This window comes from Nerophis ophidion, linkage group LG12 (genome assembly GCF_033978795.1).
Source record: "Nerophis ophidion isolate RoL-2023_Sa linkage group LG12, RoL_Noph_v1.0, whole genome shotgun sequence".
NCBI classification, from domain to species: domain Eukaryota; kingdom Metazoa; phylum Chordata; class Actinopteri; order Syngnathiformes; family Syngnathidae; genus Nerophis; species Nerophis ophidion.
In genome coordinates, this window is record NC_084622.1 from 34,058,408 (window position 1) to 34,130,496 (window position 72,089).

General features: G+C 41.3%; 2 protein-coding genes and 1 pseudogene across 2 annotated transcripts in view; 2 read left to right on the forward strand and 1 right to left on the reverse strand.

Moving 5' to 3' along the window:
• Window positions 1–4,720: 4,720 nt before the first annotated feature.
• LOC133562837 (uncharacterized protein K02A2.6-like) lies at window positions 4,721–6,455 on the forward strand (annotated as a pseudogene).
• Window positions 6,456–16,218: 9,763 nt separating this feature from the next.
• On the reverse strand, window positions 16,219–35,453 carry LOC133563344 (cytochrome P450 2F2-like). Its single transcript, XM_061917433.1, has 11 exons — window positions 35,243–35,453; window positions 32,339–32,501; window positions 31,618–31,770; window positions 31,215–31,375; window positions 27,333–27,401; window positions 24,354–24,458; window positions 24,020–24,158; window positions 20,545–20,630; window positions 19,858–19,959; window positions 16,624–16,765; window positions 16,219–16,549 (listed from the first exon to the last, which is right to left on the reverse strand). Exons 1-11 carry the CDS (start codon window positions 35,399–35,401, stop codon window positions 16,368–16,370), a joined length of 1,461 nt encoding a protein of 486 aa, XP_061773417.1. The 5' UTR covers window positions 35,402–35,453; the 3' UTR covers window positions 16,219–16,367.
• A 16,930-nt stretch (window positions 35,454–52,383) lies between these two features.
• psme3ip1 (proteasome activator subunit 3 interacting protein 1) overlaps window positions 52,384–72,089 on the forward strand; it is a 30,764-nt gene continuing 11,058 nt past the window's right edge. The window contains exons 1-5 of the mRNA XM_061917435.1: window positions 52,384–52,546; window positions 58,023–58,156; window positions 58,255–58,353; window positions 68,660–68,781; window positions 70,190–70,332. Of these exons, the coding sequence (XP_061773419.1) occupies window positions 58,033–58,156; window positions 58,255–58,353; window positions 68,660–68,781; window positions 70,190–70,332 (488 nt within the window). The 5' untranslated portion in view covers window positions 52,384–52,546; window positions 58,023–58,032. The remainder of the gene's footprint in view (window positions 52,547–58,022; window positions 58,157–58,254; window positions 58,354–68,659; window positions 68,782–70,189; window positions 70,333–72,089) is intronic.

Consider the following 72,089-nt stretch of genomic DNA (forward strand, 5'->3'; position numbering starts at 1 on the left):
AGTTTAGCATTAGCTTCCCGTGCTTAGGCACGCGCTTTATTTTTCCATTTTTGTGTCAGTGTTCTTTTGTTTTATTATATTAAAAACAAGTCTTACCTGCAATCCTGCTGACTGGTCGTTGTGCATCCATGAAGTGGCAACTCCGCGCAACAAGTGCGCCGAACGCGTGACAATATATATATATATATATATATATATATATATATATATATATATATATATATATATATATATATAAGTGTAAATGAAATTAGAATAAAAACTAGAGCATGATTACAATTTTTTTTTTAATACAAAACTGTACTACCCTAACTAGGGCTTGACCTACTTCAGAACAAATAACCCAAAAAGTGAATCCTAATTAAAGAATAAAAAAAATGAGATAATAAAAGTGATTTCCAATGTTGCTATGTTTTATTTGATGCTGATTAAAAATGTTTTAGTCCACGTGCCGATCCGGTAATGTTGTATCTGCATTTGCATAAAAAAGAGATTCCCAAGTGAACTAAAAGTTACTAAAGTTTCTAAAACAGCCTTCTTTCATCTTTTGTTATGTTGTACTGGGGAAGGAGACGGCACAGCAACGGGATGTCAAGTTCAACAGATTTATTGAATACTTGATGATTACGTGGAGTGTGTATGCTACTATGTGTCTGCATGAATGACTATGTGTGGAATTACCATATGTGAATACCGTGGCTTCACAGTGGCAGAGGGGTTAGTGCGTCTGCCTCACAATACGAAGGTCCTGCAGTCCTGGGTTCAAATCCAAGCTCGGGATCTTTCTGTGTGGAGTTTGCATGTTCTCCCCGTGAATGCGTGGGTTCCCTCCGGGTACTCCGGCTTCCTCCCCCTTCCAAAGACATGCACCTGGGGATAGGTTGATTGGCAACACTAAATTGGCCCTAGTGTGTGAATGTGAATGTGAGTGTGAATGTTGTCTGTCTATCTGTGTTGGCCCTGCGATGAGGTGGCGACTTGTCCAGGGTGTACGCCGCCTTCCGTCCGATTGTAGCTGAGATATGCTCGAGCGCCCCCCGCGAGCCCAAAAGGGAATAAGCGGTAGAAAATGGATGGATGGATGGAATACCGTGAGGTTTGTTGAGGTGCGAGTTGGATGTTTCAGCGTCCAAATCCGAGGGGGGAGAAGCCAGGCAAAGTCCAAGGTCCAAGCAGGGGTCAAAGGCAGGAGAGAGAGTCCGAAAGTCCAAAACAGGGTCAAGGGGGGGGGGGGGGGGGTTGCCCACATTTGAGGTCCTCTCCAAGGTTTCTCATAGTCATCATTGTCACTGGCGTCCCACTGGGTGTGAATTTTCCTTGCCCTTATGTGGGTTCTTCCGCGGATGTCGTAGTCGTAGTGGTTTGTACAGTCCTTTGAGACGTTTGTGATTTAGGGCTATATAAATAAACATTGATTGATTGATTGAAGGAACGGGGAAGGCAAACCAGGTCCAGGAGGGAAACAGCAGTGGTGACACGAGCGCTAGGGGAAGAACTGGAGATACAGGGATCAGGGGAACAAAAAGGCACAAGGAAACAGGCAACGAGCAAGATCATGAGGTTGTCAGAGACGTGCAGCTTACAGGTAGTAGATTTACATTCCGACGTCGATGAGTCAGCGTCAACCGTCTTTATACTGCTGTCCCTCATCAATTCCAAGGTGTGTCAGATGTTGATTGCCGCCGGCTGCGGCGGAGAGTGGGCGCGGTCTGCCTGACGAGTGCAGGGGCGTGTCTGGTGTTCCTAGTGGAGCTTCTGTGTGCTACCGCAGCAGAGGGAAGCACAGAGTGTGTGTGTGTCACAACATCTTTGAAACATCGCTAAAATTAGATCATTATTCATGCGTTCGTTATGTCTCGTCTCGATTACTGAAACATTATTTTCGGGTCTCCTCATGTCTAGCATTAAAAGATTACAATTCGTACAAAATGCGGCTGCTAGACTTTTGACAAAACAAGAAAGTTTGATCATATTACGCCTATACTGGCTCACCTGCACTGGCTTCCTGTGCACTGAAGATGTGACTTAAAGGTTTTACTACTTATGTATAAAATACTACACGGTCTAGCTCCATCCTATCTTGCTGATTGTATTGTACCATATGTCCAGGCAAGAATTGTGCGTTCTTAGAACTCAGGCTTATTAGAGATTCTCAGAACCCAAAAACAGTCTGCGGGCCATAGAGCGTTTTCTATTCGGGCTCCAGTACTCTGGAATTCCCTCCCGGTAACAGTTAGAGATGCTACCTCAGTAGAAGCATGTAAGTCCTATCTTAAAACTCATTTGTATAGTCTTGCCTTTAAATAGACCCCCATTTTAGACCAGTTGATCTGCCATTTCTTTTCTTTTCTCATTGTCATTGTTGTAATGTTAATGTGCCATTTTTGATCAGGCTGCACCGTGACCACCACTAGGGGGTCCAGGCGGGTTCCTAGGCAACGGGGCCAGTAGTGTTTTGACAGCTGTAGAGCTAATGGCTGTGTATAATGTATATGTGTGCTGATCTTCATTAAAAGTTCAAGTTGAGCATTATAAGGAGTAAGTCACTTTACTACATTGGCGACGAGGAAAAAAAAAATCAAGACATCAATGGCGTTGTTTGGAAATTTAACGGAGTTTGACCAAGCTACGGATGATTTGCAACAGTATGCTGAACGACTGGACTTTTACTTCGTGGCTAACAAAATCACAGACGAAGGACAAAAGAAGGCAATTTTCCTGAGTTCGTGTGGGGCTAAAGTATATGCAGTGTTGCGAGATTTGTGCCAGCCCGGTAAGCCGGCGGATATAGACATGACATTGACGGAGATGCTTCAGAAATTAACGGATCACTTCGCGCCAAAACCCAGTTTGATTGTGGAACGATTCAAATTTCATTCCAAATTGAGAAAACAAGGTCAGTCCATTTCTTCATTTGTTGCGGAGCTAAGGAGGCTCACGGAACATTGCAAATTTGGAACTGCATTAGATGACATGCTTAGAGACAGACTCGTGTGTGGTATCAACGATGATCACATCCAACGTCGTTTGTTGTCTGAGGATGATTAAAAATTGACTCTGGCACGGGCCATTGACTTGGCCACATCGATGGAAACAGCATCCAAGGACCTGGCGGACTTGCAACTAACTGGGGCAGATGGAACGGTCCACAAAGTCCAGGCAGGAGCAGATCGGCGAGTCCCACTGAGTGGCTGTTTCAGGTGCGGTGGTAGTCATGGGCCAACAGACTGCCGGTTCGTTGATGCAGTTTGCCACAATTGCCACAAGAGGGGGCACTTGGCCAGAAAATGTCGTAGTGCCAGGCAGATAAGGAAACCTGAAGGACCAACATCAGGTGCAACTTACAGGTTGGGAAATGAGACCGAAAATGTAGAATATGCACACACACTCTATAACCTAACTATGGAAGAGAAAGTGGAACCATACAAACATCACATACAAATAAATGGACATGACGTTGAATTTGAAATTGACACTGGGGCAGGTATGACGATAATTACTGAGGACACATACCAAAAGATGGGGGGAGGAAGACTCCAGCACACACACGTGAAACTATACACCTACACCAAAGACAAGGTGGGAGTGTTAGGGAAACTGCATGTGCAAGTCAGCTACAGAGGGCAGGCTAAACAATTACCATTACTGGTGGTAAAGGGAGAGGGCCCAAATCTCATGGGCAGAAATTGGCTGAAAGCAATTAAAATAGATTGGAGCACTTTATTTAGCCTAAGGTTAAGTATACAGCAGGACTTAGATGAGCTACTCACGAGACATGAGGATGTTTTTAAGAAGGAACTGGGTACGTTAGTCGGGGCCTCAGCAAAAATCTATGTTGAGGGAGATGCCAAGCCAAGATATTTCAAAGCTCGACCACTGCCATATGCACTAAAAGACAAAGTTGAGGCTGGAGAAGGAAGGCATTCTTGAACCCGTGAACTTTTCGGAGTGGGCCGCCCCCATTGTGCCCATCATAAAACCGGACAAAACAACTAGAATCTGTGGGGACTATAAAGTCACTGTAAACCCAGAGTCAAAATCAGATAACTACCCAATCCCGAAAACAGAGGACTTGTTAGCAGTATTAGGAGATGGAAAAAAATTTACAAAACTGGACATGTCTCAAGCCTACCAGCAACTCAGGTTAGATGAGGACTCAAAGAAGTTCACCACAATAAACACACATCGAGGACTATACCAGTACACAAGATTGCCGTATGGGGTGTCTTCGGCACCAGGTTTTTTCCAGCGCACCATGGATGGTCTATTGCAGGGACTGCCTCAAATAGTGGTGAGAGTGGACGACATTTTAGTAACAGGGAAGGATGATGCTAGTCACTTAAAAAATCTCGCAGCGGTGCTTGAGAGAATTGCAGCTGCAGGCCTTCGCTTGCGACAACAAAAATGTGTGTTTATGGCACCCGAGGTAGTGTATCTCGGTTACAAAATCAACTGCAACGGCATACATCCAGTGGCGGACAAGGTTGAAGCCATTGTAAATGCTCCTCAGCCAACTGACCAGACACAGTTGAAATCCTTCCTTGGAATGCTAAATTACTATCACAGATTCTTGCCAAACATATCCACCATTTTGGAGCCTTTACACGAACTGTTGAGAAAGGGAAATGTGTGGAAATGGACGACGAATCAGAGTCGAACATTCGAGGCAGCAGAAAAGTGTCTCCAATCTGGTAAATTATTGATACACTTTGATGATGGAAAGCCACTTTATCTGGCCTGTGATGCTTCGCCATATGGTGTGGGAGCCGTTCTATCTCACCGTTTCCCAGATGGTTCAGAGAAGCCCATTGGATACATGTCACGTTCACTAACAGTGGCTGAGAGGGGTTACTCTCAATTGGAAAAGGAGGCACTAGCCATCATGTTTGGCCTAAAAAAATTCATCAATACCTTTTCGGCAAGCACTGCACCATTGTCACAGATCACAAACCGCTACTGGGTCTTTTGGGTGAGAGCAAAAGCATTCCACAGTTGGCGGCAGCCAGAATGCAGAGGTGGGCCTTGCTTTTGGCAGCTTATGAATACACCTTAGAATACAAGGAAGGCTCGAAACATGGCAACGCTGATGCTTTGAGCCGACTCCCATTACCAGTCAGGCCCAGCAGTACACCACGCGAGGAAGAGGTAATAATGCTGATGGAACACATGAATGGCACACCATTGCAAGCCAAGCAGATCCGGGACTGGACCAGACGAGATCCAATTTTGTCCAGAGTGCAACAATGGCTGTTACATGGTTCCTGGCCCAAGGTATGTACTGATCCACGAGTGAAGCCGTATATGAAAAGACAGCATGAGTTGAGTGTGGAAGATGGCTGCCTTCTGTGAGGGACAAGGGTGGTAATACCACCTCCAGGTCGGCAGGTAATGACGGAAGAGCTACATGCAGCTCATCCAGGGGTCTCAAGGATGAAATCCCTAGCCCGGAGTTACGTGTGGTGGCCCAACATGGATGAGGAGTTGGAGGCAGCAGTGCGCAGATGCCATACATGTCAAGCTAACCAGGCCACACCTCCGGCCGCTACATCCTTGGGAGTGGCCAAATCAGCCATGGATGAGACTACATTTGGATTTTTGCGGGCCCATTCTAGGAAAAATGTTTCTGATTGTCATCGATGCTTACTCCAAGTGGATGGAGATCATCCCAATGCAGTCCATAACCTCTTCAAGAGAAATTGAGAAGCATATTTGCCACTCATGGCATCCCAGCAAGTCTGGTTACAGACAATGGGCCAAGTCTGGTCAGTGCAGAGTTTGAACATTTCCTAAAAAAAAATGGCGTAAAACATGTAACAACAGCCCCATACCACCCGTCCTCAAATGGCTGTGCGGAGCGCGCTGTACGGATCTTCAAGGAAGCCATCAAGAAGATGGGGGAGGGAAGTGTGGAAACAAAGGTGTCGAGTTTCCTGTTTGAATACAGATCAACTGGCACCACACCTGCGGAGCTGCTAATGAACAGGAGATTGCGAATGCAGCTGGACATGGTCAGGCCAGCACTGTCAGACAAAGTGAGCTCAAACCAGGAAAAACAAAAACAGAACCACGACAAAAGGGCAAGGGACCAAGTGTTCACAGACTGTGAAGCCGTATACATACGAGGATATGCGGGCCAGAAATGGATTCAGGCAAGACTCGTGGAGAGGACTGGTCCAGTGTCTTGGACAGCAAAAACTCAAGATGGCAAGCTGGTGAGAAGACATCAAGATCAGATCCGTCCACGTTATGATCAGAAGGAAACTCTTCGTGACACATCCGAGGACAGTTTTCCAGAGGATTTCCATTCAGCACCACCAGGAGCAGTTGATCAGGAACCAGATGAGCCTGAACCAGGTGATCAAGCACAGGATGCAGAAGTGGGAGTCAGGGGCACCGCTCGCCAAAGGAAACCTCCATCATATCTCAAGGACTGTGTTTTCACACGGACTCAGTGATTTCTGGGGGTTGTGTATTACACTAAGAGGGGACTATGAATATTTGACTGGACTATGGGTGGAGGGAATGTTGTAATGTTAATGTGCCATTTTTGATCAGGCTGCACCGTGACCACCACTAGGGGGTCCAGGCGGGTTCCTAGGCAACGGGACGAGTAGTGTTTTGACAGCTGTAGAGCTAATGGCTGTGTATAATGTATATGTGTGCTGATCTTCATTAAAAGTTCGAGTTGAGCATTATAAGGAATAAGTCACTTTACTACAGTTATCCCATTGGGTTGAGTTTTTTTCTTGCCCAAATGTGGGATCTGAGCTGAGAATGTTGCTGTGGCTTGTGCAGCCATTTGAGACACTTGTGTTTAAGGGCTATACAAACAAACTTTGATTGATTGATTGAAATGCTCGCTACTGTAAACCGATTCCCATGGTTTACTTAAAAGAGCCATTCAAAAAGACTTGATTTTTTTGTGAATGTTTCATCTTTAGCCTTTTCAAAAATGTATGTTTTCTTTAGAACACCCGACATACTCATTTTGCAAATTTAAATACAGTCAAACCTTTCTTATATCAAGCACCCAATCGGAGCAGCAAAAGTGGCCGCAATAGACAGGTTGCCATGACGAAATTACACGGATATTCATAGAAATAATGATGAATTAGATTTATGCAACGCTTTTTTCTAGTGACTCAAAGTGCGTAACTCTGAGAAACCACTATTCGTTCACTGCACATTGACACCTTTATTGTGGTAAGCTCCATCTGCAGCCACAGCTGCCCTGGTGTAGACTGACGGAAAGAGAAAATATTATGACTAAAGGTGGAACTTCAGGAACCATCAAGTATCTGGACCACCACGCTGCCATTTTAAGCCACGACATCCATATTATGAAAGAAAGCACAAAACAATTAATATCATTGCAAGTTATCCTTAAAACAGTGAACCAATACTGTACTAACAAAAATAATTGTTACGTTTTGATCAGCACGGTAGAAGAGGGGTTAGTGGATGTGCCTCACAATACGAAGGTCCTGAGTAGTCCTGAGTTCAATCCCAGGCTCTGGATCTTTCTGTGTGGAGTTTGCATGTTCTCCCCGTGACTGCGTGGGTTCCCTCCGGGTACTCCGGCTTCCTCCCACTTCCAAAGACATGCACCTGGGGATAGGTTGATTGGCAACACTAAATTGGCCCTAGTGTGTGAATGTGAGTGTGAATGTTGTCTGTCTATCTGTGTTGGCCCTGTGATGAGGTGGCGACTTGTCCAGGGTGTACACCGCCTTCTGCCCAAATGCAGCTGAGATAGGCTCCAGCACCCCCCGCGACCCCGAACGGGACAAGCGCTAGAAAATGGATGGATGGAAGGTTTTGATCATGTTCTCCCTTTGACGATCTGTCACATTCACGGTTTGTCATGTTTCCTTAGTTTGTGTTTATTTCCTGTTAGCGCTCTTATTTTAGTTCCACTTCCTGCATATCTCGCTGTGGGCTCGTTTCCCTAACTTGTCCCTGTGTGGCAGCTTGGCACACCTGATTGCAGTGGACAATCAGGCTACAATTTACGCCAGCCTCGCCCTCCAGTCATGGCTCGATGATTATTTGCCTGTTTCCTGTTTCTATATTCAGGCTTCACGGTGGCAGAGGGGTTAGTGCGTCTGCCTCACAATACAAAGGTCCTGCAGTCCTGGGTTCAAATCCAGTCTCGGTTTCTTTCTGTGTGGGGTTTGCATGTTCTCCCCGTGAATGCGTGGGTTCCCTCCGGGTACTCCGGCTTCGTCCCACTTCCAAAGACATGCACCTGGGGATAGGTTGATTGGCAACACTAAATTGGCCCTAGTGTGTGAATGTGAGTGTGAATGTTGTCTGTCTATCTGTGTTGGCCCTGCGATGAGGTGGCGACTTGTCCAGGGTGTACCCCGCCTTCCGCCCGATTGTAGCTGAGATAGGCGCCAGCGCCCCCCGCGACCCCGAAAGGGAATAAGCGGTAGTAAATGGATGGATGGATGGATGTTTCGATATTCCCTGCTGTTGCACTTTTTCTTTTTGACATTAAAGTCATGCTTTCCTGCGTCATGCCTGCCATTACTGCATCTTGGGGTTCAGGACCAACAGAACCTGACACTCCCTGCATTATAAAATAACGAATAAGATAAAATCAGCCATCTGCTGCAGTCAAAGAACCGTTCTTAAATCCAACATTAAAGTGCATAGACGTACCAAAATGTCATTTTCTGTTCATGGGAGAATGTTATTTACTATAATCTGAACCCAGGTGACTCTGTTATCAACTGCTGATAAGTACAAAGTATACCTCACCTCTCACCCTAATAAATGGGAGGCTCCAAATCCTCTCTGTCCAGCAAAGGAAACTACAACTGACAGATTTTTATTAGATGTTTTAATGTCACTGACACATTTTATTTTTACGCAAAATCTGAAAACGGAGACAATGACATTAGACACAATTTATTTTGACTTCAGACTTGTGAAGTTTCCCAGCAACTTTGAAGCAGATTGTGAGTAAAAAACATAACCATAACAATGTATATACTCTGGTCTGGAATAAATGTACGCTCAAAGTAACTAACACTTATATAATTATTTAGATTTTAGATTAACCCTCCCTTCGCAAATGAGCCATATTCATGTGCATGCGCATGGGATTTCATGTCCTCATTTGACTTGCTTTCCCAAGGCAACACTTCCTGTCCTGGTCTGTGTCTGGACCTTGTCCTTAGAATCTGTCGTTTTTTTTTTTTTTTTAATTAAACCTTTTCTGCAATAACCTGACTCCCCCAAGTCTTATATTAGGATACATAAAATGACGAATACACTTTTGCAACGTAACTAGGGCTGTCAAACGAATAATTCTTTAAATCGCAAATTATCCCATTTTGTTCATAGTTCACTCAAAATTATTCACCATTAATCGCAGATCAATCTCATTTTTCATCATTAATAAGTGTAACGTAAAAAGATAATTTTCAGGTTTTTAAAACCATGACTGAACAATATGTTTGCTTCAATGACATGTTTATTAAACATTATTATTTGATACACAGCTCAACACAAAATGGACATGAACAGGCTTTTAATGACAATGTGGATTGTTACGATCATGGTTTAATCGTCAAATAAATTCTTGATATTCTGTACATTACATCAGTGGTTCTCAAATGGGGGTACTTGAAGGTATGCCAAGGGGTACGTGAGATTTTTTTTAAATATTCTAAAAATACAACAATTCAGAAATCCTTTATAAATATATTTATTGAATAATACTTGACAAAATATGAATGTAAGTTCATAAACTGTGAAAACAAATGCAACAATGCAATATTCAGTGTTGACAGCTAGATTTTTCATAGACATGTTCCATAAATAATGATGTTAAAGATTTCTTTATGGATGGATCTATATTACAATCCCCAAAGAGGGCACTTTAAGTTGATGATTACTTCTATGTGTAGAAATCTTTATTTATAATTGAAACACTTTATTTTTCGACAAGTTTTTAGTTATTTTTATATCTTTTTTTCCCAATTAGTTCAAGAAAGACCAGTACAAATGAGCAATATTTTGCACTGTTATACAATTTAATAAATCAGAAACTGATGACATAGTGCTGTATTTGACTTCTTTATCTCTTTTTTTTTTTTCAACCAAAAATGCTTTGCTCTGATTAGGGGGTACTTGAATTAAAAAAATGCTCACAGGGGGTACATCACTGAAAAAAGGTTGAGAACCACTGTCCTACACTCACAGTAAAAAATAGTACTATGTTGTTGAGGGTCAGAAAGAATACAAGTTAATTGTATTCATGTCGTTACATGACAATGTCTAAACCGTTTCTATTTGATAAACAAAGGCTAACATTCAGCCTGCTAAACATTCTGTAATTGAGGACCATTGATTGATTGATTAAAACTTTTATCAGTAGATTGCACACTACAGTACATATTCCGTGCAATTGACCACTTAATGGTAACACCCGGATAAGTTTTTCAACTTGTTTAATTTGGGGTCCATGTAAAACATTCATCCATCCATTTCCTACCGCTTGTCCCTTTTGGGGTCGTGGTGGGTCACTGGAGTCTATGTCAGCTGCATTCGGGCGGAAGGCGGTGTACACCAAGGACAATTGCCACCTCATCACAGGGCCAAGACAGATAGACAAACAACATTCACAGTCACATTCACACACTAGGGCCAATTTAGTGTTGCCAATCAACCTATCCCCAGGTGCATGTCTTTGGAAGTGGGAGGAAGCCGGAGTACCCGGAGGGAACCCACGCAGTCACGGGGAGAACATGCAAACTCCACACAGAAAGATCCTGAGCCTGGATTTGGACCCAGGACTGCAGGACCTTCGTATTTTGAGGCAGATGCACTAACCCCTCCACCACCGTGCTGGCCCCACGCAAATCAATTTAAATGGTAAATAAATACCATCAACCAAAACATGTTATTAAATAATATACACAATATTTGAACCTGCCACAAAAATTCCTTTGCCTATGCTAGCATTTATTTAGTTGGAAATATCACAGATTACATTACAAAACATCAATGACAAAGCAGACTCGTAATATAACACATTTTTATTTTGTTAGTGTAGTATGTAACGCTTTTATTTTAAAGCATGAAGTGTGTGAACATGCAAACTCCACACAGAAAGATCCCGAGCCTGGGATTGAACTCAGGACTGCTCAGGACCTTCGTATTGTGAGGCAGATGCACTAACCCCTGTTCCACCGTGCTGGCCCCACATAAATCAATTTAAATGGTTAATCAATACCATCAACCAGAACATGTTATTAAACAATATACACAATATTTGAACCTGCCACAAAAATTCCTTCGCCTCTGCTAGCATTTGTTTAGTTGGAAATATCACAGATTACATTACAAAACATTCTATGACAAAGCAGGCTCGTAATATAACACATTTTTATTTTGTTAGTGTAGTATGTAACACTTTTATTTTAAAGCATGTAGTGTGTGAACATGCAAACTCCACACAGAAAGATCCCGAGCCCGGGATTGAACTCAGGACTGCTCAGGACCTTCATATTGTGAGGCAGATGCACTAACCCCTGGTCCACCGTGCTGGCCCCACGTAAATCAATTTAAATGGTTAATCAATACCATCAACCAGAACATGTTATTAAATAATATACACAATATTTGAGCCTGCCACAAAAATTCCTTTGCCTATGCTAGCATTTATTTAGTTGGAAATATCACAGATTACATTACAAAACATCTATGATAAAGCAGGCTCGTAATATAACACATTTTTATTTTGTTAGTGTAGTATGTAATGCTTTTATTTTAAAGCATGAAGTGTGTGATTCGTTTGAGAACATGTTTTGATGACAGAAACAAAAACAAGTGCCTCTCGACTTTGACTTATACCTCCTTTCTGCTCTGCTTCTATCCCATCTTACTAAATCAGTTACAGTAACAATTGATAACAGTTTAATGTTGTCAAGTAATGCAGTAAATGTAGTAAAGAAGTGAAGCCCCACTCCTTCGAATGCAAGCACCCAAGCAGCCAATTGTTTCAATGATGACAGCTCATGCCAATTGTGGATTTAAAAAATAGTTTTGTCTTGTCAGAGACGTTTTGTCAAGGCTTTGGACCTGGGCTTTCAATAATATATACTTTCTTTGCACATTTTTGCTCGCTATTTTAGTAACCAAACACAACTAAATTTCCCCACGCTACGGAACGGACCAAGGGTCAGAAAACAAGCGTGCATGTTAAAGTATATTGTTGTTGTTGTTATTAACCACAGACAGCCCTAATTATAAAAGAATGGTAACAGGAAGCACACAATTGGTGAAAAAGTGTATTATACATATAACATAATGGATGGATGCTGAATGCATGTAGAGATGGGTAGATGGATGGATTCAAGGATCGAATGAATCGACGGATACTTGCTTGATGGATGGATGTATGCTTTCTGGATGGATGAATTTAAGGATTGAGGTAAGGCTTGATAGATGGATGTATTGGTGCTTGTTAGATGGATGGCCAGATGATTGCAGGATAGATTAATTCAAGGATAAATGAATGTTGGATGGATTGATAATAATATGAAGCACAGAATTGGTGAAAAAATGTACTATACATCTAACATAATGGATGGATGCTGAATGCATGTAGGGATAGATAGATGGATGGATTCAAGGATCGATGAATCGATGGATGCTTGCTTGACTGATGGATGGATGCTTTCTGGATGGATGAACTTAAGGGTTGACGTACGGATGGATAAATTGATGGATGGATGCATGGCTGGATGGATGGACAGATGCTTGCAGGGTTGACACATTCAAGTATAGATGGATGCTGGATGAGCGAAGGATGGATGCTAAATACATGGATGCATAGATGCATGGATGGATGGATTTAATAATTCAAGGATTGATGAATCGACGGATGCTTGCCAGATGGATAATGCCTTTTTTCTAGATGGATGGATTTAAGGATTGAAGGACAGAAGCTGGATGGATGGATGGATTGCTTGCTGGATGGATTGATGAATGGATGCCCACCTGTAGGTTGCACAGATGGAGACATGCTTGCAAGATGGATTCTTGCTGAATGGATGGATGCCAGATAGATAATTGCTGGTTGAATGAGCGGACGCTTGTTGGATGGATTCCTAATGGATAGATGGATGGATGCTTGTTGGATGTTTGCTTGCATAGATGGATGAACGCTTGTAAGACAGGGGCTTGCATGGAAGGATGCTTAGATGGATGGATGGATGCTGAATGCATGTAGAGATGGATAGATGGATGGATTCAAGGATCAATGAATCGATGGATGCTTGCTCGACTGATGGATGTATGTTTTCTGGATGGATAGGCTTGCTGGATGGATGCATGGCTGGATGGATGGACAGATGCTTGACACATTCAAGTATGGATGGATGCTGGATGATCGAAGGATGGATGCTAAATACATGGATGCATAGATGCATGGATGGATGAATTTAAGAATTCAAGGATTGATGAATCGACGAATGCTTGCCAGATGGATAATGCCTTTTTTCTAGATGGATGGATTTAAGGATTGAAGGACAGAAGCTGGATGGATGGATGGATGGATTGCTTGCTGGATGGATTGATGGATGGATGGATGGATGCCCACCTGTAGGTTGCACAGATGGAGACATGCTTGCAAGAGGGATTCTTGCTGAATGGATGGATGCCAGATAGATAATTGCTGGTTGAATGAGCGGATGCTTGTTGGATGGATTCCTAATGGATAGATGGATGCTTGTTGGATGTTTGCTTGCATAGATGGATGGACGCTTGTAAGACAGGGGCTTGCATGGAAGGATGCTTAGATGGATAGATGGATGGATGGATGCTGAATGCATGTAGAGATGGATGGATGGATGAATTCAAGGATCGATGAATCGATGGATGCTTGCTCGACTTATGGGTGTATGTTTTCTAGATGGATGAACTTAAGGATCTACGTAAGGATGGATAGGCTTGCTGGATGGATGCATGGCTGGATGGATGGACAGATGCTTGACACATTCAAGTATGGATGGATGCTGGATGATCAAAGGATGGATGCTAAATACATGGATGCATAGATGCATGGATGGATGGATTTAAGAATTCAAGGATTGATGAATCGACGAATGCTTGCCAGATGGATAATCCCTTTTTTCTAGATGGATAGATTTTAGGCTTGAAGGACAGAAGCTGGATGGATGGATGGATTGCTTGCTGGATGGATTGATGGATGGATGGATGGATGCCCACCTGTAGGTTGCACAGATGGAGACATGCTTGAAAGATGGATTCTTGCTGAATGGATGGATGCCAGATAGACAATTGCTGGTTGAATGAGCGGATGCTTGTTGGGTGGATTCCTAATGGATAGATGGATGCTTGTTGGATGTTTGCTTGCATAGATGGATGAACGCTTGTAAGACAGGGGCTTGCATGGAAGGATGCTTAGATGGATAGATGGATGGATGGAAGCTGAATGCATGTAGAGATGGATGGATGGATGAATTCAAGGATCGATGAATCGATGGATGCTTGCTCGACTTATGGGTGTATGTTTTCTGGATGGATGAACTTAAGGATCTACGTAAGGATGGATAGGCTTGCTGGATGGATGCATGGGTGGATGGATGGACAGATGCTTGACACATTCAAGTATGGATGGATGCTGGATGATCGAAGGATGGATGCTAAATACATGGAGGCATAGATGCATGGATGGATGGATTTAAGAATTCAAGGATTGATGAATCGACAAATGCTTGCCAGATGGATAATGCCTTTTTTCTAGATGGATGGATTTAAGGATTGAAGGACAGAAGCTGGATGGATGGATGGATGGATTGCTTGCTGGATGGATTGATGGATGGATGGATGGATGGATGCCCACCTGTAGGTTGCACAGATGGAGACATGCTTGCAAGATGGATTCTTGCTGAATGGATGGATGCCAGATAGATAATTGCTGGTTGAATGAGCGGACGCTTGTTGGATGGATTCCTAATGGATAGATGGATGGATGGATGCTTGTTGGATGTTTGCTTGCATAGATGGATGGACGCTTGTAAGACAGGGGTTTGCATGGAAGGATGCTTAGATGGATAGATGGATGGATGGATGCTGAATGCATGTAGAGATGGATGGATGGATGAATTCAAAGATCGATGAATCGATGGATGCTTGCTCGACTTATGGATGTATGTTTTCTGGATGGATGAATTTAAGGATCGACGTACGGATGAATAGGCTTGCTAGATGGATGCATGGCTGGATGGATGGACAGATGCTTGACACATTCAAGTATAGATGGGTGCTGGATGATCGAAGGATGGATGCTAAATACATGGATGCACAGATGCATGGATGGATGGATTTAAGAATTCAAGGATTGATGGATCGACGAATGCTTGCCAGATGGATAATGCCTTTTTTTCAAGATAGATGGATTTAAGGATTGAAGGACAGAAACTGGATGGATGGATGGATGGCTTAATGTACGGATCCGTGAATGAATTGATTCACGGATCGTTGGATGGATGATTGCTTGCTGGATGGATTGATGGATGGATGGATGCCCGCCTGTAGGTTGCACAGATGGAGACATGCTTGCAAGATGGATTCTTGCTGAATGGATGGATGCCAGATAGATAATTGCTGGATGAATGAATGGACTCTTGTTGGATGGATTCTTAATGGATAGATGGATGGATGGATGCTTGTTGGATGTTTGTTTGCATGGATGGACGGACGCTTGCAAGACAAGGATGCTTAGATGCATAAATGGATGGATGGATAAATGCTTAGATGGATAGATGGATGGATGGATAAATGCTTGCTGGATCAATGGATGGATAGATGGACGGATGGATGGGTTGATGGATGGATGGATGGATGCTTGCTGGATGAACGAACGGATGCTTGTTGGATGGATTATTAATAAGTAGATGGATGGATGGATGCTTGCTAGGGACGGCTTGGCGCAGTGTTGGAGTGGCCGTGCGCAACTCGAGGGTCCCTGGTTCAATCCCCACCTAGTACCAACCTCGTCACGTCCGTTGTGTCCTGAGCAAGACACTTCACCCTTGCTCCTGATAGGTGCTAGTTAGAGCCTTGCATGGCAGCTCCTTCCATCAGTGTGTGAATGTGTGTGTGAATGGGTAAATGTGGAAGTAGTGTCAAAGCGTTTTGAGTACCTTGAAGGTAGAAAAGCGCTATACAAGTACAACCCATTTATCATTTATTTATTTATGTTTGCTTGCATGGATGGATGGGCGCTTGTAAGACGGAGGCTTGCATGGATGGATGGTTAGAAGGGTGGATGGATGGATGGTTTGATGGATAGGTGGGAGGAAGGATTACAGGCAGCTGCACTACTAAGCCCTGAGTGTGATCTTCATGTGATAAGGCTTAGGAGTAAGAGTGACTCCATAGACAGGAGTGAAGTCTGGTTCTCCGGCATCTTCAGGCCACATGAACTTGAACTTCCTCAGGAGAGTCACCATGATGAGGAATAGCTCCATGCGAGCCAGACCTTCACCGAGACACATGCGAGGACCTGACGCACAAGTAGGAGAAAAGTCGTTCACAGCAAGTTCACCTAAATGTATTTTCAAACATTCGTACAAGTACCTGCAGAAAAAGGCATGAAAGCTTCGGGTTTTACAAACTCCCCCTGGCCATTGAGGAAGTTCTCAGGGTTGAATTGATGAGGACTTTTCCACTGGCCTTCCTCGTGCAGCACTGATGACAGGTTTGGGATGATCATTGTTCCCTAAGAAACCAAACCATGCCAAGAATACTACATGAAACATTTGAGGCTTAAAGGGGAACCGCACTTTTTTTGGAATTTTACCCATCATTCACAATCATTATGAAAGACATGACGATGGGTGTTTTTACTTTTTATTATTATTTTTTCATTCTAAACATTAAGTAAATGCAATCAAAAGTCCTCTTACAGTGGAGACTATGGGAGCCGTGCAAAAAAAGCTTTAAAAAATATACATTATGTAAGTATATGCAGGACTGTCTCACAAAATTTGAATATTGTGATAAAGTCCTTTATTTTCTGTAATGCAGCTAAAAACATGAAAATGTCACACATTCTGGGTTCATTACACATCAACTGAAATATTGCAAGCCTCTTATTATTTTTAATATTGCTGAATATGGCATACAGCTTAAAGGCCTACTGAAACCCACTACTACCCACCACGCAGTCTGATAGTTTATATATCAATGATGAAATCTTAACATTGCAACACATGCCAATACGGCCGGTTTAGTTGATTAAATTACAATTTTAAATTTCCCGTTGAGTTTCTCGTTGAAAACGTCGCGGAATGATGATGCGTGTGCGTGACGTCACGGACTGTCAGGAAATATTAGCGCAGCACCATTTGCGGCTAAAAGTCGTCTCTTTTCATCGCGCAATTAAACAGTATTCTGGACATCTGTGTTGCTGAATCTTTTGCAATTTGTTCAGTTAATAATGGAGAAGTCAAGGTAGAAAGATGGAGTTGGGAAGCATTAGCCTTTAGCCACACACACACACACACACACACACACACACACACACACACACACACGGTGATTCCTTGTTTAAAATTCCCGGAGGTGAAGCTTCACTATGGATCAGAGCGGTCAAGCGAACATGGATCCCGACCACTTGTCAACCGGCAGGTTTCGGTGAGAAAATTGTGTTAAAAAGTCGCCTCTTACCGGGGATCTGTGGAATTTGCGCCGTCCTTGTATCTGCGGTCGACTTCCCTCAGACACTGGCCTCAGGACACCCGTGGACACACCCTTCCGACTATCAGGTACTTTTTAATCTCACTAAAACACTGGCTACCCAATAGAAAGAAAAGGGATTTCCCAGAATTATCCAAGTAAATGTGTCTAAAAACATCTGAATTCGTCCCAATGCAATTGCCTTTTTTTTTAAACTTTATTTATTTTTATTTTATTTTTTTATAGTCCTTTGCTATCAATATCATCATCCACAAATCTTTCATCCTCGCTCAAATTAATGGGGAAATTTTCGTCGAGCCTCCAGCTCTTGCTGCTGGAGGCTCCCATTAAAAACAATGTGAGGACATGAGGAGCCCTCACCCTTGTGACGTCATCGTCTGCTACTTCCGGTAAAGGCAAGGCTTTTTTATCAGCACCAACAGTTGCAAACTTTATCGTCGATGTTCTCTACTAAATCATTTCAGCAAAAATATGGCAACATCGCGAAATTATCAAGTATGACACATAGAATGGACCTGTAATCCCCGTTTAAATAAGAAAATCTAATTTCAGTAGGCCTTTAAGAAAACTCAAAAATCCTACCTCAATAAATTTGAATATTTCCTCAGACCAAGTAAAAAAAAAAAATATTACAGCAAAACAAAATCAAACATTTTAGAATGTCAATTAATGCACTCAGTACTTGGTTGGGAATCCTTTTGCATGGATTACTGCCTCACGACCCAAAAAATGCCAATTAGCTAAAGGCCGCTATTGAAGCATCCTGGGCCTCCATAAAACCTCAGCAATGCCACAGGCTTATTCCCTCCATGCCACGCCGCATTGATGCAGTAATCCGTGCAAAAGGATTCCCAACCAATTACTGAGTGCATTAGTGGATATTTTCAAATGTTTGATTTTGTTTTGCTTTTATAAATCTTTTTTTTTTTACTTGGTCTGAGGATATTTTCTAATTTTTTTAATAGGATTTTTGAGTTTTCTTAAGCTGTATGCCATAATCAGCAATGTTAAAATAATAAAAGGCTTGCAATGTTTCAGTTGATGTGTAATGAATACAGAAATATGACATGTGGATGTTTTTAGTTGCATTACAGAAAATAAAGGACTTTATCACAATATTCAAATTTTCTGAGACAGTCCTGTATGTAATGTCATAAAATTACATAACATTTAATCATAACATTTATTTTTTATGCATTTCTATCAATTTAAGCATACATGACACATTAATATAAAAAACAACATCACGTTTGTTTTGTTTTTTTCTCCATCACAAATTATTACTCACTGCAGACTAAATGAGCGCCAAAAAACGTGATAAAACATCACATATTGTGCAAAAACTGCTGTCATTAGGACGCTGATTGCAAGGATGTTCATATTATGCTGTTTAGATGAAGAATGACTCATAATCCTCACAAAGAAACGGGGTGGGGAGGGCAAGGGGGGGGGGGGGGGACCAGGCGTCTTTTCGTGTCGTTCTCCCCATTTTCAGGCCCTAAATGGTTGTTAAAGTGTACCATCTTGTCGGAATACCTACTCAGACTTCTTCCGTCCAGGTGAGATGCCTGATTTATGATCTATATTTAAACTTCTAGGGAACAAGGAAGCAAGAAAGCAGCAGACTACTCGATGATGTAAACATAGGGATAGTTTGAATAGTTGGCTGCGTTAGCGCTTAAAATAACAATATGCCTAGTACTTGGTTAGTATTCAAGTCACGAAATGTAAATGGAGCATTGTTGGCGCTTTTTCAATGGTGTTTTATTGGATTGTAAGGGCGGAATAGTGGAGCTCCCATTGGCTGCACTGAAAGCAGACTTTGACTTATGTATATTTAGAAGTTATAATGCATAAGAAAAAAGAAAAAAATCCATCTGTTGTCATGTCTTTTATAATGATTGTGAATGATAAGCAACATTCCAAAAAAAGTGCAGTTCCACTTTAGGTGAGTTTATATTCACCAAACGCAAAAGATTAGAGTCAAGAACAATCATTTCAGTGGCTGTCACCAGCTTCTTGCCTTCCAAGTGGAATCCAGGCAAATTATTTTGGAGAAAAAGCTTTACTAGTGCCCTTTTGGCCAAACAGTGGTGACAGTTTCAGGCTTACCTTAGGAATGGAATATCCCATTAGCTCTGTGTTTTTTGTTGTACAGTGAAAGACACTAAGTGGCACAGTGTTGGCTATTCTCTGCACTTCATGGATTACAGCCTGAAAATAGAACAATTCATTTAATTAAATGTCAAAATGTACATCTTACAGAAAAATTACTTTTACTTAGAAACCTGGAAGTATCCTAACAACTACTATTTTAAGTCTTTATACACTTAACCTGTTCCGAAAATTGGAAATGATCTCAAGCCTTGTTATAACCATCCATCCATCCATTTTCTACTGCTTATTCCCTTTGGGGTCGCAGGGGGCGCTGATGCCTATATCAGCTACAATCAGGCGGAAGGCGGTCTACACCCTGGACAAGTCGCCACCTCATCGCAGGGCCAACACAGATAAACAGACAACATTCACACTCACATTCACACACTAGGGCCAATTTAGTGTTGCCAATCAACCTATCCCCAGGTGCATGTCTTTGGAAGTGGGAGGAAGCTGGAGTACCCGGAGGGAACCCACGCAGTCACGGGGAGAACATGCAAACTCCACACAGACAGATCCCGAGCCTGGGATTGAACCCAGGACTACTCAGGACCTTCGTATTTTGAGGCAGACGCACTAACCCCTCTTCCACCATGCTGCCCTTGTTATAACCAGTATTGTGTTATTGTTATTATAATTTACCTGCATGTATGGCATGTTATGTCTGTCATCAAAAGACACTTGATCCTTCCCTTCTAACACCTGATCTATTTCCTGTTGGCAATGTTCTGACAAAAAGAGCAGGAAAAAGAAGAGCGTTAGGGTGATAAGGAACTTGATATGTGAACAATACAAGCATCTTCCATTATTATAATTAGTCAGTCCCGACAGAATTTCGCAATGTTGCGACTGCACCATTTCACGCAAATTTAACCAATACCCGCAAATTAGGTGTGGCCTCCTCACTTTGTCCAATGCCTGCAACTTCAGCGGACAGTAAACCTCAACTAGACAAAACAAATTTGTCTCTGAGCGGGGTTCAAACGCGCACATCAACTCTCTCACCAAAACTTACGTTTGGTTCTACAGTAGACAAAACAGCAACCTATAACAAAATATCAACTCTTTATTGCTCGAACAGAACAATTGTCGTTCACCTGCGTGAGGTCAGATTTACTTTCTGTTCCTGTTCACAGCGCTAAGCCTTCTGGGTAAATAGCAGATAAACATTTACTTCAGTCAAGCTTGACTTATGCACGCTATCAAACATTTTATTTTCATTTGCAATGCTGACCTAGCACAGAGGCAACATTTACATGAAAGAGATAATAAAGTGCGATGATCATCTCTAATTGTCACTCATTTACCATCACAAGTTATCTGAACAGTTCACAAAAGCTCGAGGGTGTAAATGCGTCGGAACATAAATAAATGTTCAAGCTCAAATCATACACAGAGTGGACGACAGCAGAAAATTAGGAAAACTTTGATGGTGTTTTAAAACCAATATAAAAACAATATTAAAAAATAAATATGATGAAAAATTATTTCAAAGGGTAAAACCCATTAAAACAATAAACAGAAATCTAAATTTTAAAAACACAGGACAACAGAGGACCACACAACACAAGTAGACGTTTTACTAATCACAAAAAAGCCCCCTAAAGTATTTCTGATTCTGAGTCTGAAACACTGGAGGCACTGACTATTTTGCTCGCCTTGAGAGGTTGCACTGATATTTTCTGCAAAATTATGTTCATACATAAAAAGTTGTTGATTAAAATTTCCGACATTTTATCAGGCTGATTCGTTATTCTCCGCCTTACGCCTTGTTTTAGCCCGTTTCCCATTTTTGCGCGTTCATGTCCAGCATGTGGTGTCTTAATTATCTTATATATGGGACATTTTATGCAAAACCAACTTTCCTTACCTAGTGCTACCTGTTTTTGTGTATTTGGGATCTACATAGGTCCCGAAAAATATGAAATCAAACCATGAAGGCAAGACGGAGGCATCCTCAGCTGTTGCCATTTCTCATAAAAAGTAGCGTATATTATATCTGTCAGTAGACTTGATATGGAAGCGCTAAAAAAGGCCTACAAGGAGAAGACGCAGTCGAAGTGGAGGCACGTGAATAAGACCATCCACAAAACGACGCATTCTGAAGAGACAGTCAGAAAGTGGCTTGAAGATTTTCAATAAACATAATATATGTACAATTTTCACAAAAGAACCATTATTACATGTTATGTAGATCAGAGAGAAGTATTTTAAATGTAGAAAAAAATAATCATAAAATGACTCGTTTAAGGTTAAGGAAAGAGCTAAGTACCAAAGGGTGTATAGCCTTTGAAACCAAGTGTGGTCCCGACAAGGAATGGGTTTTAATAGATGTTGGTAAGAGGCGTGCGTGTTCATAACTGTTAATTTTTTGATGATAAAATCAATTTTTTTAATGTAACATTTAGAAAAGAGCTCGTTATTATAACTGTGCTGTCAATGTCTTTGTGGCAGGGGGCGTGGTCCGCGCGTTCCCTGCGGGCAGGGTGTGTGCAGAGATCGGTCATGAAGCAGCTGACAGGTGAGTGGATAATCTCAGCTGGAACGAGTTATCTAATCACCTGTTCCTTTATTAGCAGCGCGGGAGACCTTGGTGGGGGAGAGGAACGCGGAAGAGACGCAAACACGAGGCAGAAGCGGGAGGAACGCAGGTTGCGTGGACAAACACGAAAAGGACTGATGATTGCAAGTATGGGCTGAAAAGTCCAAGAGACATTTGAGTGTAACGAAAAGATATTTGAACATAACGAAAACATATTTGAGTGTAACGAAAATACATTAAAAAGTGTAAACGCTGCCTGGAGTGGGCCACCTTCTTGTGATCCATCAGAATCCAAGAACAAGCCTTGCTACTGTCTTATATTGTGTAGTGTTGTTATACTTTTGACTATAGAGTCGCCCTTTTCAAATATTACATAGTAGACTTTGCATGCAGTTGCAATTCCAAGACGTTAGATGGCAGTAGTGCATAGACTACTGTGTGTTGTAGACTATTCCTATGTCCCCCCCCTCCCTTGTGGAGGGGGTCCGGTCCGATGACCATGGATGAAGTACTGGCTGTCCAGAGTCGAGACCCAGGATGGACCGCTCGTCGGGACCCAGGATGGACCGCTCGCCTGTATCGGTTGGGGACGTCTCTACGCTACTGATCCGCTTGAGATGGTTTCCTGTGGACGGGACTCTCGCTGCGGTCTTGGATCCGCTTGAACTGAACTCTCGCGGCTGTGTTGGAGCCACTATGGATTGAACTTTTACAGTATCATGTTAGACCCGCTCGACATCCATTGCTTTCGGTCCCCTAGAGAGGGGGGGTTGCCCACATCTGAGGTCCTCTCCAAGGTTTCTCATAGTCAGCATTGTCACTGGCGTCCCACTGGATGTGAATTCTCCCTGCCCACTGGGTGTGAGTTTTCCTTGCCCTTTTGTGGGTTTTTCCGAGGATGTTGTAGTCGTAATGATTTGTGCAGTCCTTTGAGACATTTGTGATTTGGGGCTATATAAATAAACATTGATTGATTGATTGATTGATTGTTGGTCTTTGCCATTAAGTTGAACGTACCAGTTTCCTCTTATGTTGCGCCCAACCAAGTATTTATACTGTAAGTATTGTATTTCTACACACCAGCGGTTTGATTGTCACGTGCATCTTAGTTGTAGTTTTTATCATCAAATTAGGAAATTATGAAATCGCCATGTAAAATTGCCTGTGGTGAGCATACATAAACTTCTGACCGTAACAGAATAAGTCCGAATTTACTGAGAACACAAAACTGAGATGGACATTGCCTTCGTTCTCTGCATTAGAACCCACCCTCAATTCATTGTTGATATACCTGTGCACCAACTGAAACTGAAAGGGCATGTAAAATGGGGGAAAATGCCCAAAGTCTAAGTGACTTTGGGGGAAAATGCAGACTACTCAAAGAACAATTCACACTTGCACTGTAAATTAGTGGGGATTGAAGCCTCGCTGCCAGCACACACATAATGCGATTCAACCTAAAAACCATCAGTGACTCCAACATGTACAGTAATTTCAGTGTGTTAGACGGTGGGATACCGTACAGAAATACTACATAGCCAAATTAAAATAAGGCTTAATTATGAGTGGGGTCACCTTGTATGTGTGGGTGGGTCGTAAGATAGAGGAATCCAGTCAGAAGGGTGTTAGATGTGGTATCTGTCCCGGCAAAGTGAAGGTCCAGAGCGTACATGAGGAGCTGATCCTCTGAAAATGAGGACTTTTCATCAGCTCCCTAAAAAGAGAAGTTTAAAAAAAAAAAAAAGGGATTCAATAAAATCCATAAAATACTCAACAAAATTCCATTGGGAGTTGTAACTTAGTAGTGAAGTACTGGAATGATAGAGTATTTGATTCAAATTCATACAGTACATAAAAAAAAAACATATTTAAAAAAGTAGTGTAATTTATCTTTTTAGTATTTGGTGACCTTTTCCAGTTCATCCAGATAGCAGTCCATGAAGTCTCGTGGTTGTCCTGTAACTTTGGTACTCTTGTGCTCAGCCAACACGCGCCTTGCAATTTTTTGGCAAGTCTAAAAACATAAGAGAAAGTTGATACAAACTTTTTTCTTAATCTCAGCTAAGACCAATATTTGACAGTAAAGCCAGCAGGGAAAAACACATTAAAATGTTTTCTTGATTTTAGCTGGTCAATCAATCAATCAATCAATGTTTACTCAGTTCGGTGGCGACAGATGAAGCCCTGGCTGTCCAAAGTTGGAACCCGGGCTGGACTGCTCGTCTGTGCATCGGTTGGGGACCTCTTTTCACTGCTGACCTGTCTCCGCTTGGGAGGGTCTCCTGCTGGCCCCATTATGGACTGGACTCTCACTATTATGTTAGATCCACTATGGACTGGACTTTCACAATATTATGCTAGATCCACTCCACGTTCATTGCACCGGTCGCCCAAGGGGGGGGGGGGGGGGGTCCCCACATCTGCGATCCTCTTCAAGGTTTCTCATTGTCCCATTGGGTTGAGTTTTTCCTTGCCCTGATGTGGGATTTGAACCGAGGATGTCGTTGTGGCTTGTGCAGCCCTTTGAGACACTCGTGATTTAGGGCTATATAAATAAACATTGATTGATTGATCATTTAAGTCTCACCTTAAAACTCATCTGTATACTCTAGCCTTTAAATAGACCTCCTTTTTAGACCAGTTGATCTGCCGCTTCTTTTCTTTCTCCTATGTCCCCCCCTCCCTTGTGGAGGGGGTCCGGTCCGATGACCATGGATGAAGTACTGGCTGTCCAGAGTCGAGACCCAGGATGGACCGCTCGTCTGTATCGGTTGGGGACATCTCTACGCTGCTGATCCGCTTGAGATGGTTTCCTGTGGACGGGACTCTCGCTGCTGTCTTGGATCCGCTTGAACTGAACTCCCGTGGCTGTGTTGGAGCCACTATGGATTGAACTTTCACAGTATCATGTTAGACCCGCTCGACATCCATTGCTTTCGGTCCCCTAGAGGGGGGGGGTTGCCCACATCTGAGGTCCTCTCCAAGGTTTCTCATAGTCAGCATTGTCACTGGCGTCCCACTGGATGTGAATTCTCTCTGCCCACTGGGTGTGAGTTTTCCTTGCCCTTTTGTGGGTTCTTCCGAGGATGTTGTAGTCGTAATGATTTGTGCAGTCCTTTGAGACATTTGTGATTTGGGGCTATATAAATAAACATTGATTGATTGATTGATATAGCCCTAAATCATGACTGTCTAAAAGGGCTGCACAAGCCACAATGACATCCTCTGCTCAGATCTCACATCGGGGCAAGAAAAAACTCAACCCAATGGGATAACAATGAGAAACATTGGAGGGGATCGCAGATGTGGGGATGTCCCCGCCTGGGCGACCGGTGCAATGGACATCGAGTAGATATAGCATAATATTGTGAGAGTCCAGTCTATAGTGGATCTAACATAATAGTGAGAGTCCAGTCCATAGTGGGGCCAGCAGGAGACCATCTTGAGTGGAGACAGGTCAGCAGCGCAGAGATGTCCCCAACTGATGCACAGATGGGTGGTCCACCCTGGGTCCCGACTTTGGACAGCTAGCTCTCATCAGTGCCTCCCCACCCCAACGAAGGAGAAGGGAGCAGAGCTGGTAGGCAGCAGTTTTTATTATTTATGCATTCATATTACTACACATGTCCAAGTGCTTGTTTTGTAGCAATATTCCCAATCACACATGCCATTGTGATAAAGACATACCCTTCAAACATTTTATTATAGCAATTCAAGCCAGGTTTTGAAAATAAAAGGGTGGCAACAGCACGGTCTGCCAAGATAGATTAATATTTTTTGTGTTTAATTATGCCATCCGGGAGGAACTCAAAGTAAAGCCGCTGCTCCTTCACATCGAGAGGAGCCAGATGAGGTGGTTCGGGCATCTGGTCAGGATGCCACCCGAATGCCTCCCTAGGGAGGTGTTTAGGGCACGTCCAGCTGGTAGGAGGCCACGAGGAAGACCCAGGACACGTTGGGAAGACTATGTCTCCCGGCTGGCCTGGGAACGCCTCGGGATCCCCCGGGAAGAGCTAGACGAAGTGGCTGGAGATAGGGAAGTCTGGGCTTCCCTGCTTAGGCTGCTGCCCCCGCGACCCGACCTCGGATAAGCGGAAGATGATGGATGGATGGATGGATGGTGTTTAATTATGTATGGATTTTTTATGTTTTTAGATTTCAATTGTTGTTTTATACATTTTCAATTAATGTAATACTGGATGAGGTCTTTAGAGTGATTTTTTTTTATTTTGTAATGTAGTTTCTGAAATTAAATCAATTATAAAAGCTTCACTTTTGATTGTTTGATATTTTGAGATATGAGTAACAAGTCAGTCTTAGGCGTCGGGACACACTTACAAAGAAGAAAACCAAATTGAATTTTGTAAACATTCAATAGCCTCATTACACTATTGCCTATGCATTTGATTATTTTTTTTTTTTACGTACAGACTTCAAGGACAACCTCTTTTGAAATCATAAATCAGGGTGGCAAGCAGCATTTTTGATAACACCCCCCAAAATGCCTGAAATAAATGGGTTGCATGAGCAGATAATATTGAAGTTTAGAAGATATGAAATTGCACACAGTACATTTTTTCTGTCAATATCTAAAGAACAAAAACATTTCAGAAGACAAATTAAGTGCATTTTGCAGGCCACATAAAATTATTTGGTGAGTCACATTTGGCATTTTTTTACCTTTTGTCTAATACTCTTTGCTGTAAAGTTTTGTTCATAAAACATATGCAGATTGATTATTATTTTTTTAAACGCTTTTTAGGCTCAAATGTGGACAATTCTGTTTCAATATAGGCACTTGTCACTCTACTATATCCCTCCATTATCTCAACCACGTTATCCTTATCAAGTATCAGCTGAAGTGTAACCACGAAGCCATATAACTTACCTTGACATTCTCAAAGGCCTTCATGAAGGGCAGTGGCAGACTACGAATCATTGGAAAGGAGTCATAGAGCTGTATTAACACAGAAAACAAAATTATGTGTACTGTGACTAAACACGCCTTCAAACTTCAATCTACAATCCATTGAAACAATTGCATCAGCTAAATATTAACAGTGATATTAATCAGAATTGGCGCTTTGTAGATGCAACAAACAAACAGATCATTTCAATTACAGGCGACAGATGTAACTTTTACACTGATTAAATTGCCACACTGCAGACTATCCATCCATCCATTTCTACCGCTTATTCTTTTCAGGGTCGCGGGGGGGTGCTGGAGCCTATCTCAGCTACAATCGGGTGGAAGGCGGGGTACACCCTGGACTAGACTATGGTAAACGGGTTATACTTGTATAGCGCTTTTCTACTTTGTACGATCAGTGCCAGAGCTTGGTCCGCATTGCCGGCAGTAAGTCGCACACATTTCCAGTGAGGGTTGGACTCCGCCAAGGCTGTCCTTTGTCACCGATTCTGTTCATAACTTTTGTGGACAGAATTTCTAGGCGCAGTCAAGGCGTTGAGGGGTTCCGGTTTGGTAACCGCAGGATTAGGTCTCTGCTTTTTGCAGATGATGTGGTCCTGATGGCTTCATCTGACCGGGATCTTCAGCTCTCGCTGGATCGGTTCGCAGCCGAGTGTGAAGCGACCGGAATGAGAATCAGCACCTCCAAGTCCGAGTCCATGGTTCTCGCCCGGAAAAGGGTGGAGTGCCATCTCCGGGTTGGGGAGGAGACCCTGCCCCAAGTGGAGGAGTTCAAGTACCTAGGAGTCTTGTTCACGAGTGGGGGAAGAGTGGATCGTGAGATCGACAGGCGGATCGGTGCGGCATCTTCAGTAATGCGGACGTTGTGCCGATCCGTTGTGGTGAAGAAGGAGCTGAGCCGGAAGGCAAAACTCTCAATTTACCGGTCGATCTACGTTCCCATCCTCACCATGTCGGTGAGGATGGGAACGTAGATCGACCGGTAAATTGAGAGTTTTGCCTTTCGGTCATGAGCTTTGGGTCATGACCGAAAGGATAAGATCACGGGTACAAGCGGCCGAAATGAGTTTCCTCCGCCGTGTGGCGGAGCTCTCCCTTAGAGATAGGGTGACAAGCTCTGCCATCCGGGAGGAACTCAAAGTAAAGCCGCTGCTCCTTCACATCGAAAGGAGCCAGATGAGGTGGTTCGGGCATCTGGTCAGGATGCCACCCGAACGCCTCCCTAGGGAGGTGTTTAGGGCACGTCCAACCGGTAGGAGGCCATGGGGAAGACCCAGGACACGTTGGGAAGACTATGTCTCCCGGCTGGCCTGGGAACGCCTCGGGATCCCCCGGGAAGAGCTAGACGAAGTGGCTGGGGAGAGGGAAGTCTGGGTTTCCCTGCTTAGGCTGTTGCCCCCGCGACCCGACCTCGGATAAGCGGAAGATGATGGATGGATGGATGGATACTTTGAAGGTACTCAAAGCGCTTAGACACTATTTCCCCATTCACCCATTCACACACTGATGGCGGGATCTGCCATGCAAGGCGCTAACCATGACCCATCAGGAGCAAGGGTGAAGTGTTTTGCTCAAGGACACAACGGACGTGGCTTGGTTGGTAGAAGCTGGGGATCAAACCAGGAACCCTCAGGTTGCTGGCACACCGTCCCATTAACCTAGTCCGAGGGTTAATGTTAGCATATTGAACTTGCCATACTTGAGGATCAACTACAGTAATGAAACTCCACTTGGTCCTTTTCCTTTTCAACCTCAATTGCAAAATACTGATATGTTTGGCAAAGGTTTATTTGCTGTTTCTCCAGACATTCAACAAGCATAGTGGAAACACACCCAACTGTTTTTCTGCGCCGTTCTCGTCAGTAACTGAACATAAAATATGGGGGGTGTGATTTATAGAAATCAGGGGAAATAAAATATGAATCTTCATTGTATTGGAGCAGGGATACTCATCTGGTGGCCAAATTTGTTCCAAGAATGACACCACAGTCCTTTTGCTGATCTCCTTATACAAGTACTCATTGTTGTTTTCCTTCACCCTGAGAAGTACCTCTAATTCATCGGTTCAATTCAAAACACGGGAGACTAATGTTTTTGCAGAAAATTCCTGGAAACACTTGATTGCTCCTGTTGTGTAAAGACACTTGGACCACTGGAATCTCATTGGCAGATCCTTGCATCGTAAGCCATGTGGCTTCTAACTTCTTAACTTAAATTATTTAGTTACACGAGTAGTGTTCCTCAATTCAAATTTTAGGTTCTTTTCTTTTTCATCATTTGGGGTATTCAACTGGTGGCCTGCAAGTTAAGTTTAAAAAACTTGGAAGAGACTAACATTTTTGCAGCAGGTTCCTAAAAATACCAGAGTGCTGTCTAATAGTGGATCTTTGACTAGGTTTTTGCAGAAATTCCTTAAAAATAACAGAGTGATCGTGTTTATAACATTTATAATATCGGCCAATATCAAATGTCCACTCTAGAGCAGTGGTTCTCAAATGGGGGTACTTGAAGGTATGCCAAGGGGTACGTGAGATTTTTTTTAAATATTCTAAAAATAGCAGCAATTCAAAAATCCTTTATAAATATATTTATTGAATAATACTGTAACAAAATATGAATATAAGTTCATAAACTGTGAAAAGAAATGCAACAATGCAATATTCAGTGTTGACAGCTAGATTTTTTGTGGACATGTTCCATAAATATTGATATTAAAGATTTCTTTTTTTGTGAAGAAATGTTTAGAAGGAAGTTTATGAATCCAGATGGATCTCTTTAACAATCCCCAAAGAGGGCACTGTAGAAATCTTTATTTATAATTGAATCACTTGTTTAGTTTTCAACGAGTTTTTAGTTATTTTAATATCTTTTTTTCCAAATAGTTCAAGAAAGACCACTACAAATAAGCAATATTTTGCACTGTTATACAATTTAATAAATCAGAAACTGATGACATAGTGCTGTATTTTACTTCTTTATCTCTTTTTTTCAACCAAAAATGCTTTGCTCTGATTAGGGGCTACTTGAATTAAAAAAATGTTCACAGGGGGTACATCACTGAAAAAAGGTTGAGAACCACTGCTCTAGAGGACGCTGGTTCTCAGGGATTCTCAAACTGTGGCATGCGGGCTCTATCTAGTGGTACGTCAAAGAGCCACTTGATTAAAATACAGTGTTTTATTTTCCTATATTAAAAGACATTATCACTGCTTAAACTGTGTGTCATGTTACAGTGGCCAAACATATCTGTGGAGGTTGCCCTCCAGTGGGTTCTCCTGACCGTAATAGACCTTCTTGGAATCCCGGGAGTCTGGTTTGGACACTGCTATAATTTTGGTCACACACCAGGTCAGCACTCTGCTCGGCGACTTTTCAGTCTGTTTTGGTTTTGCGTGCCTATGCGTCCATTCGCTCCAACTCCCAACAACTGTGTCTCGGTCCGGCTGCTGCTAATAAGCATGGCAGGTGATTGGATGATCATCCCAAACTGGGTAATCCAATCACCTGCCAGCTGTGCTTCGAGGCCGGTCCTTACACACCCCGCTCCACGGCAGGCCCGCAGACCACGCCCCCCTCCACAATATTTAATATACTAGTTGGAAAAAAAAATTGGCTTACTAAGCTCCTGTATTTTAACGTTGGTCATTATGGTGGTACTTGGAAAGTCAAGTGTGAGAACAACTCCTCTAGAATATACAAAGTAGGACTAATAGTGAAGAAAGAAGTCTGGCCCCCCAGTCCTTAGTTTTCTAGAAATGTTTTTCCAAAACATCTTAGTTTATTATCACTCTATTAGAGTAATGCTGTTTTGATCCTGGTCATGGAAATACTTTTACTCACCATAGCCCACGGTCCATTTGCCAACTTGGCATTCTCCGTGAAACATTGAACAATCACTTTGATGAACTCATCATCATAATCGTAGCGACGACCAAACAGAACTTGGCAAATGATGTTGGAGGATGCATTATGGAACATAAGCTGAGGACTCAAAGTTTTGCCTGTTTAAAAAAAACACCAAAAAACACAAATTTAACCAGAATGCACTTGCATGGGAAAAAAATGGGTAATTTACAGTGTACGTTGTATCAAATCAACAGTGTTTGGTAAAAATGTTTTTTCAACCTATTTTTTGTGTCAACTATAAGAGGTGATGGTGATTAGCGAGATACTGTATCAGTTTATGTTCCTGATGAAAGCTACAGTAACTGTATGTATGTTGCAAAAAACACACTTGTCATACCAATACTCGTTTCCAGTGTTTTCATGATAAACTCAATCTCTCCCAGAATCCTCTCCTCCATTGAGTTCTTCCCAAGACCAAAGTCCCTCAACGTCATCAGAGCAAAGCGACGATGTTCCTTCCAACTTAAGCCATAGTCAGCCAGGATCACTCCTGCAGTTACGATAGAGAATACACAGTACAGAACTGTAGTTTTAAAATCACTGGAAAAATAGTCTTTGGTTTTGCTTAATGATGGCCATGTTTTTCTGTTCCCTAAACGCCTACCATCCATCCATTTTCTACATTCACACTCACATTCACACACTAGGGCCAATTTAGTGTTGCCTATCAACCTATCTATCCCCAGGTGCATGTTTTTGGAAGTGGGAGGGATTCGGAGTACCGGAGCGAACCCACGCAGTCACGGGGAAAAGATGCAAACTCCACACAGAAAGTTCCCGAGCCCGGGATTGAACTCAGGACTACTCAGGACCTTCATATTGTGAAGCACATGCCCCTGTTTCACCGTGCTGACCCCCTAAACAACTTTACAGGATTAAATGGTGATTCCTGAAATATTAAGCTGGTCTGATTTATGGGGTCCAATGTTAGGATTTAATACCAGTTGCTCTATGGTAAAATATTAGGGGTATACATTTGTTTTTACAGCGGTTCAAGAGTAGAAGAGTTTAATCTTGGAGCATCTTATTTTTTTTTACATGACTGTATACTTCATTACCTTTTCTATTTGTGGTGTCGTTGACGTAAAGGTCTTGGGGTCTTCCAGCAAAATCTGTAGCCTTAGACACCAAAGCCTCTTTCAAAGCATGAACTCCGTTGACAATAACAGCTGGTTTTCGCCCAAGGTACAAACTATAAACATTTCCATATGCCTTCCTCAGCTGAAAAAAATAACCATAAATACACAATACAAATATTAATAAATACATACAATGTGTTACAAATGTGTCAATGTCAAGATATATTTGGATATTCAGCATATCACTTTCTAAAATACCATACACACTGAGGATGGAAATCTTACATGAACTCACAATTTGATTCCGAAATTCCTGGGCCGAAGATTCCATTCAGAATCAATTCTTTATTCAACATGATTCCTGATTCAAACCGATTCTCTTAATGTATCATTATATTAAAACCTTTTCCAAACAGGTTAGGTTACTAAAACTTCTCTTGGCTGCTGACATTAGACATACGGTCGTGGTCAAAAGTTTACAAACACTTGTAGAGAACATAATGTCATGGCTGTTTTGAGTTTCCAATCATTTCTACATTTCTTATTTTTTTGTGATAGAGTGATTGGAGCACATACCTGTTTGTCACAAAAAACATTCATGAAGTTTGGTTTTTTGGTCTACTGAAAATGTGTCCAAATCTGGTGGGTCAAAAGTATACATTCAGCAATGTTAATATTTGGTTACATGTCCCTTGGAAAGTTTCACTGCAATAAGGCGATTTTGGTAGCCATCCACAAGCTTCTGGTTGAATTTTTGACCACTCCTCTTGACAAAATTAGTGCAGTTCAGCTAAATGTGCTGGTTTTCTGACATGAATTTGTTTCTTCAGCATTGTCCACATGTTTAAGTCAGGACTTTGAGAAGGCCATTTTAAAACCTTAATTCTAGCCATTCCTTTACCACTTTTGACGTGGGGTCATTGTCCTGTTGGAACACCCAACTGCGCCCAAGACCCAACTCCCGGGCTGATGATTTTAGGTTTTCCTGAAGAATTTGGAGGTAATCCTCCTTTTTCATTGTCCCATTTACTCTCTGTAAAGCACCAGTTCCATTGGAAGCAAAAGAGACCGAGAGCATGATACTACCTGTCAGGCTTTCCCCTGACAGTTTGTTTGTGTTAGTTTTTTTCCTCTGCATTTGTCTTGTTTTCCTCTGTGTGTTTAGTATTTCCTGTTTTTAGTTCCTGTCAGCGCTCTTATTTTGTCCGTTTCCTGTTTTTTCCCCTGTGCGCTGTTTTCCCCTCAGCTGCGACTAATTGGCACCTGGCCACACCTTGTGTCAATCAGCCCGCTTCTATTTGAGTCTGTTTTTGTCCTCCAGTCAGTTGCTGGATTGTTGTCGTTGCCACATGTCGCTCTTGTCGTTGCTACCTGTCGTATCTTGTCTTGTCTATGCAGCGTTGCGGTAAGCTATGTTTTATTGTGGTTTTTAGCTTACTGCCTTTTGTTCCCTGCTTCCAGGTTTGTTTTTGTATTACATGTACGACTTCTGTTTCCTGCTCGATTCTTGCTAGCTTCCATGCTAAGTTCCTTTTTGTTTTCTAGCTCCCATGTTAGCTCCCTTAGTTTGTTATCCGCCTCGTGCGTGCTTTTTGTTCGCACCCTTTGTTTGGTTTTTGTTTTCGTGTTTTAATTAAAACATGTTTTCCTGCAAAATGCCTCCCTCCTTCTCTGCTTCTTGGGCTTCGTCTACAAATAACTCCGACACTACCACCACCATGCTTGACTGTAGGTATTGTAGTCCTGGGATTAAAGACCTCACCTTTTCTCCTCCGAACAATTTGCTGAGTATTGTGGCCAAACAGCTCAATTTTTGTTTTATCTGATACCAGAAATTTCCTCCAGAAGGTCTTATCTTTGTCCACGCAATGTCAGATGAAACAAAAATCTTGAAAATAAATGATAATAATCACAATTGTCAGAGTTACACATCTTGGAGAAAATAAACATTAATTCATTTAAAAAAAATTAAACTGATTCTTGAAAATATGAATCTATTTAGAATTGGAATACAGTAAATAGGAAATGCGATTCGGATGTGGATCGATTTGTTTTGGAGCATGCCTAATACTCACCTCAACATAGTCTAAATAAAGTCGGAATAAAAAATGTATACATAAATGTCATATTATACCTGTTTACCTAATTTGATTAATTTTCAACAATTGCTGATATTTATTGATAAATTGACTGGACAAAATGAATAATTACCTCTTTAATGGAGGTACTGTAATTTACTGCATTACGACAAAGTTGCTGCATATACTCCTGAGAGCCAGCATCCTCTGCAATAGACATGTTATGTCATGCAAAACAAGGTAATTAATTTTCTCCGAAATGTGTAACTGACAAAAGACCAAAACAAATGTGCACTCAGGAGTTTAAGTCCTTGTCTGCTTAAACGATTAAAAAAAACATAATTTGTTTATTATAGTACAGAATGAACACAACATGTACTTTGTTTATTAAGATTACAATAAATGTCTGTGTTTTTGAATATTAACAAACACTCTATATGAGCCATTATACAGCAGACATTAAAATACAAGGATAATACTTATTCATTTCTCTTATTAGTGTCCTCTTGTGCTCCTATTGTCATGCCTACAGTGTGTCAAGGTCAAGGCCATTGAGTTTGGTTTCTAGCTAAATGAGGTATATGAGTAAAGGGCACAGTTGTCAACTATGGACAGACTATTGTTGTGTGTCGTTATCTAATCACAATTCATGGAAGATTTATTGTGAGAAAATCCATGCCAACAAAAACATGTTTTACTAGTTTTGTCATAATCCATAGCTTTACCTTGCAGATTGTCAGGTCACACAAACTAATACGATCCAGTGCATGTTTTGAATAAACTAAAGAGTTTTTGTTTTTCATACCCTTTCAAAGTCTTGCAGGGGGTTCTCCAAGCTCAGGCTCAGTATGTTTCCCAGGACAGGCACGATTGTAGGACCAGGTGGAAAATTCTTGGGCCTAAGGCACATGAAATTATAAATGATGAAGAAAACACAGAGCAGCAGCAGGATTGAGGCCAACATTTTGGAGAGGAATGGACAGGACCGAACCACCCGAGTGCTCTATATGCGCTTGCGCAACTCTCTGCCCTGCCTTCCTTGTTTGTGTACTTTGCTTTCCCGAGTCAAGGGGGAGGGGGAATTACAACATGCGTGGGAAGAAACCAAACAGCAACGCATACAATAGATTGATTGATTGATTGATACTTTTATTAGTAGATTGCACAGTTCAGTACATATTCCGTACAATTGACCACTAAATGGTAACACCCGAATAAGTTTTTGAACTTGTTTAAGTCGGAGTCCACGTTAATCAATACATGGTAGATGTTGGTCAAATGTAAGACAAGCACACATATGTTTAAATTTTTTTTATGCATTTTACCTCTGAAAGAAACTAGCAAAAGTCAGCAAACAATGGAGTTAATGAGATTCATAACACTGTCGTGTCTATTACACCCATAAAGCCCTCTGAAAAAATATCCAAAAACCGCCAGCAGTACCTCATTTATATCTTGTGACCTGAATATTATCCAAGCGTTAGCGATATTGTTCTTATAAGTCCTTACATTATGTGGCGTTGTCTGTTATGCCTGCAATAGCAGGGGTAGAGAACCTATGGCTCTTGAGCCAGATCTGGCTCTTTTGATGACTGCATCTGGCTCTCAGATAAATCTTAACAGACATTGCTTAACACGATAAGTAATGAATAATTCCGCTGGTAATCCACAATGGATCCAACACAGTCGCGAGAGTCCAGTCCAAAGCGGATCCAACACAGCAGCGAGAGTCCCGTTCACAGCGGAGCCAGCAGGAAACCATCCAAAGCGGAGGCGGATCAGCATCGCAGAGATGTCCCCAGCCGATACACAGGCGAGCAGTACATGGCCACCGGATCGGACCAGACCCCCTCCACAAGGGAGAGTGGGACATAGAAGAAAAAGAAAAGACACGGCAGATCAACTGGTCTAAAAAGGGAGTCTATTTAAAGGCTAGAGTATACAAATGAGTTTTAAGGTGAGACTTAAATGCTTCTACTGAGGTGGCATCTCGAACTGTTACCGGGAGGGCATTCCAGAGTACTGGAGCCCGAACGGAAAACGCTCTATAGCCCGCAGACTTTTTTTGGGCTTTGGGAATCACTAACAAGCCGGAGTCCTTTGAACGCAGATTTCTTGCCGGGACATATGGTACAATACAATCGGCAAGATAGGATGGAGCTAGACCGTGTAGTATTTTATACGTAAGTAGTAAAACCTTAAAGTCACATCTTAAGTGCACAGGAAGCCAGTGCAGGTGAGCCAGTACAGGCGTAATGTGATCAAACTTTCATTAATATTAAATACATGTTTAGTGTATAAATAATAACTAAATGTTTAGTGTATGAATATTAAATACATGTTTAGTGACACTTCACCCTTGCTCCTGATGGGTGCTGGTTGGCGCCTTGCATGGCAGCTCCCTCCATCAGTGTGTGAATGTGTGTGTGAATGGGTACATGTGGAAGTAGTGTCAAAGCGCTTTGAGTACCTTGAAGGTAGAAAAGCGCTATACAAGTACAACCCATTTATCTGTTTTTCTACCACACCTGTTCAAGAAGTCACATTAAGGGTAACAAGTATTTTATTTATTATTGGTTGGGTTCAGAATAACAATGTCATTAAAAAGAATAAGAGCCTTACTAGACTCTAAAAATGCTGGTCGTACTTAAAAATGCACGCATTTAGTTGTATTCAGTGTTGAAAAAACATTATATGGCTCTCACAGAAATACATTTAAAAATATTTGGCTTTCATGGCTCTCTCAGCCGAAAAGGTTACCGACCCCTGTGCTATAGCATACAGGATGTCCCCGACCGGATGTTACGTTATGACGCTTGTTGTTGTGACACATTGAAACCTATGCTACACTGGGAGCTGGTCGGAATAAACACTTTGCTTGTATAAACTGTCTGATCATTACAATCCATATCACGACATGGTGTCAGAAGTTCGAAAGTGGTAAAAAGAGCAACTTTTGGAGTTGAAAGGAGAGTTTTAATAACGTCACTGAGAGACGAGATGTCTGAAAGCGGCAACCAAGTGGCTGTACCGGCAGCGCGGCAACAACGACCTCCCCAGCTAGCGGCTAATGCTAACGCTCCTCCGAGCGCTACGTTCTCCATACAACCACCTGAAGCGTTCAACTTTTCAAAGCCTCAGGACTGGGAACGATGGATACGCGGGTTTGAGAGATTCCGGCTAGCCAGCAACCTCCATCTTAGCACTGAAGCTAACCAGGTGAACACTCATCAACTGCATGGAGGATGAAGCAGACGACATCCTGCGCGGTCATGATTTAACCGGCGTACAGAGACAGCAGTACACCTCGGTGAAAGCCACACTTGAAAGGTGCATTGTGCCTAGGAAGAACGTGATATATGAGAGGGCAAGATACAACCAAAGAGTGCAACAACCAAACAAGACTTTTGGATGTTTTTATTACTGCATTGCATATACTGGCAGAAAACTGCAAATACAGAGTACTTCACAACGAGTTAATAAGAGATTGCATTGTGGTGGGGCTGAGAGAAGTCTATTCGAGAGGATGCAGTTAGACCCAGATTTGACTATGAAAAAAGCAGTCAACATGGCAAGACAGTCCGAAGTGATCAAGAGGCAGCAAACAGACCTCAGGGGAGGGGGCAGGATGGACATTGATGCAATAACAAAATTCAGAAGACAAAAAACATTATCCCCCAAGACCCCTCATCACCGAAGGACTCAGCAGCAAGGCCACAGCCATAATCTGATGTAGAAAGTCCCCTGGTCATGCCAAAGCACAGTGGCCAACCAGAGATGTCACATGTCACACACGTGGAAAGAGAGGCCATTACAACAATCAATCAATCAATCAATCAATGTAACGAGTGTCTCAAAGGGCTGCACCAGCCACAACGACATCCTTAGGTCAGATCCCTCGTCAGGGCAAGGAAAAACTCAACCCAATGGGATAATGAGAAACCCTGGAGGGGACCGCAGATGTGGGGGACATCCCCCGCCCTCAATCGTTTAATGCTAGACATAGGGAGACCCGGAAATAATATGGTACAGTAATCGAGACGAGACGTAACGAACGCATGAATAATGATCTCAGCATCGCCAGTGGACAAGATGGAATGAATTTTAGCAATATTACGGACATGAAAGAAGGCCATTTTAGTAACACTCTTAATGTGTGACTCAAACGAGAGAGTTGGGTCAAAGATAATACTCAGATTCCTTACCGAGTCGTCTTATGTAATTGTTTGGTTGTCAAATGTTAAGGTGGTATTAATAAATAGGTGTCGGTGTCTAGCAGGACCGATACTCAGCATTTCTGTTTTCTTTGTGTTGAGTTGCAAATAGTTGCTGAACATCCATTGTTTAATTTCATTAAAACACGCCTCCACCTGACTACAATCCGGCGTGTTGGTCCGCTTTAGTGGCATGTAGAGTTGGGTGTCATCAGCATAACAGTGAAAGCTAACACTGTATTTGCGAATTATGTCACCGGCAGCATGCAAATTCTGGAGCGTGCAGGGCCAAGAACCGAAGCCTGGGGAACTCCACACGTTACCTTAACATAGTTGGAGGTCACATTGTAATGGGAGACACACTGCATCCTGTCAGTAAGATAGAAGTTAAACCAAGACAAGGCTAAGTCTGACATACCAATATGTGTTTTGATACGCTGTAATAAAATATTATGATTGACGGTATCGAAAGCAGCGCTAAGATCAAGTAGCAGTAACATGGATCACACATCAGCATCCATCGTTAGCAATAGATCATTAGTTATTTTTGCGAGGGCTGTCTCAGTAGAGTAATTTGCCCTGAAACTGGATTGAAAGGGTTCACAGAGATTGTTAGATGATAAATGTTCATTTAGCTGCTGTGCAACAATTTTTTTGAGGATTTTTTAAATAAACGGAAGGTGGAACACCGTCCGGTAGTTTACCAAGAGGTCAGGATCGAGGTTAGGTCTTTTCAGCAGAGGAAGAATAACCACTTTTTTTAATCAGCTCTTTGTGTTCCCATTTCTTGAAGTGTTCCACTATTTCCACGTATGTAGCAACGAAGTGAAGTGAATTAAATTTATATAGCGCTTTTCTCTAGTGACTCAAAGCGCTTTACATAGTGAAACCCAATATCTAAGTTACAGCAGGTGGGTAAAGTGTCTTGCCCAAGGACACAACGGCAGTGACTAGGATGGCGGAAGCGGGAATCGAACCTGCAACCCTCAAGTTGCTGGCACGGCCACTCTACCAACCGAGCTATACCGCCCCAACGAGACTTTCTGAACCGCACTGTATTCCCTATCTTGGTAACAGCTCCCACTGAGAATACATTCCCAGACAGCTTTGGAACATTCAGCACATCATACTTTGTTACATTTTTACATCACTTAATTTGAAAGTAATTTTCAGGTTGACATTTCCAATTCCTAGGGCGTCAACCACCCTGCAGTCACCCAGTTTCGCAGACTGGTTTTGTGAACTGCTGGTATTCTTGAAGAATTCCCTTTATCACACGTTGTGTGTTTTGATACTCCAGAATCAATCAACCACTCAGCCTGTTGTGGTCCGCCACTGTTTGCATCCCTGATCACAAAGGCACTTTCAAAGGAATCTCCTTCATCCTCACACATCATGTGCTTTGCCTTGTGGATTTTCTTTTTTGGTTTATTTTTTTAGGGTTGGACAATCGCGCTTGATATGGCCTTCTCTACCACGTTTGTAACATCTCCACATGCTTTTGTCTGCTGCTCCCACTGTCTTGGAGCTATCCTGCAAATTTCCCCGAAATTTTGAAGACATAGCTGATGAACCACCTGACGTAGCACCGCTGGAATCACGATCATCCACTCTCTTTTGCTCTTCATTTATTAATGCTTGCTGAACGAACTTCAGTATCAGGTAGTCAGTCTTTGTTTCTAGTGCAGTGACAATTGTAGCATAACCTGGTGGCAAGCTACCCAACAGTGTTACAATTTGGTCTTCCTCTTCAATTACAGATCCAATTGCTGATAGCTGATCAGTTAGCTCCTTCATTTGTGTTAAATGCTCCGTTAAAACCTCTCCTTCCTTCATTTCACATCTGAAATATATTTTCTTCAGGAGCAGTTCATTACCCAAAGTATCCCTCTCAAAATGGGCTATCAGCGTGGTCCACGCCTCTTTGGGAGTCTGACAGCTTGTTATCAGGTGCAACTGGGGTGTACTTACATTTAGCAATAACATAGAGAACGCGTTTTCTCTCCGTCTTGTGAATTCAGCCTGTGCTGCTGCGTTAGCATCTACGGCTAGCGTCTCCGTCTCCATTAGCATGCCCCATAGGCCATTGCCCTTTAGCAAGTGTTCCATCTGAAACTTCCATATTGCCCAGTTCTCTGGTCCACTCAGTCTGTCAATAAACAGCTTATCCTCCATTGTGAGTTCCCACAATACTGTTTATCTTCACACCAAGTCTGTGTACAACAGCTTTTTAGCGACGTTCTGGGCCCGTAACCTGTTCTTTGGCAGAGTTTTTATTGACTGGCATGCACACACAGGTAATAAAGTAAGTGCATCTCTTTTTACAAGCAGTCTGCAGAGATGGAATGAATCAACAGTACAACAGTGCCATCTATTGGAAAAACTACAGCATTACAACAGCTATTGCTGCTATATTGATATCATCAGCCGGTGAGCTGCTGCATCGCCTCTGAGTTGGTGAATGTTAATTTCAGAGTATGAATAATACCTTTCACCTTGATAATAGAAAGTTGAAGCCCTAAGCCAAGAAATTGACCAACTGTGACCTCCAAATTATGCCGTGAATAGATTGCGAGAAAGACACATTTTTTTAACCTGCGTGAGGTTTGTGATTCATTCCTCATACGGGAAGATACAAAACATCCCTAGTGAGAGCAGACATTGTACAGTAAGTGGTTGTTTAATCATGTTTATTAAGCCTCAGGTTGTTTTTTTGTTTGTTTGTTTTTGGTTGGGTAGACGTGGGCCTGGTGGGATTGACAAGCATGCTTCGGGGCGGTCATACTGGTGGTGGGTTGGCTTGGGTGCCTGCTGCCTGCTGGGTTGTATGTTGTTACCTCCCTTTACAGGGAGGCTCTGCGCTGTTCAATCACCTGTGACAGACGGCAGCTGTGAGGGGCAGTGGCGCTGAGTGTGGTCGGCGGTGCAATGAGTTGCTTGGTTGGACAGGGCAGATGTCCCATTGCTCCTTGGGCGTTGTTGTCGTTTGCGGGATCGGTCAGTCCTTTGCTTTGTACTGCAGATGGGCAGTGGTGGCGGTGGTTGCTATGGAGCTACCGGCGGTTGGCGTTGCTGTGTTTGGTTGGAGTGGCTGAGCGCCGATGTAATTGTGGGGACGGGCTGGAGTTGGCTTGCTGGCTGGCTTGGGTTCTGACATGAGGGCCGGATGTGTTGACGTCTTTCCCCGTTGAGTGGCATCGTTCTCCAGTCAGGACTTGTGGTAGGCATTGCTGTGTGGGCAACTTGGTTGTAGTCTTCACTAAGGATATAACGGTATCAAATCTCACGGTACGACATTATCATGGTATTAAAGAAATGGTACAACATTATTTCGGTATGTGCCCCCCTAAAAAAAGACTTAAAATCTTAGTGTGTAAAATTAAGTGGAAAGTATGTTTAGAATAAACAGACCTACGGTAATTGTACAAAAACATAATGCTAAATGTTCTATTCATATTTGTTGCTCCAATCATGAATTTTGCAAACAATAGGGACAGCGTGGCGCAGTGGAAGAGTGGCCGTGCGCAACCCGAGGGTCACTGGTTCAAATCCCACCTAGAACCAACCTCGTCACGTCCGTTGTGTCCTGAGCAAGACACTTCACCCTTGCTCCTGATGGTTGCTGGTTGGCGCCTTGCATGGCAGCTCCCTCCATCAGTGTGTGAATGTGTGTGTAAATGTGGAGGTAGTGTCAAAGCGCTTTGAGTACCTTGAAAGTAGAAAAGCGCTATACAAGTACAACCCATTTATCATTTATAGTGCAGGGACTTCCACTGTTTTAAGCAAACATTATAAATAACTCAGTTACGTGTCTTTAAACATCCGATTTAACACAGTAATGCTCACTTTTTTGTCGTTCATCTTTATCTTTGTGACAAGCAGTGTCCTCAACAGTGGACATCTGCAGAACTCAATCTGGAATATGTTGTTTCTCAGAAAAGTTAACAATTTAACTTTGAATAATGTAAGTACCTCAAAAGCCAATGTTAGGCTGCGCTGACTTCAAATATATTTTCTGGATGACTGTTTATGAGAAGGCGACTGATCCACGGAGTAAGCTGACTTTAGTCTGAGAGCGGCGCGGCGGCCTTGCTCCAGCCGCCGCGCAACATCCAGAGAAACAAGCGTTGGAAATAAGTGTGGATGGATTGAGGATTTATCAAATAATTTTTCAGTTTACTCATATTTCCCACGTGAAACTTTTTTTTGGGAGTGATGACCTCCATTCGCTGCACCGTGTCCAGCTGATGGTGTGTCGCCTTGGAAACGTAGACTTTCTTACCTTGTGTTTTCAGAGGTTATTTTTTCACCGGGGTTTGTGAGTAACATATCTTAAATGAATAGATTTTGACGAGACTTTTCTAGAATTGTCCAAAAAACAATTCCTCCCATCGACTACGAACAAACTTCAGTTCCTGCTCATGGCGTTTTATACCCCTACATTAGTGCTTCGCGCTGCGTAGAGGACTCCAGGAGATGTAGTCTATTTTTTGGACCTGACCAACGCTAAAGCGCTGAAGAAAACTACACACAAAGTTTTTGTTTGATACCGTCAGGTGTCATGGTATTATTGTAAAGACATTGAAACCAAAATACTGCGGTTACAACAGAACTGTTACACACTTAGTGTTCAGTGAGTTGGATTGTCGGACTCGCGGGGCTGGGTGTGGAGTTGCTGTTCGCCCGGTTTGCATTTGTTTGGTAGCGTTCTGGAGCGTTTGCAGATTTAAGTGGGGAAAGATGGACATGTTTGGAGGCACGCATGTGGATGGTGTGGCTCTTGTTGGACCAGTGTTTGTTGTTTCCTCTGCCGGGACAGTGTGTTGTATGGCTGTTTGTTTTGGCTATTGGATGAGGCGCAGCTTGGTTGAGGGATTTAGGTGTTTGTACAGGTCAAAAGTCAGCAACCCGCGGCTCTTTAGAGCAGCCCCTAGTGGCTCCCTGGATCATTTTTAAAAAAAGATTGAGGATGGAAAAAGATGGGGGGGTGGGGGGGGGGTGGAATACAAACAAACGCAGCAGTTTGTTTACATGTCTTCTACTCCTTCTTTGTCTCATTTTGTCCACCAAAACTTTCATGCTGTGCGTGAATGCACACAGGTGCGCTTTGTTGATGTTATTGACTTGTTGGAGTGCTAATCAGGCATATTTGATCAGAGCATGACTGCAAGCTAATCAATGCTAACATGCTATTTAGGCTAGTTGCATGTACATATTGCATCAATATGCTTCATTTGTAGGTATCTTTGTATATACTTTAGTTTTGCATGTCTCATGACACATTATATGTTTGTAATATTGGCTTTCGTGACCTCTGTGGTGCTTTTTTTGTGGACTTCTGGATCTGCCTCCCGGGAGCCTTTTGGCCATGGAGACCAGCTGCAGGGTCTCTGCTACACCAGAGTCTGTTTGGATGTACTGGAGAAGATGCGGATGAGGGGACATGACTGTGGAGCTAGCACTGAGCTACTGGGACGGAGAGGCTTCGCGGTGTCTTGACTGGGTGAGCAGGTGTCGGACACCTCAGTCACCTTGGACGTATCCTCGCTCATCCATGCGGACTGGACACTGGCCGAGAGTGGAGTCGGCTGTCTTGGTTGCCTTGTTGGGTCTGCTCCTGTCTCTGGCCATGCTCCCTCCACCCCAGCAGACGATGGCGTGGAACACCGCAGAGGCCACCACAGTGGATATGTTTCTTTTACTTTTTATTCATAGCTGTATGTAGAAGTGTCTGGTTGTATCTGCTGCTTTAATGTCTTTAATGTCCTCTGTGTTCTTTTATGTTTGATGTTTCCCTCTTACACACATGGAAGAGGGATGTGTACTATGGCTATGAGTTGTTGTTTTTTTTTTTTGTTTTTTTTTTCCCTTGGCCTCAGTCTGCACCCCCACAGTCCAGGGCCTAGGCTAAGACCGATTTTTAAATTTTATTTTAATCTTCTATTTTTTCTTCCCCCCTACCCTCCCGTTTTTTACCTGTATGTCATCTTTTTTGTAAGGGGCGCTGGAAGCCGGCAGACCCGTCAGCGATCCTGTTCTGTCTCCCTGTAATGTTTGTCTGATCTTGAATGGGATTGTGCTGAAAATTGTAATTTTCCTGAAGGAACTCTCCTGACGGAATAAATAAAGTACTATCTATCTATTCATGTCTGAAAGTTGTTTGTGTGCCATGTTGTTCCAGACCATAGCAAACATTACCTAGCTTTCCAAAGATTGTAATAAGTCTATTAAAAGGAGAAAGTCTGCCGTTTCCTTTAACTTGGACACACAAATTAATTCTTTTGGCCATTAAAACTCAGTAATTTCCAGGAGTTATCTGACCTTCTGAGTAGCCTCTGATTTACTAATGGTTTCTAATGTTGTAAAAATGTGTAGAATAAATATTACATTTCAATATTTCTGCCAACGGAGATTTGGTTCAGCCTGTAACACATTTCAGGGTTCGTACACCTTTTCCATGGCCAAATGCAAGCACTTATTAAGGACTTTTGATATCAATTTTCCAGATTTTCCAGTACCATTCAAAAGGCAAAAAACAGTGTGAATCAATCTATAAACTTGTTGTTTGAGGTCACCAAATGCTTTCTGCAGGAAGAATACGGAAAATCTGCTAAAACGTAAGCCTCACACTGAACCAGCACTTATCATTATCTGAATGGGGCATAGAAAATGAAGCAGTGTTTCTATAAACTATTCAATGTCATTGGTGTTTACAAACGTGTGTCTATTTGTGTTTTTTTTTCTTCTAATTTCTTGTTCTTTTCTTTACTTACAGCACTCAATGACACGGAACAGCACAGATTGATTCACACTGTATTTGTGCTTGTAAACTGCATAATGTGATATGGATAAACACACCCTCAAAATGTCAATTTCACTCATTTATTAACAAAACTCTTCCAGATTAATATAAGGACAATAGATTAAAGGAGAATATTTGGCTTGTTTCACATTGCCCCAGTCAACAATATTAAGCATATGTAGCTTTATAACTGTGGCCATGATAAAAAAAATTAACAAAAAGACAAGAGTTAACTTTTTATGCTTTCACTGAAGTAGCCAGACGAGTTAAGTGGACAACAAAATAATAGAGCAAGAAATGCATACAACCTTGTTGTGTACAAACTACAAAATCATACTGTATATGTTAATTCAGTTCTAAGTTGTGAAAAAGGTTACAAATTATACATTACATGACCTTCACAGTGCAAACAAGTCCAATAATGGACCATCCAATGTTCATAAAATGACAAGCTCCTGACATGATGGACCAATGCACCACTGTCCTCTTGGGGGCGACACAGAGTCGTATATACGGCTCTGGCATGACAACAACCTAATGTAAGGGCTAATGTCAGATCTAGCATGTAAAAGACACTATCATTGCCATAACCACAACCATATGCACCAGGACCACCTGGCTGTTAGAATGTTAAATGGACAGCAGGCCTGGAATTTCGTCATTTTAGGAGCAAGGCCACTTGGCATTTGGTGTCGGACTCGTCAACCTTTTGAGGGCGCAAAGGCTAAATGTCAAAGCAGGAAGGCCATCAAATAAAACAATGATTTTAAGTACCTTTAGCCACTGATGTCAAAAAAACTGTAATTTTTTCCTGTACTGAAAAGTCTCCAATCTATACATTATGGTGTTTATTTATCATTATTATTGTTTCACTGCATTTAATTTGTTTCTTGTGTTTTTTCCCTTCATTTTGTACATGGTGTGCAATTTCAAAGAAAATTTAAAAAGCCAGACAAAGGGCATGTTTCTAAATTGTGTTTATTACAATACACAATCAAACTGAGAATTTGTTCTCTTGTTTGGTGGTAAGTTGTACATTAAGTTACATATCTATATAATGTAGCTTTAATGTAGCAAACTACTTTTGCCATGTAAACTTAGACTTAGATGTCCTTTATTGTCATTTAAATTTGAATTTTACAGTACAGATAAGAACGCAATTTCGTTACTTTAGTTCGTTCTAGTGCAGGATACAAGAGACATAAGGTGCAGATATAAATAGAATTACTGTACAGATAAATATATTGCACTTTTGCATATGTTCCACGTATGTTATATTGTCTCTATAGTCCAGCAAGTTAATCCGTTTTTTGGGGGAATTAAACAGATTATTATGATGTGTTCAAGAGTTTTATGGCCTGAGGGAAGATGCTGTTACAGAACCTGGAGGTTCTGCTACGGAGGCTGTGGAACCTCTTTCCAGAGTCCAGCAGTGAAAGCAGTCCTGGTGGGGGTGGGAGAAGTCTCTACAGATTTTCTGAGCCCTGGTCAGGCAGCGGCTTTTTGCGATCTCCCGGATTGATAGCTTGTAGTATAGCTTTCTACAATACTATGGGGATAGCTTCATTTAATCAGGAGTAACTTGTAGCTTCGCTTACTCAATTTTATAACTAGCTTTCCCATCACCGGTGATTAGTGAGTGATGTTTAATCATGGACATGGAGCACATAACAGAGAGAGGAAACATAAACGCAGATAATAACTCCCACCCACATGTGCTCGGCTACCCCACAAACATAACCACCCTGGCATTGAAGTCCTTGATTTGGACATAACGACAGCCACAAACATCTGACTGTTTATATCGCCACTTCTCCAGTCCTACCATTAAAAGCGGTTACACCTTACTGTTATTGTATTGTCAGTGTCTGTACTAATTACTACAGAATTACCAAGTTATATTTTTCTTGCACAATCTTTGCATTTTTTTCTACTCTTCAGGTGTATTATGCACTTACAAACTTAAGTTGTTATGTATAACTGTTGTTTATATGACAATGGCAAATATGGCAATAAACTATGGATTGATTGGTACATACTTACCATGATAGACAGTTATGATACAGTATTTATCGGGTTTTTCCCTTAAAGGCCTACTGAAACCCACTTCTACCGACCACGCAGTCTGATAGTTTATATATCAATGATGAAATATTAACATTGCAACACATGCCAATACGGCCTTTTTAGTTTACTAAATTACAATTTTAAATTTTGCGCAGAAGTATCATGCTAAAACGTCGCGGTATGATGACGTGTGCGCGTGACGTCACGCATTGTAGAGGACATTTTGGTCCAGCACCGTTGTCTCTTTTCATCGCATAATTCCACAGTACTATGGACATATGTGTTGCTGAATCTTTTGCAATGTGTTTAATTGATAATGGAGACGTCAAAGAAGAAAGATGTAGGTGGAAAGCGGTGTATTGCGGCCGCCTTTAGCAACAAAAACACAGCTGGTGTTTCCTTGTTTACATTCCCGAAAGATGACGGTGAAGCTTTACTATGGAACAGAGTGGTCAAGCGAACATGGTTCCCTACCACATGTCAACCGGCAGGTTTCGGTGAGAAAATGGTGGTAATAAGTTGGCTCTTACCGTTGACATGAGCGGAGAGCTTGCATCGTTCTTCCTTCACCTGTCAAAGAGGCAGCAACGGACTCTCTTGCCTCCTCCCACCGACCACCCCGGACAGTCGGATGCCTCCACCGTGGAGGAAGCATCAGCTGCCTTCGCCTAGTCAAGAAACGTGGCTTCCCTCTGAGACACTGGTGGTCACCTCACCCATCCGACTTTCAGGTTGTACTGGTACAACCATATAATCTCACTAAAACACTAGTAATTCAATATGCAGATAAGGGATTTTCCAGAATTATCCTAGTATATTTGTCTAGTAACATCTGAATCTCTCTACCGTCTAGTTTTTGTTTTTTTTCCCTGGTCCTTCACTCTCACTTTTCTCATCCACGAATCTTTCATCCTCGCTCAAATTAATGGGGAAATCGTCGCTTTCTTGATCCGAATCGCTCTCGCTGCTGGTGGCCATGATTGTAACAATGTGAGGAGCTCCACAACCCGTGACGTCACGCGCACATCGTCTGCTACTTCCGGTACAGGCAAGGCTTTTTTATTAGCGACCAAAAGTTGCAAACTTTATCGTTGATGTTCTCTACTAAATCCTTTCAGCAAAAATATGGCAATATTGCGAAATGATCAAGTATGACACAAAGAATGGACCTGCTATCCCCGTTTAAAAAAGAAAATCTCATTTCAGTAGGCCATTTAATGTTCTTGATTTGTTGACTGACATACTTTTTGCATGGTAAACCATACATATTGAACATTTTAAAATTTCTGTAGGTTAAGGTCAATGTTCAATCAATCAATCAATCAATCAATCAATCAATCAATCAATCAATCAATCAATGTTTATTTATATAGCCCTAAATCACAAGTCAAGTGCCTCAAAGGGCTGCACAAACCACAACGACATCCTCGGTAGGGCCCACATAAGGGCAAGGAAAAACTCACCCCAGTGAGACGTCAACCATGATGACTATGAGAAACCTTGGAGAGGACCACATATGTGGGGCAACCCCCCCCCCAGGGGACCGAAAGCAATGGATGTCGAGCGGATCTAACATGATATTGTGAAAGTCCAATCCATAGTGGATCTAACATAACCGTCAGAATCAAGTCAAAAGTGGATCCAATATAGTAGTAAGAGTCCCATCAAAAGTGGAGCCAGCAGGAAACCATCCCCAGCGGAGGCGGATCAGCAGCGCAGAGATGTCCCCAACCGATACATAGGCAAGCGGTTCATCTTGGGTCCCGACTCTGGACGAGCGGTCCATCCTGGGTCCCGATTTTGGACAGCCAGTACTTCATCCATGGCCACCGGACCGGACCCCCTCCACAAGTGAGGGGAAGACATAAGAGAAAAAGAAAAGAAACGGCAGATCAACTGGTCTAAAAAGGGGGTCTATTTAAAGGCTAGAGTATACAAATAAGTTTTAAGATGAGACTTAAATGCTTCTTAAATGTTTAAATATTTATATAGCACAATTTTAAAACAGCCACTACTCACTCTTCTGTGTTGTATATTGTATATATTATATACAATATAACCTGGGGATAGGTTGATTGGCAACACTAAATTGGCCCTAGTGTGTGAATGTGAGTGTGAATGTTGTCTGTCTATCTGTGTTGGCCCTGCGATGAGGTGGCGACTTGTCCAGGGTGTACCCTGCCTTCCGCCCGATTGTAGCTGAGGTAGGCGCCAGCGCCCCCCGCGACCCCGAAAGGGAATAAGCGGTAGAAAATGGATGGATGGATATTATATACAACTAATAATATAATGTAATATGATAATATCATACATCAATATTTATATTATATACTGTATATATAATATGTAAATATTACATATACTGTATGTTATATTTATATTGCTACTATGTTACATTTTTTGTCTACTTTATACCTTTTGTTTTCGCCCTCTTTTTGTGTCCATGTGTACATTATCCTTTCCATCCTTACCCTTTCCATCCTTTGTAACTGAGCTACTGTGAGGGAACAATTTTCCTTGTGGATCAATAAAGTTTGTCTCAGCCTAAGTTTAAGTCTGTCCCCTAGTGTAAATTCAAAACAAAAAGGTAAGAAGTATAAATAAAAAAGGGAATATATATCCATACAATATAAGTACAAAGGCATGAATAAAACATCCATCCATCCATTTTTTACCGCTTGTCCCTTTTGGGGTCGCCAACTGCATTCGGGCAGAAGGCGGGGTAGCATAAATAAAATAATAATACAAATTACCATTATATATTTCCCAACTCAGCTCCTGCAGTGTCTTACATCTCTTGGTGAGTGTTCTAAATGTATATGTACTATTGGGAATTTGTAGACAAAGTCAAAACATGTAGAATTTTGTCCATTTTCTTTTATCTTGTTTTGTTAAACTCATTAATTACAATGTGTGGAACAGGTAAATAAAATATAAACTCTCTCTCTTTTTTTTTCCATTTTATTTTTATTGACATATCCAGCATCAGACGTTTCCATCCACTAAATCATATTCACATACATCACATAGCCGTTGTCTGCCTTAAATGTCAAAAGTATTTTTGTTTATATACCCATCATACCACCACCCCCCAAAAAAAAGAAAGAGAGATAACCAAAACAAGGTAGTATCTACACATACATTAATCAAATAAGCAAAAAATAGATAATACATTGATAATAATAATAAACAGAAATAAAACAAAATAAACATATACAGATACTTATATGTATATATACACATACACACATATAGGGAGTAATCTTTTATTTTTTTTAAACAGTACACTAATTCGAGAGATTTAAGTCAGGCTTATGGGGCGTGACATAGTTGACCAAGTTTTCCCAGTATGAAGTAAATTTCTCCAATTTATAATTAATAAAGGCAGTTATCTTCTCCATTTTATGTATGTCCATTGTGGTTTGCATCCATTGCTTCAGAGTTGGGCTCTCCTGGGATATCCATTTCCTAGTGATGGTCTTTTTACAAGCCACCAGTAGGATATTCATTAAGTATTTATCTTTCTTCAACCAATCTTGAGGTGCAAGTCCAAAAAAAAAAGTTTTACTTTCAAGGGGTATTTCTCGTAAATCGGACACGTTTCCAGTGAGGGTTGGACTCCGCCAAGGCTGCCCTTTGTCACCGATTCTGTTCATAACTTTTATGGACAGAATTTCTAGGCGCAGCCAAGGCGTTGAGGGGATCCGGTTTGGTGGCCACGGGATTAGGTCTCTGCTTTTTGCAGATGATGTGGTCCTGATGGCTTCATCTGACCGGGATCTTCAGCTCTCACTGGATCGGTTCGCAGCCGAGTGTGAAGCGACCGGAATGAGAATCAGCACCTCCAAGTCCGAGTCCATGGTTCTCGCCCGGAAAAGGGTGGAGTGCCATCTCCGGATTGGGGAGGAGACCCTGCCCCAAGTGGAGGAGTTCAAGTACCTAGGAGTCTTGTTCACGAGTGGGGGAAGAGTGGATCGTGAGATCGACAGGCGGATCGGTGCGGCGTCTTCAGTAATGCGGACGTTGTATCGATCCATTGTGGTGAAGATGGAGCTGAGCCGGAGGGCAAAGCTCTCAATTTACCGGTCGATCTACATTCCCATCCTCACCTATGGTCATGAGCTTTGGGTCATGACCAAAAGGATAAGATCACGGGTACAAGCGGCCGAAATGAGTTTCCTCCGCCGGGTGGCGGGGCTCTCCCTTAGAGATAGGGTGAGAAGCTCTGCCATCCGGGAGGAACTCAAAGTAAAGCCGCTGCTCCTCCACATCGAGAGGAGCCAGATGAGGATGCCACCCGAACACCTCCCTAGGGATGTGTTTAGGGCACGTCCAGCTAGTAGGAGGCCACGGGGAAGACCCAGGACACGTTGGGAAGACTATGTCTCCCGGCTGGCCTGGGAACGCCTCGGGATCCCCCGGGAAGAGCTAGACGAAGTGGCTGGAGATAGGGAAGTCTGGGCTTCCCTGTTTAGGCTGCTGCCCCCGCGACCCGACCTCGGATAAGCGGAAGATGATGGATGGATGGATGGATGGGTATTTCTCGTTCGAAAATATCCTGTAAAGCTTGGTGTATCTATTTCCAATAGTCCTTTATGGTGGAGCAGTCCCAGAAAACATGGTAGTGGTTTGCGTTTGAATACTCTCTCTTTTTTTCTTTTTTTTTTTTAATTCGTTTATTTATTTATTTTGCATAAGCGTTAGCAGTAAATACATTGTCTACAATAGTGGACTGTACCCTTGTCGAGAAAGGCCGGAACTAATGTAAAATGATCAAGGTTGCGACGAGCCAGTGTTACAGTGACACGCAGACGTCATTGACCTAATAATATCGTCAACCCGTGTTTGGTAAGTTTTAAATGAATATTAGTACCTCGATCACCAGTCGTGATGTGTAGTAGTTGAAGATCCACGTCATGTTTGTGCTGCAGCAGCACTTGCAGACAGTACTTTCCGGCTTTCTTACATCGAGTGACGGCAGCTTGCCTGGTAGCGAAAGAAGCTACGGTTAGCTATATTGCTGCAAGTAAGAGGACTGATTGACTCTAGCTTTTATTACTAAAGTACTTCTTTGTCTGCTAAATGTGTTTTTTGCTTGATATTCATTTGTTAGGTCTGTTTTCAGATGGCGTACGTATCATTTGCTTTTTTTGAAAAAGCAAATGATGAACTAATGTTCTTATCTAAATGCTGGCTTGTAAGCTCAAAACACGAACATCATTTTTGGCACTTAAACTCCCGTGACTTGCCATATTTCACGTTTGTTTGTTATGTTTGTATGTTTTACATCAGAAGAAAGTGAAACAACCTCGAATGTCTTAGGTGTGCTGATGTAGAATGGCCACAAGGGGGAGGCAAAGCTGTATATGTGCTGGTATTGTTAGAGCAGTGGTTTCAAATTTTTTTTTCACCAAGTACCACCTCAAAAAACACTTGGCTCTTCAAGCACTTAAAGGCCTACAGAAATGAGATTTTCTTATTTAAACGGGGATAACAGGTACATTAAATGTGTCATACTTGATCATTTTGCGATATTGCCATATTTTTGCTGAAAGGATTTAGTAGAGAACATCGACGATCAAATTCGCAACTTTTGGTCGCTAATAAAAAAGCCTTGCCTGTATCGGAAGTATCAGACGATGTGCGCGTGACGTCACGGGTTGTAGGGCTCCTCACATCTGCACATTGTTCATAATCATAGCCTCCAGCAGCAAGAGCTATTCAGACCACGAAAGTGACGATTTCCCCATTAATTTGAGCGAGGATGAAAGATTTGTTGAGGAAAGTTAGAGTGAGGCACTAAAAAAAAAAAAGAAAAAGCGACGGCTCCGGGTGGCGGCAGTTGGTGCATTTCAGATGTAATTAGACACATTTACTAGGATAATTCTGGAAAATCCCTCATCTGCTTATTGAGTTAATAGTATTTTAGTGAGATTATACTGTCATACCTGAAAGTCGGATGGATGCGGTGAACGCCAAAGTCTCTGAGAGAAGCAGACGAGCCAAGAACACAGCTGCCTTTTTGACAGCTTCCGGAGGTCCCATAATCCGCTGAAGTCTCCGGTAAGAGCCGACCTAATATCACAATTTTCCCATCCAAAAACTTGCTGGTTGACGTAGAGAAACACGTTCGCTTGACCGCTCTGTGTTAAAGCTTCACAACAAACAAAGAAACTCCGGCTGTGTTTCGGTGCTAAAGACAGCTGCAATCCACCGCTTTCCACCAACAGCATTCTTATTTGACGTCTCCTTTATTAATTGAACAAATTGCAAAAGATTCAGCAACACAGATGTCCAAATTACCGTGTAATTATGTGATGAAAAGAGACAAATTTTAGCCGTAAGTGGTGCTGGGCTAATATGTCCGCTACAACCCGAGACGTCACAAACACGCGTCATCATATGCGTCATCATTCCGCAACGTTTTCAACAAGAAACTCAGCGGGAAATTTAAAATTGTAATTTAGTAAACTAAACTGGCCGTATTGGCATGTTTTGCAATGTTAAGATTTCATCATTGATATATAAACTATCAGACTGCGTGGTCGGTACTAGTGGGTTTCAGTAGGCCTTTAAAATCCTTTTCATCCATCCATCCATCTCGTCCAGCTTCTTCCAGGGGATCCCGAGGCGTTCCCAGGCCAGCCAGGAGACATAGTCTTCCCAAGGTGTCCTGGGTCTTCCCCGTGGCCTCCTACCGGTCGGACGTGAGCTAAACACCTCCTTAGCGAGGCGTTCGGGTGGCATCCTGACCAGATGCCCGAACTACCTCATCTGGCCCCTCTCGATATGGAGGAGCAGCGGCTTTACTTTGAGCTCCTCCCGGATGGCTGAGCTTCTCACCCTATCTCTAAGGGAGAGCCCCGCCACCCGGCGAAGGAAATTCACTTCGGCCGCTTGTACCCGTGATCTTGTCCTTCCGGTCTCAACCCAAAGTTCATGACCACAGGTGAGGATGGGAACATAGATCGACTGGTAAATTGAGAGCTTTGCCTTCCGGCTCAGCCCCTCCTTCACCACTGAAGACCCTGCAACGATCCGCCTGTCGATCTCACGATCCACTCTTCCATCACTCGTGAACAATAATCCGAGGTACTTGAACTCCTCCACTTGGGGCAGGCAGGATCTCCTCCCCAACCCAGAGATGGCACTCCACCCTTTTCCGGGCGAGAACCATGGACTCAGACTTGAAGGTGCTGATTCGTATCCCAGTCGCTTCACACTCCGCTGCAAACCAATCCGGTGAGAGCTGAATATCCTGGCCAGATGAAGCCAACAGGACCACATCATCTGCAAAATGCGGGGACCTAATCCTGCAGCCACCAAACCGGATCCCCTCAAGGCCTTGACTGCGCCTAGAAATTCTGTTCATAAAAGTTATGAACAGAATCGGTGATAAAGGGCAATTCATTTTCTCAAAAATCGACAGTGCCCCTACTGCACAGTTTAATTCAAGTTGTGCTTATCTACCTCAAAGCAAGTTTATATGGGACATGGTGTAATAAGTTTGACCAATCACACGTAAGGGACAGTTTGAACTGCAGGTTGACGCCCCCTGTTCATAGAAGTACAGGTTAGCAAGCGAGCCCACAACTTTGATTTTTCAGTGAGAATATAGAACATTACACACAGATGTCAAGATGTTTAAGTATGACTTTGTCAAGCTACGGAGCTCCACCGCCTGATGGAACGCAAAGAGTTACGTCTACCATAGTCAAACGTACAGAGCTTCAACATACAGGTATTACGATAGTGTGTATTTCTTGTAGTCTACCACGTGACTTCCATCCATCCATCCATTTTCTACCGCTTATTCCCTTTTGGGGTCGCGGGGGGTGCTGGCGCCTATCTCAGCTACAATCGGGCGGAAGGCGGGGTACACCCTGGACAAGTCGCCACCTCATCGCAGGGCCAACACAGATAGACAGACAACATTCACACTCACATTCAAACACTAGGGCCAATTTAGTGTTGCCAATCAACCTACCTCCAGGTTCATGTCTTTGGAAGTGGGAGGAAGCCGGAGTACCCGGAGGGAACCCACGCATTCACGGGGAGAACATGCAAACTCCACACTTCCCAGGGAAAAAAAAATGATGGTCAATCCAGCCAAGATTTGTACAGCGCAAACTATCTGAGTACAAAAGAGGCTTGAATTTTTCAATTTAACAATGCAACAGAATGGATCCCTATGCTTTTCAAACAACGTCGGTCATGTTCCCAGACGTATCGAACTATCTTGTGCTTGAGACGTAATTCTACACGACAAAACCGATGAAAACTTGTAGAAGCATTTAGGTCTAAAACATCTCTATGTCTGTGCTGGGTCACGTACACTGGTATCAAGACTCTCCCTGCTCGAGTGAGGTTGCATTTCATAATTTAACTCAATGCCTACTGCCATGTTTGTTGACTTAACTGTTGTTGTTACACACGCCCTTTAAGGGTATGCATGTTTTTCCCCATATTCATCAAAAAATTACTATAGATCTCACCATTGTGTATGTGTTGAAAGCTTTGCTGCCTTTGGTAAAAGCTTAACTCTGTTAGATTTTACTTGTACAACCGAAATCAACGCAAGCATAGGCCATTTTTCTCAGAGAGAGGAAAAACGCTGCCTAGAATTGAGAACAGACGCTGACTTGACCACCACACATATACAATGTGAGCCGGACGTGACATCATGTAAATCAAAGCAATTAGGACCCCTGAATAATAACCATTAGAGGCCTACTGAAACCCACTACTACCGACCATGCAGTCTCATAGTTTATATATCAATGATGAAATATTACCATTGCAACACATGCCAATACGGCCTTTTTAGTTTACTAAATTGCAATTTTAAATTTCCCGCAAAGTGTCATGTTGAAAACGTCGCAGTATGATGACGCGTGTGTTTGACGTCTCGGGTTGTAGCGGACATTATTTTCCAGCCCGATCCAGGCTATAAGTAGTCTGCTTTAATTGCATAATTACACAGTATTCTGGACATATGTGTTGCTGAATCTTTTGCAATTTGTTCAATTAATAATGGAGAAGTCAAAGTAGAAAGATGGAGGTGGGAAGCTTTTAGCCTTTAGCCACACAAACACAGCCGGTGTTTCCTTGTTTAAAATTCCCGAAGGTGAAGCTTTACTATGGATCAGAGCGGTCAAGCGAACATGGTTCCCGACCACATGTCAACCGGCAAGTTTCGGTGAGAAAATTGTGGTAATAAGTTGGCTCTTTCCGTAGTTATGAGCGGAGCCGGCGTCGTCCTCCTGCAGCGGCGACTATTACCTCCTCCTACGGAGAGACTGGCGGTCACTACACCCGTGGCCACACCCCTCCGACTTTCAGTTATGACTTTATAATCTTACTAAAACACTAGCAACACAATAGGCAGATAAGGGATTTTCCAGAATTATCCTAGTAAAAGTGTCTAATAACCTCTGAATCGCTCCCACTGCAATCCCCTTTTTTTTCTAGTGCTTCATTCTAACTTTCCTCATCCATGAATCTTACATCCTCGCTCAAATTAATGGGGAAATCGTCACTTTCTCGGTCCAAATAGCTCTTAATGCTGGTGGCTATGATTATAAACAATCTGAGGAGCCCTACAACCCGTGACGTCACGCGCACATCGTCTGCTACTTCCGGTACAGGCAAGGCTTTTTTATTAGCGACCAAAAGTTGCGAACTTTATCATGGATGTTCTCTACTAAATCCTTTCAGCAAAAATATGGCAATATCGCAAAATGATCAAGTATGACACATAGAATGGACCTGCTATCCCCGTTTAAATAAGAAAATCTAATTTCAGTAGGCCTTTAGGGCAGGGGTTTACAACCTTTTTTTCAGCCCAGGCAGGTTTTTTTAATTAGAAAAAGTCCCAAGGCACACCACTAGCAGACAATGTTAAGAATGAGACTCTGTAGCATATATTGAAAATTTAAAGTCGTCCAATCAAATACGTGACGCGATTGTTTGATATTAATTCATGCCATAATCATAACAGCGTTTTGGATGGCCTGGCTCGAAAGGTAGAGCGGCCGTGCCAGCAACTTGAGAATTCAAGGTCCGATGCCAGCTTCCGCCATCCTAATCAGAGCTCACCTATCTTCCAGTGACACCTACACTGGTGTATGAATGTGCAGGACCTCCTTGAAAAAGAGATTGTTATTCTCAATGGGACCTTTTAATCCAATATCAGTACTTGACATAAGATACTTACCTAGATTGACTCGCTCACCTGAAATTTGGGTTATAGTGTATTCATGTTGGGTGCAAATTTTCATCAAAGCCAATATGATTCTGCATACTCATTTCTACACTCAGCAGAATGTGTTTAGTTGAACAAATGTGAAAGGTTTTGAATATTATTTTTAATTGCTTGATTTCAGAGTTAAAGAAGAATATATTTGAATGTGTTGAGACACTGACCAAGTAGTGCACTAGTGCTCTGCAGAAACTCTCTATTTCGACTGAAAGTGAATTTTACTGCCATTTGTGCACTATAGATGAGGTGCAATGGCAGCAGAAGAAACAGGTGTTGATCTCACCAGGAAGTTTGTCTCAGAAGCAGAACTTGATGAGAGGAGGAAAAAAAGACAAGAAGAGTGGGAAAAAGTGAGGAAGCCAGATGACCCAGAGAGTAAGAGCACAGCCACATGACAAAGATCCAAATGAAAACAATTGTGCATATGTCAGTTGTAAATATTTACATCTGTTAATGTATTTTTTTTTCTTTAGAAGCGCCGGAGGAAGCATATGACCCACGTTCCCTTTTTGAACGTTTGGCCGAGCAGAAAGACAAGAAACAAGAGGAATTTGAAGAACAATTCAAATTCAGTAAGTTTTCAGGTTTTTATGTGTTATGAAGCAGTGGTGCTCAAGTGTGACCCCGGGGTTAATTTAACACACTTAAGAAGGTACTTACTGTACAGGTGCTGGTCATATTATTAGAATATCATGAAAAAGTTGATTTATTTCATTAATTCCATTTAGAAAGTCAAACTTGTAGAATGTATACATTCATTCCAAACAGACTGATACATTTCAAGTGTTTTTTTGCCAAAAAGGAGATGATTATAGCTGACAACCAATGAAAACCCTAAATTCAACATCTCAGAAAATTAGAATATGGTGAAAAGGTCAGATATTGAAGACACCTGGTGAAGTGAAGTGAAGTGAATTATATTTATATAGCGCTTTTCTCTAGTGCCACACTCTAATTAGCTAACTAACTCAAAACACCTGGAAAAAGCCTTTAAATGGTCTCTCGTTTTGATTCTGTATGACACACAATCATGGGGAAGACTGCTGACTTGACAACTGTCCAAAAGATGACCATTGATACTTTAAAGAAGGAGGGCAAGACACAAAAGGTCATTGCCAAAGATGTTGGATGTTCCCAGAGCTCTGTGTCCAAGTACATTAATAGAGAGGCGAAGGGAAGACAAAGATGTGGTAGAAAAAAGTGTACAAGCAAGAGGGATAACCGCGCCCTGGAGAGGATTGTCAAACAAAACCGATTCAAAAATGTGGGGGAGATCCACAAAGAGTGGACTGCAGCTGGAGTCAGTGCTTCAAGAACCACCACGCACCGACGTATGCAAGATATGGGCTTCAGCTGTCGCATTCCTTGTGTAAAGCCACTCTTGAATAAGAGACAACGTCAAAAGCGTCTTGCCTGGGCTCAAGACAAAAAGGACTGGACTGCTGCTGAGTGGTCCAAAGTTATGTTTTCAGATGAAAGTAAATTTTGTATCTCCTTTGGAAATCAAGGTCCTAGAGTCTGGAGGAAGACAGGAGAGGCACAGAATCCACGTTGCCTGAAGTCCATTGTCAAATTTCTACAATCGGTAATGGTCTGGGGTGCCATGTCATCTGCTGGTGTTGGTCCACTGTGTTTCTTGAGGTCTAGGGTCAATGCAGCAGCCTACCAGGAAATTTTAGAACATTTTATGCTGCCTGCCGCGGACCAATTTTATGGAGGTGAAGATTTCATTTTCCAACATGACTTGGCACCTGCACACAGTGCCAAATTAACCAGTACCTGGTTTGAGGACCATGGTATCCCTGTTCTTGATTGTCCTGAAAACTCACCTGACCTTAACCCCATAGAAAACCTATGGGGTATTATGAAGCGGAAGATGCGAGATGCCAGACCCGACAATGCTGAAGAGCTGAAGGCCACTATTAAAGCAACCTGGGCTCTCATAACACCTGAGGAGTGCAACAGACTGGTGGACTCCATGCCACGCCGTATTGCTGCAGCAATTCGGGCAAAAGGAGCTGCAACTAAGTATTGATTGCCGTACATGCTGAAACTTTCCATGTTCATACTTTTCAGTTGGCCCACATTTCTAAAAAATATTTTTTGGTACTAGTCGTAACTAATATTCTAATTTTCTGAGATACTGAATTTGGGATTTTCAGTAATTGTCAGTACTAATCATCAAAATTTAAAGAAATAAACATTTGTATAACGAATTGATATAATATGTTAGTTTCACGTTCTGAATATAAATACTGAAATAAATCAACTTTTTCATGATATTCTAATAATATTAGCAGCACCTGTATATAAAATAAGATATATTGGGCATTAATAAATCAGACACTGATGCCACAGTTTTTGGATGTTACTAAGTGGAAAAAAAGTTGATAGTTAACCACTATGATAAAAGACTTAATACCATATCCCCTCGCATCCATTGCACTGGTCACCCAAGGGGTGGGGATGTGGGGGGGGGGGGGGGGTCTGCAGTCCTTTCCAGGGTTTCACATTGTTCCCATTGGGTTGAGTTTTTTTTCTTGCAACCCTTTGAGATTAAGGGCTATATGAGTAAACTTTGGTTGAGGGATGGATAATAATTTAAAATACGTTCACATTCTTTGCCTCTTGTACCTTCTCAGTGATTTGAGAGACTCATTTTACGATTAGAGTAATTTAGTTTTACAAATAAATAACACAAACACGATAAAAAAAAAAAATAATAATTTTGAGGTTTAATAATGTTAGATTACTATAATGGATGGATGGATGTTCTGAACTAGAGATGTCATGGTATTAGCATTTCTTATCTTGGTTATTATTATCGCGGTAATTTTAAATATGCTAAACATTTTCAAAAAGTACTTATACTAAAATCCTTTAACCAAGTTTTATTTTATAAAAACAGAAACACACATCCATTTTTTGCCACTTGTCCCTCTTGGGGCCGCGAGCGGTGCTGGAGCTTATCACAGCTGCACTCGGACACATTCAAAATGTTTATATGTACCTTAAGTAGAACGTTGAATGTGCACATTAAAGCAACAAAACCATTATAAACAAAGCAATAAGGCAGAAACAAAATAATACTATAAATTGATAATATAAATGTGACGATTTCGCAAGATAACACTGACATAAGACGTAACTGCATTTTTGTCCACATAGATAAAATAGTGGTCATATATGAGCTCCAGTCTTACACATAGGACTGCAGGATTATGGGCAAAATAATATATACGATTTTTTTTAATCAATATTGAAATCAGGATTATTATTATTACACTAGGTAAAACAGTGTTGGAGTATAATTTGTAAAATCTAATAAAAATGCTCTAAATGTTATCCATTTGTTTGAAGACAAATATGTGTGTTTTTGTTCATTAATAGTATCAGCATGCCAGCTTTTTTATTACATGATACGTTTATCTCTATTTTTACATTTTCATAGAGACAGGTATATTTTAAGTTATGTACACATGTACTAAATGTATGTACATCCTTGCTATATCGGGAAAAATTATTTGAGAGTTTGAGCAGAACAATACGTGAGCCTCACGGACAACTCAGCCTTCGTTCATTTCAATGAAATGAAAATAAATTTTAGCTTGTATTGATGTTATTGGAACACTAACAAAGTTAGCAGTTAAAGGATGAGTGAATATCCCAGTCAACAAACGAAAGACTTTATAAACAAGTTGTGACAACGTTCCCAACATATTGCCTGTTGTATGGTAACTGTCTCAGCAGCTGACGGAAGGACGCTAGTTGCATGTTCAAAATGAAACCGCAACATCATATAGGTTTCTCCTCCAATAGCGTTGCGCTCTTGAATGCACACTAAGACTCCACGGAAGCAGAAGCGATTGAAATGAAGGGAAACGAAGTGATTGGCTCTGTTTGCGCGTAGGAAACATTTTCAAAGCAAAATCTGTGTAGTCGCCACCATGTTTTCTCAAGCCGAACGTTTCTACTGCACAGGCGCATCAGTTTCCAGGAAGTAAGCGGTGTTGGCTGAAATGCATTAATTAATTTTTTGATAAGTTTTTTTGGTGATTAAAAATTTAAACAGTATTACTAACCGTCTGGAATTTTACAGTGGTTTATCTTAATACCGTTTACCGTTACATCCCTATTCTGAACCAAAAATCACTACATACTCTAATGTTCGCTAGTTTTACCAATTCTGAGTTATTCTGTAGAAATATGGGGAAATTACTACAAGTACACTTCATTCACTAACCATGTTACAAAAAAGTCAGTTAGAAAATTGCAGTTCATAATGTTTGATTTAGAGCACCCCCAAACTCTTTATTTATAGAATCAAAAATATTTAAATTATATTATTTGGTGTACTTGCCAACCCCTAAAACAGGGCTCTCAAACTCAATTTACCTGGGGTCCACTGGATGTAGAAACTGGGTGAGGCTGGGCCACAAGAAAAGATTTCTTAAAAAAATCTAACATACAATTTTTCATGAATTCACCTTCTGTTAATGGCTTTTCCACCCTAGCAACATACTTACCAACCATCCCGATTTTTCCGGGAGACTCACGAATTTCAGTGCACCTCCCGACAATCTACCGGTGCAACCATTCTCCCGAATTTGTCCCAATTTTCACCCGTCCGACATTACTAAGAGCGTGCTGTGACTGCACTACCTTTAACGTCCTCTACAACAGTGGTTCTCAACCTTTTTTCATTGATGTACCCCCTGTGAACAATTTTTTTTTAATTCAAGTACCCCCTAATCAGAGCAAAGCATTTTCGGTTGAAAAAAAGAGATAAAGAAGTAACTTACAGCACTTTGTCATCAGTTTCTGATTTATTAAATTGTATAACAGTGCAAAATATTGCTCATTTGTAGTGGTCTTTCTTGAACTATTTTGAAAAATATATATAAAAATAACTTAAACTTGTTGAAAAATTCACAAGTGATTCAATTATAAATAAAGATTTCTAGACATAGAAGTAATCATCAACATAAAGTACCCTCTTTGGGGATTGTAATAGAGATCCATCTGGATTCATGAACTTAATTCTAAAAATGTCTTCACAAAAAAAGAAATCTTTAACACCAATATTTATGGAACATGTCCATAAAAAATCAAGCTGTCAACACTGAATATTGGGTTGTTGTATTTATTTTCAGTTTAAGAACTTGCATTCATATTTTGTTGAAGTATTATTAAAAAAAATATATTTATAAAGGATTTTTTAATTGCTGCCATTTTTTAGAATATTTTTAAAAAATTTCACGTACCCAGGGCCTCTTAGTATACTTCCATGTAACCCCAGGGGTGCGCGTACCCCCATTTGAGAACCACTGCTCTACAACATGTAATCGCGTCTGCTTTTACATCACACAACCAGCGTGCCGGCTCAGTAATATGTTGTATGAGACTTGTATAGATCCACGTAAGTGTCTGCAAGACATACTTGGTCAACAGCCACACAGGTCACACTGAGGGTGGCCATATAAACAACTTTAACACTGTTACAAATATGCGCCACACTGTGAACCCACACCAAACAAAAATGACAAACACATTTCGGTAGAACATCGGCACCGTAACACAACTTAAACACAACATAACAAAATTAAATGTATTTTAAACTTCATGCTTTTATAAACAGCTCATCAGAAAAAGGAAAAACAGGATTTAATGACAATAATAATAATTAAAAAAACGCCTACTGTGTGTTGGTGTCTTGCCAGATTTTGTATAAATACAGATTTTGTATAAATACAGATTTTGTATAAATACAGAATTGGTATTCCTGCTTTAGGAGTACTTGAATTTAGAGGAGGAGCTACACTTCCATGTTTAAAGAAAAAATTGACGCATAACACAAAATGTGGATTGTTATGATCATGTTTTGATTCTCAAAGATGTTTGGTGATATCCATCCATCTATTTCCTACCGCTTGTCCCCTTTGGAGGTGCGGGGGAGTGCTGCTGGAGCCTATCCCAGCTGCAATCTGTGATAGTTCTACCTGAATAAATGCTTCTGATATTCTGTACATTACATGTTGTACAAGTTAATGCTTTTCATATTTCTGCATGGCAATGTTTGAACCTTCCCTATTAATTAATAAAATGGAATATTCTGCCTGCTCATCATTTTGTAATTGAGGAATCGAACAGAACATGTTATAAAATAATTTACACAATATTCCTCAACTGTTGTACTAGTTTTTCTTTAGGTGCAAATATCACAGAATAATATGACTAAACATCTCTGACAAATAGGAATGGGTACCTTTCACATTTAAATCGATACAGTACTCCTGCTACCTGGGAATCGATATTGGTACTCGGAAATCGATATTGGTACTCAACAGTACCAATTTTGGGTACTTTTATGTGTGTTCATGTGGTAAAAAAAATGTGATGATATTTTAAAACGATTAAATTTAACATTTATTTGTCTTTATCCATCGATCATCAAATATATCAAAACAATATCCAATTATTTGTAAAGTAACATGTTTGCAATTGTTTTGCACATTTCTTCAACATTAAAACCCTAAACTCCAATAAGTCAGTATTATTTTCTCAATATTGCACAAAATAAAACTATGTACGCTTTTCTTTTTCTACATTAACATTACAAAGTACAGTACAAGGAACTGAGCTGATTATAATATACTGATAGTTAAAATGCAAAGCTAATATATTCTTATACACTAGGCTTTTTTCCTGGAGCAGACGTAGAGGACGATGACGATGTCGCTGTTATCGTCACCAAATGTTAACGCCATTTCTTCCCCGGTGTTGTTGGCTTCAGCCAAGTTGCCAAAGGTGCGAAATGCAGGAGTTGTAGCCGTACATCTAACTTGGCTGCACTCTTCAGCAAAGAAATAAAGCCTGTGTTTAACCAGGTGCTTCCTCAGATTGGAAGTATTCCCGCCACTTGCCTTGATTTTTGCAAGCGTAACCTGTACCGGCATCACATTTTGAAAAGACGAGCCACACTTTAGAGCAAGGGTGCCCATTACGTCGATCGCGATCGACTGGTCGATCTCGGAGGGTGTGTCAGTCGATCTCAAGCCAGGCGTTAAAAAATATACATAAAAATGAGCAATCATCAATCATACCAAGACTTCACTTTCGTCAGTTGTTTGACATTCTCGGCACCCGAGGATCTTGTGAGATGACGCTGGCTGCTGCAAGCTCATATTTAAGAAAAAAATCTCTAACAGGGCGGACGCAGAGAAACACATTTTATTTCTAGAGACTCCGTACCTACTGTCAAAACTCTAAAGACCGACAGCACAGTTCCTGTCTTCACCATAAAAGACCTGTTTCATCCTGCCTGTGCTAACAAAATAAGAGTCTCAGAAAGCTAGCGTGCACAAGCTAGCAAGCTACGGAGTTTGATGCCAATGTATTTCTCCCCCGCCCTCAGCGACCGCTTTCTCACTTGCTTGCCCACCCGCACTCTCACTGACGTCACTCACCTGCTGCCAGACATTAAAGGGCCACACACATATGCTACTCTCATAACAAAGTGTTTAAAAACGAGTATGCAAGTTGGACAAATGAGATGCCAAATCCAACCACTTTCATGTGGTATTGGACAGAAAGGAGGACATTTTTTTTCCTCCATTTGAAAATGCGGATGTTATCAGCACCACTGTCTAATTCCAATCAATGCAAGTCATCAGAATCAAATACACCAACTTATATTCTTGTCTTCATGAAAGAAAGGAATCTATGTGTGTTAAACATGCTTGTATTATCATTAAACACCATTAACTTGTTAACAAAAATGTCTCTTTCATAAATAAATAAATATAAATTATAAATAGGAATGAGGTAGATCTCCTCGACTTGGTCAATTGAAAAGTAGCTCGCCTGCAGAAAAAGTGTGAGCGCCCCTGCTTTAGAGGGTTTTCTATTTGGCGTGGTTGGGCTTTTGTCATGAAACATTGATGGGTGGCAAGATTACTTAGAGCATGTCCGCTTCGAAGTCGCCGGTTTTCCTCTCCAGTGCTAGCAAGTACTTGTCACTTGCAGGTGCTCATTCAAACAGACGTGACGTCACACGCAACCCAGACCCCGAAACATGGCACCGCTGGATATTACGTGAATCGGTGTCCGGTAATATCGGCTGGTTTCGGTTGGTGTCAAAAAAGTACTGGATCCGGTGCCCATCCCTTTTTAACAAACGCATGATCATAGAGTCAGATATTTTTATTTTCTAAATGTAGTTAAACCAGATGTATTGCGTAGCGCATTTATTTTGAAGCCAGACAAATGAGTGGTTTGAGAAACTCTATTGAAATGTTTAGCTGTTGGATCGACTGTTTGCAATAAAAAATGTCTCCTTTTGACTTCCTGCCGACCGTATTTCATTTCTGTTGAGCTTTTGTCCCGTTACTTACTAAAGCAGTCACAGTAACAATCTAAATGTTATGTTATTACTGTACCTTCATTGCATTCTCAACACGGAAGTGACGCACCACCTACCGCTAGCACGTCGCACGGAGCAGTTGTTTTCTGTAGGAATGTCTCCTATACCAGTGGTTCTCAACCTTTTTTCAGTGATGTACCCCCTGGGAACATTTTTTTTAATTCAAGTACCCCCTAATCAGAGCAAAGCATTTTTGGTTGAAAAAAGAGATAAAGAAGTAAAATACAGCACTATGTCATCAGTTTCTGTTTTATTAAATTGTATAACAGTGCAAAATAGTGCTCATTTGTAGTGGTCTTTCTTGAACTATTTGGAAAAAAAGATATAAAAATAAGTTAAAACTTGTTGAAAAATAAAGAAGTGATTCAATTATAAATAAAGATTTCTACACATAGACGTAATCATTAACTTAAAGTGCCCTCTTTGGGGATTGTAATAGAGATCCATCTGGATTCATCAATTTCATTCTAAACATTTCTTCACAAAAAAATACATCTTTAACATCAATATTTATGGAACATGTCCACAAAAAATCTGTATTGTCAACACTGAATATTGCATTGTTGCATTTCTTTTCACAGTTTATAAACTTACATTCACATTTTGTTGAAGTATTATTAAAAAAAAATTTTTTATAAAGGATTTTTGAATTGTTGCTATTTTTAGAATATTTCTTAAAAAAATCTCACGTACCCCTTGGCATACCTTCAAGTACCCCCGGGGGTACGCGTACCCCCATTTGATAACCACTGTCCTATACCATCCATTATTTTTCTACCTGCTTATTCCCTTTGGGATCGTAGGGGGCGCTGTTGCCTATCTCAGCTACAATCGGGCGGAAGGCGGTGTACACCCTGGACAAGTCGCCACCTCATCGCAGGTCTCCTATACCAGTGGTTCTCAAATGGGGGTACTTGAAGATATGCCAAGGGGTGCGTGAGATTTTTCAAAAATATTCTAAAAATAGCAACAATTCAAAAATCCTTTATAAATGTATTTATTGAATAATACTTCAACAAAATATGAATGTAAGTTCAGAAACTGTGAAAAGAAATGCAACAATGCAACATTCAGTGTTGACAGCTAGATTTTTTGTGGACATGTTCCATAAATATTGATGTTGATTTTGTGAAGAAATGTTTAGAATTAAGTTCATGAATCCAGATGGATCTCTATTACAATCCCCAAATAGGGCACTTTTAGTTGATGATTAGTTCTATGTGTAAAATTTTTATTTATAATTGAATCACTTGTTTATTTTTCAACAAGTTTTTGGTTATTTTTATATCTTTTTTTTCCCACATTTTTCAGAAAGACCACTACAAATGAGCAATATTTTGCACTGTTATACAATTTAATAAATCTTTTTTTCAACCAAAAATGCTTTGCTCTGATTAGCGGGTACTTAAATTACAAAAATGTTCACAGGGTACATCACTGAAAAAACGTTGAGAACCACTGTCCTACACTCACAGTAAAAAATAGTCCTATGTTGTTGAGGGTCAAAAAGAATGCATGTGCGTTAAACGGCCATTAAAAAAAATGGTGTCGTTATTCAAACGTATTTAACGTGTTAGCTTTGTCAGCCCTTCTGTAAACACATTGGCAGATCCTTGCATTGACATTTTAACCTTGCAAGCAAACACTGGGGTCCAAACTCGTGATTGACATAACTGAGGTATTTCTCAAAGCACGCTTTTAAGTCTGCAGAGGATCATTTCACGACACCTAGTGTGTGTGTGATTATCGTTGGGACTTTAACTTTCCTTTTTAGCGGTTAGAATTGTTTTCCATAATGGGACTTTTGTAACTAAGGTGTTGCTGTTTACTTCAGATAGTCCGTACACTTTTGTTCGATTTCTTCAGTCAATCTAGTGGTATTAAAAAAAGATAAAAATAAAAAACACATTTTAGGTCCTCTCTTTTTCATTATTTGGGCTATTCAACTCATGGTCCGTGAGTTAGGTTCAAAATAATTCTCACATTCTTACAGCAGATTCTTAAAAACACTCGTGTTGTCATGGAGATAATCTTTGACAAGATTTTTTGAAAACAGCACAGCGCTCAAGTAACTCTGACAAAATAAATAAACCAAAATCCAATGTTGGTCCTTTGAAATTTACAAAATAAGACTAAGAATGATTTTGTGAATGTGGCCCCCAAAATATTTTGTTAGAATATACCTGCTGTAGGGTGAAAATTCCGTAGGATGGCATGTGCAGAAAGGGGCAGCAGGGGCCCTTGCTAAAATGATTTCTGTTCAACAGCCCACATCTTAAGTATTCAAATGTCTCGTCAAGTTTATTTTTTCTTACGAATCTGATCTTATTTGTGATTTGTCTACTTGAAGGTCACCTTAGTTTAGTTTTGAACAGTCTATAATGCTTCATGTTTTCTGCAAAATGTTATCATTTTGCTGCAACGTGTTAAGAGCAGCTTTGTTTCCATGGTGACAGAGAACATGGTGAGGGGATTGGACGATGATGAGACCAGCTTCCTGGACGAGGTATCCCGGCAACAGAGTCTGGTGGAGAAGCAACGCAGGGATGAAGAGAAACAAGAACTGTTGGAATACAGAATATCCTTTTGATTATTTTCAACATTTTATTTAATGTGTCACTGGGAGTAGCTCATTTTGCAGTGTCATTTTATCGGTTTGCTTGTTTTAATGTTTGGCAAACCATCTTGTTGACAAACATCAAGCAACATTTTGCTGGATGCAGTCTGGCGAGCAGGGCAATGGTCACTCTAAAATAAGAAACAAGCTGTCGTTGGCACGAGTATTGAACCCATCTTAGTTAAAGACTGCATTTTAACACAAATCTAGAATCAGCATTTATAAATCATAATAGAAAGTACATCACATTGAAATGTACTTGTATCGGAATACATATTTTCTCAATAAGCTTGATGGCGGTTTAGATTTATCAGTGAGTCAATCAATGAAAACTTTATTGATACAGCACTTTTCATACACAGACATATTACAACACGGTGCTTTACACCAATTTAAAAAAAAAGACACGCTATATGCACACTCACACAGAACTGTTGACATTAAAAAGACATGGCATGGCACTGAGAATTGAGGAAAATGCCAACTTAAAGGTGTCTAAACTGGAGAATAACTAAATTTTAACAGCTACAAATAATATAAAATATGTTTTAAATATGAATTATAAATATATTAAAACATCAACTAGTAAAATTAATAGTAGTAGTAATGTAATAACAGTTAATAAAATAGAAAAAAAAAAAGAATAAATACCTTTTTAAAGTTTAAAACATTTTTTAAAAGGTGTGCCTTTTAACATTTTATTTATTACTTTACTACTAACAAATCAATATTTTAATCACACTTTAATAGCCTAGTCTTGAGTCCACCATGGTGGTTACAAATCAATTTCACTGTCCAAATAGTTCTGGACCTTAATTTATTTGTCAAAGACTACCAAAACTAAAACACCTGTAGTTGCAAAATCAAAATCAAAATCAATGACCTGCATTGTGACTTTCCTGTATGTTGTATGTTCTGTGCTCTTCAAGCTCTTAAGCTTCCCTTCCCTCTCCCTACAAAACAACCAGTGTTTGTCTGCACATGACAACAAAGTGGGTTGTCGTGGAAACTGCATCATCGTGTTGTTACTACGGTGACCATTTTCAAGCAGTGGTTTGCCACTGTGAGCTCTATAAGCGTTTATCTCAACCACATACATTGATCCCATGCTCAGCTGTGTGCATGTCCCCTCAGCTAAAGACGCCACATTTTCCTTTTTTAGCCTCATACCATACCACTTACTACTCTTTCTGGTCCCTGCCCAATGCTTTTTTTAGCCTCTCACATCTGTGTCATTTATTGAAGATCAAATGGGGTGGCCTGTCATGACTCCCATGTGCAAAAAGTTGAATGTTTACTGGTTGATGTTCTTCTGTTCCCGTTTTGTATGCTACATAAATGTTATTTAAGCTTAATTCTGCATTGCCACAGTGCTGTAGCAAAGCAAGTGCCCCCCGACAGCCGTCCAGAGCCAGAGAAGAAGGCGGCAGCACCAAAACATTCAGTAGTGGAACAAAAGACCAGCCACTTGTCTCAGGCCCATTTACTGGTTGGGGCAGTCAAAAGACGCAGGTACAAACATACATCACTCAACATACTACTTATACTACGCTTAGTTAACTTCTCTGCATGTCACACACTAAGTTACACACAATCTTGATATTTTTTTACTTTCATTTATTATGTAAAATCTTTAAATTAAAAATATATATTGTCCAAGAGTGAGTGGCCTGATTAAGACAGAATAATGCAGATTCTGACAAAACATGCTCAGTATTAATACCTTCTTTACAATCAAAAGTCACATGCAGTTAAAAACAGTCAAATTGACCAAGCCCGTTGATTTCATGGGTCTTTATAAATAGATTTTAATTCTCCAAGTTGAGATAAATGTAAGTAAGCTAGAACCCTATCCTCTCATGTAAAAGAAGTGACACAACTGCGTGCATTCCAGTTGTACAGCATGCTCTCCCCTGACTTTAAGTCTGTCAATGCGCCCCTTCATCCAAGATGCATGTTCTGGGTGGAATAATTCTTAAATGTTGGAGTTCTTTCAAATTTGTCCTTTCATGTATTTTCCCAAAGAGAAACGGCACTTTTTGGGGGGATTTTGCCTTTCATTCACAATCATTAGGAGTGACAAGAACACACGTCTTTTTTGGTCTTTTATTTTTTTTAGGATTCTTAAAAAATATATGTTTTCAAAATACAACTAATGGGAGTTTCCTATGGTGCCTTCAGAATGGTCTAAACAACTTTAAAAAACGGCATTTACGTTTATATACATGCTACAAGTATTTATATATATAATTTAGTAACAGACACGTTCTTAACAGTATGTAATATGTACAATATTTACTGTATTTTGGTCATTTTAAGCATTACTGGAACTTTTTTTCTCAGTGCATTGATTTCAGTGCTCAAAACAACACACTTCCTACTTTCTTCAACAAATGTGTGCCCCTACTTGCGTCAACTAAAGCGTGTGTGTTCTAATCTTGGCATATACGGAGGATGAACTACTTGTTATAGAAACCGAACGAGCATGATGAGAGGGTGAAATGTTGGAGCAGACGGAAGCTAAGAGAGCTTGACCGTCACGACTTGATGCTGTAAATGTGGAGCTTGGAGCCAAGCTATGCCAACAGAAACGCAGTGCTTTTGCTGCACTTAGTGGAAAACAATGGTATTATCGCTGGAAAGGCTTTTTTGTATCTGGCGAGGACGACGCTGCTCATAGAAACTGCATCAGTGCGCTAACAAACCCTACAGTGGTAAAAACTTTTTTCACCTTGTCCAAAATCAACTGAAACGTCCCCAGCCAGCAGTGTTTGCTTTTACAAAAACAATGTCGCCACAACTAGAGTATTATGCAGGTTACGGAACATATATGAAGTATTGTTAGCAGTTTTTGGATGCTTTTTTAGAGTGATTCAGAGGCATAATTAATTGCTTCCATTAGCAGCATTGCGAGCCACCTAGAAAAAGCTAATTATTAAAAATTAGAATGCAAAATATGTGTTCTTATCTCATAAGGTTTGTGAATAATAGGCAAAATTCAAAAAAATTGTGCAGTTCCCCTTTATGTACTTTTGCACTCAGACACTCTGGAGGATGGAATAAGTCCAGTGCCCCTGGAAGTTGAAACATTATGGCCCAATCCCAATACACCCTTTCACCCTACTTTTTAGCCCTACCTTTTGCGCGTTCCCGTGAAAGTAGTTGTGTCCCAATGACTCTTTGCATGTAGGGGTAGTGGGAATAATGAGGAGTAGGGGGTATGAATCTCGCTCTTCAGATTGAGGCATTTCAGATGCTGACTCGCTCGT

Coding starts and splice junctions, on each gene's coding strand:
- LOC133563344 (XM_061917433.1), bottom strand. CDS start 35,401: ATGTTGGCCTCAATCCTGCTGCTGCTCTGTGTTTTCTTCATCATTTAT. Junction 31,376..31,617: donor AACACTGGAAACGAGTATTG/GTATGACAAGTG, acceptor TTTTTTAAACAG/GCAAAACTTTGAGTCCTCAG. Junction 24,459..27,332: donor AGGCCTTTGAGAATGTCAAG/GTAAGTTATATG, acceptor TTATGTTTTTAG/ACTTGCCAAAAAATTGCAAG.